At 48.3% G+C, this 56,789-nt stretch overlaps 1 protein-coding gene across 4 annotated transcripts; it reads right to left on the bottom strand.

Moving 5' to 3' along the window:
• Window positions 1–836: 836 nt before the first annotated feature.
• On the bottom strand, window positions 837–55,484 carry ZNF512B (zinc finger protein 512B). 4 transcript variants are annotated; one of them, XM_060277356.1, is made up of 17 exons: window positions 55,385–55,484; window positions 43,059–43,184; window positions 41,145–41,224; window positions 40,748–40,891; window positions 37,380–37,552; window positions 36,999–37,237; window positions 34,621–34,698; window positions 33,200–33,355; window positions 30,809–30,933; window positions 29,173–29,265; window positions 27,966–28,067; window positions 26,226–26,396; window positions 24,727–24,918; window positions 23,575–23,676; window positions 22,819–22,881; window positions 18,852–18,950; window positions 837–17,114 (listed from the first exon to the last, which is right to left on the bottom strand). In XM_060277356.1, the coding sequence occupies exons 2-17, from the start codon at window positions 43,180–43,182 to the stop codon at window positions 16,827–16,829; spliced, it is 2,229 nt and encodes a 742-aa protein (XP_060133339.1). In that variant the 5' UTR covers window positions 43,183–43,184; window positions 55,385–55,484; the 3' UTR covers window positions 837–16,826. The 4 variants fall into 4 exon arrangements, with proteins under 4 accessions (XP_060133339.1, XP_060133338.1, XP_060133336.1 ...); XM_060277355.1 differs by lacking the exon at window positions 55,385–55,484 and adding an exon at window positions 55,150–55,314; XM_060277353.1 differs by lacking the exon at window positions 55,385–55,484 and adding an exon at window positions 54,204–54,468.
• Window positions 55,485–56,789: the final 1,305 nt, after the last annotated feature.

Here is a 56,789-nt window from a genome sequence, read left to right as displayed (position 1 = left end):
TATTATCCTATGACTCATCAGGCAGCCTTGACATAAACTGCTATTTTAATATAGGTAATGGTAATTTTTTAATTATAATAAAAAATCTATTCATACCACCTAGTAACAGCAAACGGATAAGCAGATGATGTCATGTTATTGTGGGGATCACTGATAAAGGTTGTCAAAATTAGCACACAAATGGCAAGCAAGCCAAATAAATATAACTCTCTTTATTTAAACCAGTATTACAAGGTAAGTTTCAATCTATCCATGGAAAACACTGCAAAGTAAAAAATGAGGACTTGCTGCCCATCAGTGTACCTGTGGTTCGTTTTTACTTTCCTTTTGGTATGCCAAGTCTTCTATATTCTTTCATGCAGAAGGTCATAGAACTGAAGAGGTGGAAGCGACACTGGCGATCATCTAGTCCAGGCACCCCCAACCTACGGCCCTCCAGATGTTTTGGCCTACAACTCCCATGATCCCTAGCTAGCAGGACCAGTGGTCAGGAATGATGGGAATTGTAGTCCAAAACATCTGGAGGGCTGAAGGTTGGGGATGCCTGATCTAGTCCATGGGTAGGCAAACTAAGGCCCAGGGGATGGATCCGGCCCAATCGCCTTCTAAATCCCGCCCACGGATTGTCCGGGAATCAGTGTGTTTTCACATCTCTGGTTTACTTGTGGGGCCTGCCTGGTGTTTTAACATGAGTAGAATGTGTGCCTTTATTTAAAATGCATCTCTGGGTTATTTGTGGGGCATAGGAATTCGTTCACCACCAACCCCAATATACCGGTAGTCCGACCCCCCACAAGGTCTGAGGGACAGTGGACCGGCCCCCTGCTGAAAAAGTTTGCTGACCCCTGATTCGAGTCCAACCCCCTGCCATTCAGGAATATGCCCCATACGGGGATCAAACCTGCGACCTTGGTATTGCCAGCATCACACTCCAACCAACTGAGCTATGCGAGAAGCCTGGTGTGAATGGAAAGGCCTTGTGTAAAAGCTGACAGCGGTAATAGAATAGATTCCAATTTTCTTTTCAGGGCTCTCTGTAAAAATTCCTGTCCCCTCCCCTGAAAACCCCACGGTGGTATATTTAATTTTTGCAGTGCCATGTTCAGCATTTTATTTACCTACAACGGAAAGAATCGTTAGCCTTTGCCAGATTGGCAAGCTTCCCAGCGGCAGAGCAAACAAACAAGTGCTTGGCGTTAGGCAGAAACATTTCTGTGCCCTCCCATCCCGCCCCCTTGTTGCGAACGACAGGAACAACATCTCCCGAGAGACCCCTCTCGTGTTCTCAGATCATCCCCAGGAGAGCTGCGAGCTCCAGTCAGCTTCCACCTGATGCTGCCGTCTCATCGCCAACACGTCAGGCGCCGCTGTGTGGCTCCAGCGACCCATCCCCTGATGCGCCATGTTTATTCCACGAAAACAGCTTTGGTTTTTACAACTACAAGCTTTTCAGGACAGCTGTCAGGCTTCAGCTGCAGGAAGCAGATGGAAAAGCCGTGCCAATTTTGTCTCTCGAGTGCTTCTCGTTCTTCAACCAACGGCGTAAACACAGAGGGGTCATTAAAAAAATGTAGAAAAAAGAAAAGACTTACACATGGAATTTGCCGCTAGAAAACCGTACCAGCAGCTTTGCCTGCAATTTGCACCATTTTTTAAAAAAAATTCTTTGGGTGGAAATAGGCGTGGTTTGCAGAAATCGGTAAACCATGGCTTATTAAACAATAGTTAATTGAACTCTGTCTTAACATTATGTGTGAACCCTGCCCAGTTTGTTTGTTTACTGCCAACAAGCCACCGTCTGAAACCATGGTTGGTTGTTGGCTTACAAGCCTTTAACTATGGTTTGGTGAACCTAGCACTCTCCATTCATTGACTATGACTTGTTTGATCACCCCACCCTGGATGCTCACCAAACTACATTAAGTGTAAGGCAGGAGCAGGTGGAAAAGAAAGCAAACTTTTTGTCTGTTTGTGGTTAATTTGTGATTTATTAAACATGCCATGCCTTAGCATTACAGTCATCTCGGTTTAAGTATGCTTCGGTTTGAGTACTACTCCGCGGACCTGTCTGGAACAGATTAATCCACTTTCCATTACTTTCAATGGGAAAGTTCGCTTCAGGTTAAGTACGCTTCAGTTTAAGTACTCCGCAGACCCGTCTGGAACAGATTAATCCACTTTCCATTACTTTCAATGGGAAAGTTCGCTTCAGGTTAAGTACGCTTCAGTTTAAGTACTCCGCAGACCCGTCTGGAACAGATTAATCCACTTTCCATTACTTTCAATGGGGAAGTTCGCTTCAGGTTAAGTACAGACTTCCGGAACCAATTGTGTACTTAAGCTGAGGTACCACTGTATTTGTGACCCAGGCTATAATGTTGAAAGGATCTGTGGGATTTCAGCTCTCTCTAGCAGCAAGAACCCTGTTCACTTCACCAGCTCAACTCAAGATACAAAATGCACCTAATTTAAATGGCAAGATGCATGTAACTTTGAATGGCACGTGGTTAAACACTTGGATTTGCAGAGAGAAACAGCAAGCCAGAGATCCATTCCTTTCTTATGTGTGGCAATTTCGTCCCTCCTTCTTTTAAGGCAAACCATGGTTTGCAATTTCATCTTAATCAGCTAGAAAAACCAGGCTCGTTCTTGGAAACAAGCAGTACCCCAGCAGTTCAGAAAATGCAGCAAACTATGGTTGGCTTCAGTCCATGAATGACAGGTGTCCATCAAGTGGGGAACAGAAAGAACATGGATGTGATGACCTTTGAAGGCTCCTCCGTTGTTTAGTGCAGGCTTGCCCAACCTAGGTCCCTCCAGAGATTTTGGACTACAACTCCCATCATCCGTGACCAGTGGCCATGATTGGTGGGATTTGTAGTCCTACACATCATAAGGGCACCAGGTTGGAGAAGGATTGCTTAGTATTACCTGAGAATCAGCCCTATAACTTGTAGTTGAATGTGGGGTGAATGTGTTAGCAGGTGCCACCTTAAAATACTTCCTGTAAGTTGTGATTCAGAGCACAATACACAAGGCTCTTTGGCTCAAGCTCTGCCCTGCTTTCTTTTCACCAACAAGGAAACTCACGCCAAGTATGAAAAAAGGCAATAAACATTTATTTCATACAGCTGTGGGTTTTGTTTTAAATACATACAGTACATAGATTTCTCCCTTCAAGGGTTTTCAGTGGCGCCGATATTAATATTTATTTTATTACAGTACTCAAGCTGAGGAATTATTTTGTCAATGATTACCAAAAGGACAGGTCGTCACAAATCAGAAGTCTATAAGAGAGTTTACAGTTAAAACATTTTTTTTAGTTTTTTGCGTTGGATTTTTTTTCTCCTTCCTTCCTTTTTTTTTTTGCAAATAAACACTTTTTAATATATATTTATATATATTTATATTTATATATGGTTACAAGTGATAGACTGAAAATCTTTTTTTTTTCATTTTAACTTTTCAAAATACACTTATGCATTAATGCTTGGCATCAGAAGAAAGAAAAAGACGACGACAAAAAAAAGAGAGAAACAATTCAAAACAACATTTGGAGATGCCCGGGAATGGGTACCACGAAGAAAGGGAAGCAGTTGGGGTGGGGTGGGGGAGATGGTTTCAGATATATGGGTGAGAATGTATCGCGGGGGGCAGGCCTCCTTGGACACATGGAAACATATGAGAGTCACACCAAAGCACAGGTTCCAACGGACCATTGCCTCTCCTCCCTCCATCTCTCTCACAGAACTGCCCCCTGGTGTGCCCAGCTCCCACCTTGATGGGCACCATGTTCAGGGTGATTGTCTTTCATTCCGAATGCATCGTTCTAAGAAGTGACGTTTGGTTCTCCATACAGCTGGAGAACTACAGTAGCGAGATGATAAATTCCTCCACCCCACCCCCCCCCGGCTCTGCTGAATTATACCGGTATGCTAGCTTTGTTATGTGGCAGTCTTGTCCTCAACTTAAAACGCTCCTAGGAAGGAGGAAAGGCCCCATGGTCTTTCCTGGGCTGGTCTCTCGAAGAGCGCATGGCAAGAAACAGGGCCCAAGCACATTCTGATGGATGCATAGGACTGCTTCTCTAGCTGTAGCCCTTTTCGTGGCATCAAGCACAAAAGCACATTGTGCCGTCCGATTTTAATGCGGCTAACAGTCCAGTCTAAGGCAGAATTAGAAGCTTCAGCGCTCCTTGATTTCACTGGGCTTAGGCCCAGTCTAACTCTGCGTAAGGCCAGGGTGGGAGTTGAACAATTAAGCACGTTGAATTTCAGTGGCATGCAAAGATCCTTTGGGCACATTTGCCACTTACCCTATTAACGTGGAGGACCTGATTGTCAAGATAGCTGAAAAGCTTCAGTGTGGATTCAAATAGCTGTTTTCTCACCTGCAAGATGTTTCTTCAGCAGAAGTGGACATTCAAGTGCCATAGGGAGAAATTCAGTGCAACCACTTCATTTTACAAAAGCATTTTTTTAAAAAAGATTACTTTATGTGGCAGAGCTAAATGCAACTTCAGCTAAATTCCAACTCAATCGATCCCTCCTCCCTGACCCCTTGCTTTTCGGATGGCGTTTTGAGAGCTCTGTACGAAACGGGGTCATTTGAAAAGTTCGGTAGAAATCCAACATCTCACTTTTTGAAGACTTCACCTTGGCCAGATGACCAGTGATGCAAACCGCCATCCCAAAGTGACTGAGAAACTTGACCACTTGGTGAGAAAGCAACGGTGTGAATGGTCTCACATTAGCAAGCCATCAAGGGTTTGCATCAATTAGGGTTTACAGCTCCTCTTTCGAGGGAGTGAATTTCCACACCAATTCCTGCAATAAACAACTCCGTACTTTTGAGGATTCGGGTTTTTCTGTTTGGTTCAAGCAACAGGTGTAGTTCTTGCTTTGCCTCCATGTTAATAAATTTTGCAGCTAACTAACCCATATTTCTGTGCAGTGAGTGAAGGATCATGGGGGAATGGTGAATTTTCTAGTGGACACTGTACGAAACGTTTTATGCCCAGGAAGACAGATGGATGGTCCAGCGCAGAATGGACTGTGCTGTCTTTTACAAGCCGCCCCCCCCGGCACTAGTAAACTATCGCTGAAGTCATTTATTGCAGTAGTGGCAGCTAACCACTACTAATTTAACACAAACCACTGCTGGCCCAGTAAGAATCTTTTGGTGATTAAGATTATCTCCAGCTGTGCCACCATGAAACAGCGTCAACCTAGGAAAACTCTCTTATGCAGGGCTGATAATTAACCTTCATTACTATATCCAACCTGTCCTTTGGGGAGCTTAAAAGTTTTTCCCTCTCCAGTACATCCTCACAACAAGCCTGTGAGGTAGGTTAGGTTGAGCGTGACAATCCCGGGTCTAAGAAGGTCGTGACTGCGTGGAATTGCGAACCCACAGCATCCAGTCCGAAACCCTTCCAGCCTCTCCCTGGCTTGCCTCCATGCAAATATTTCATGCTGAGAAAATGTCGTCTCATATAAAGTTAATATAGTTGCTGGAGTTGCTGGGAGAACTGGGAGTCGAGGCCACCCTACGGAACTTGTAAAGGATTTCAATTGCCCGCCCAAGTCTTACTAACTTAGGATGTTGTACTTGCAAGCTCACTCCCAAAAACTTTCACATGGTCCAGGGGTGTTGTTCAGGAGTGACAGCGCTGTAGATTGCCTTCCCCTGTCCTCCCTGATTTTATTTTTTAATGACTGAGCACACAGGATACTGCAATGCTGTGATTCTATGAATCAATTAGTCCATGTATCTCAGTTCTGTCTACAATGACTGGCAGCAGCTCTCCAAGGTTTTAGGCAGAAGCCTCTCCCGATCCCGGCTTTTACCCTGGGACCTTCTGCATGCAAAGGAGATGCGACCAACATTCCCCAAGGGCACGGGGCAGGTGAGAGGTCCCAGCCAAGTGAGACTCATCTGCCATGGTCCCCTTGCATGCAGGTTTCTCCAGAAATGCTACCTTCAGCTCCTGGTGGCAACAAACTGAGCTTTCAGACGTTCAAAGCCAACCCCACTTCACAATGGGTACTGTACCCCCCTCGACAGCATCCAGCACATAACCAGTGCTCAAACGTGCTCAAGGACAGCCACAGCTAACACACAAAAATACATCTTATGACATCCAAGGCCTGAGCGTCCAGAAAAATGAGCAGCGGTATGAAGTGGGAGAGTCCTGACATGAGGGAGGTGACTATACCACTTCAGGCTGCAGGTGAACGAATTGACTTTTGAACGCTCCCCTGTGCTTTCAAAATGACGAAGCCACGCCCTAGAAAAGGAGCAGTGTGTGTGTGTGGGGGGGAAGCTAAGCTAGAACTCCAAGCTCCATGTGTTTTTATATGAATTTGTATGCTGCAAGCCCACTCTAGCTGCATGTATTTATTTTGTAAGGAAAAGCGTAATAATCTTTCTAAATAAATAACAAATAAATGAACTGTGAAGTGCTGCTTCTTTGCCTGCAAGGAGGTTTTGATTTCTTTGTTTTTTTACAGAGGATTCAGAATTGGCCTCTCCACTGGCAGTCTGGAGGCAGAAATCTGCCGGAGGTCATCCTTGCTCCAGGTCTGCCTACTTTTGACTGCCAGGCTCTGCGGGTGAAGGATCCCCGTGACTTGCTACCAATGGCCTAATAACTTGAGATGCCAGAGGCAGAACCTGGGAGGACCTTCTGGAAGGGAGCAGCCCATTTGTTCTCTTCCTCCTCTAGCTGCGTATGCAAATTGGGCCTTAATCGGTAGGGAGTATTTCAACAGGATGCCCTTCAGGGGAGGAGGAAGGCCAAAAGCTGGCGAATTCCACGTGATGCCCTCAATAATCCTAAGAATGCAGGTGTGGGCATGCACAATGAATGACCTTCTCCACTTCTCAAAAAAGAAGTTGGAAACATTTATGCTAAGATCAGCTGGTGCTGCAAAGAGCACCGCTGGGTGCACACTGGGTGCACATGTATGTTCGAGCTCCTCCACGCCCCCCTCTCAGCAGCAACATCTGAATCTGCCCAAGTCTTGGGGAGCAGTGGAAAGGGGTGGGTGTTGCTCCCCAAGGGCAGAGGGCTTAAAATATATATAGGATGCTTACTGCCTGGCCCTATATTCCCTGAAACCGAAATTTAACGCCTCACTTGCTAGCTGGTCTAGAAATTATATATGGCGGTGGCTGCAACGCAATTTGCGGAGAAATGACGGCGACCCAGTATGAATGGCCCGTTCGGATGGAACAACCCGCCACTTATACAATTCAGTTGTGTCGTGAGTGCAGCAGTCGCAGGGAGAAAAGCCCCGGCAGAACTTTTCTGAGGTCAAACGTGAGAACAGGATCAAATAGGACGAGAGGCTGCTGCTCACCGTGAACCCTGAGCAAGGTCAGTTTTCATTGTGTAAAAAATAAGCTCCTGGCCCTCATCGAGGCAGGAAAAGGAAACAAAACCCTGAAGTCATCTAGAGGCTTATGAGCCAGAGGAAGTTTGGGTTGCACTGGCTGGAAAATGAGGTAGGAGATCTTCTTCCAGTTCCCTCCCCTGCCCCAAAACAACCCGTCATATTTTGCACCCACCCACCCACATTAGCCCCCTTCCCAGGGATCCATTGTTCCCAACCCTTCTTAAATCTAGTTTTAACTTTAAAAAAAAAATCCACAAATGTTCAGACTGGGGCAAAATAATCCGTGCACAGGAAAGCATGCGTAAATGTGTAAAGTCTCCACACTTTATTATTTCAGTTATTGAATATATATTTTCTCTTCCTGTTATTTGGGGTTTTTCGTGTGCTTTTTTCTAAGTGCAAGCTTCTATGTCCTTCGCTTAGAAGGGGGTTAACAGCACAAGAACCACACAGTTCAGGAACAAAATGTCTTGTGAACCGGCCCCTGTAACCCCAAGACGCACATCACTCAAACTTCAGATCTGTCACTTAGCTGTATCTGTTTCAGGCAGCCTCCCCCATTCTGGTGCCCTCCATATGTTTGACTCCAAATCCCATCGGCTCCAGCCAGCTGGGGGAAGGCTGCAATACATCTAGATTCTTCAGGACAAGAGTCCAAAGAAGCCGATGGCTTTCCCCAGGAGGACGACGCTCTATGGCTTTAGATTCCCCCCCCCCAGAAAGTTATTGCACAGTCTAGGACAGCCTGAGGGCCATATCCCCTTCTGGGCATTTCTTCTGGGGGCCACATCCCAGTGGCAGGTGGGGCCAGAAGCAAAAGTAGGCTAGTTCCTATACAACCCCCCTTTGTCCTCCACCCAAGATGCAAACACGTTTGAGGCAGGCACAGGGCTGGGCCCAAGAAGTGTGGCCTGTTGAGAGTTCCCAAGCACCAGAGGGAGAGGCTTGGACACTGGGCCCCTGGGCCTGAGCCTCCCCACCCTTGGCCTAGTGGGAGACCCCCAAGAAAGAAAAGTTTTGGAAGATTGAAGCATCATGTCAGGGAGTGGTTGGGCAAAGAGGAGTGGCAGGAGGAACCAGCTGGGGAACCCCCAAGGAAAGAAGGGTCACAGCCCACGGAGCAGTGGTGGGACGACAGTGAATGGTCAAGATCGAGGAGACTGGGAAGAGGAGCTTTCAGAAGCCGAAGAATTAGAATTCATGATCCAGGCTCACCTCCTCAACTGGGTGCTCTTCAGAGATGGCTGGACTCCGGCTCCCATCATCCGCCGACAACATGGTCCGGGATGATGGGAGTTGCAGTCCAACAACATCTGGAAGGCACCAGGTTTGGGGAGCACGGCCCAGATCATTCCTTTGGCTCACGCGTGAGCTAGTTTCGAGGGTCCTTCTCGGCTTATCTCAAGCTCACTTGGCATCCCTCAATCAAACATGCAACTCGGATAAATAAACCAGAATGAAATGTTGGACTGGGTGATTCATGGGGATCCTGAACTGGTTCATTCTTCGTACACCACTCAAAATCAATGACAGGTTGAGGTGAATAGCTTTTCATTAAGAAAACTGAGGTAGCAGGATTGGCTTGGAGGTGGTTCTTGGGAGCGGAAATTGGGGGGGGGGACACTCCCAGGGGTGTAGCAGGGCAGGCATGAAGCGCCACCCCGCATTTCACAGCAGAGGTGATGCCATCGTCCCCCGTTTTCTTGCCATTCCTTGGCATGCCAAATAAAAGAGGGAAAAAACAACCCACCAAATAAGCCAGGGACAGGGAGCATTTGCATTCCAGCTCCCATCAACGCCAGCCGGCATGGCCAAAGGTCAAGGGTGATGAGCATTGCAATGCAACAGCCCCTGGAGGGTCTCAGGCTTCCTACACCTGAAATAAGCTAAGCAGAAGAAGAGGTATGTTGCAGTAGCGTGAATGGCTAAAGGACCGAACTGCTAACTTTTATTCTGAAAAACCGCAAAGTTCCTTTTATTATCTGATCTATCAAAAGGTCACATGACAGGAAGCTTTTGAGTTTAACAGCCTGCATGTTAAGCAAGGCGGGAGTTGGGGGTAAGAAACAAACTGGCTTGGTACTGAAGCCCTAACGTCTGCAGTAGCCAAAAATTCATTACTGCGGTATGTTCTTAGGAGGGGCAGGGCTGTGGGGGTTGTCACAAAGAGCTGCCACATTTCAGAATTTGCTGCTTGCAACCCTGGGCGCTCCCCTCCAGGTTACAACCCCATTCATCTGAAGTACTCCTGAAATCGAAACTCTGCTTATGGTTGCAGTTCACTCTCACTTCCTTTTCACCTTGAGACATTTTGGCTGTTCTCATTAGCAATCTATTTGCACCAGTCTATAAGCAGAAATGCACAAGAGCAAAGGCCCGACTTTGCCTAGGTGATTTTGCATTATTTTTTCCTGAATCCCCAGGCAAGGATCTGTAACGCGAATGCCTATTGCACACAGCCAGCGAGAAAACGTGCAGTCAGTCCGACCCAACCAGCAAAGTCTATTTTGCAGCCAGCCTCTGGAGGACACTAGAAATATGTCACTTGTGCCTCTGGAGACGAGCTGTTGCCATGATATCTCCATGCATCAGTAGACGAGAGGTACTCTAGGGAGACTACATTTCAGTCCCAAAGCCGTAAATGGAAAGGATCTTGCATTAAGCAAATAAGCTACGAGCCCCCTGCTCAAATCTCAGCACAGCTATGAACTCACTGGGTTGGCTTATTAGACTAGCTTCTTAGTCTTAACTTCCCTCTGCAATAAGGAGATAATAACATTGGCGACTTGTTATTTGGATTACTTGAGATAATGCAAGTGCTTGAGAGAAAGTGCCATGGTTGAAAGCAAAGCATTGCACAGCCCTGGAGTTTGTCTAGCAGAAAGTGTAACCTTTGCAAACACGTCATTGGAAGCACACAAAACCATTTCCATTCGCTGCCTTGCCCAGACCTGACTTTATCATCAGCAGGACACAATGTGAATGAACCAGCTCTCTCCCATTGTACGGAAGGATCCTTGCCTAGCCGCCTGCAGCCTGATTGTTGCTCGCCATAGGTGAATAGGGTAATCATGGACGCTAGAACTAGGGATGGACAGAGCAGGGAGTTACATTCAGGACTGGGAATCACCTGATATCAGGGTGCTGCGCCCACACGCACGTCAGCTTGTTCTCGGCTTGTCCTTCCAATTATTCCGGAACTACACGGCAAAGGGGAGGAAGGGGACTTTTTAAAGTCAGGAAAAGCGAAAGAGGAAACGGAAGGAAGGGAGGAAGGGAGGAAGGAAGGGAGGAAGGAAGGAAGGAAGGGACTCTGGTGGGATGGAAGAGTGAGGCAGCCTGAGCGGACCATGGACAAAGAGGGATGAAGCAGAGCGAACTTGGGACTTTCTGAACGCACAGATGCTACACCACCGAACTATTGATTCAGACAGTCCGCACTAGGGCTGAGGAATGGTTCTCCTGGAGTGGCACACCCACAGCAACAGCCTCCTGGCACAGGAATTGCGGCCGTTCACCAGGAGGGGCGAGGCAGCTGGGTTGCCCAAGCACCGGAAGAGGCAATCTGGGGCTCTCATTGGGGCAACTGCACAGCATAAACCTCACCACCACTGCCAACCTCCCAGTAAGCAACCGTGGCGCTGCTGCCAGGAGACTATTGTTGTGGACCATTGCTGCCCTGCCAGGTGAGCCAGTCCTATTAGGCCTGGCGCCATGGTCAGGTAGGATGGCTTACCCAGCTGCCAGGTTTCCAGGGTTCAAAGGCAAGAAATTATCAGCTGCTATTTATCTCTGGCTGCCTTCTGCCTACCTACTTAAGGTGCTCAACAAACGAGAACAACCTTTCCCGCCTCCTGCTTTGTTCTTTACCAACGGTCTGCTAAAACCACAGGTAGCAAATCTATAAAGTGAGGCTGTGGAGCACAGAGGATGGCTTTGAGAGCTAATTATAGAAGCTGCAGCATTTGCACCTGAGCACTTCCTTTGTAATTCTGGGCCTTCCCCTTTCCCCACCGCTGCTAAACCTGTTTCCACGTGGTAAATAATGGAGGGGGGGGGGTGCCTTTCATCAATCTGGGGAGGGGAGGCAAAGGGTGCTTATGTGCTTTAAGGAGGGATCGCTGATCCACCTTCAGTGGTTTCTCCAGTGGTGGCAAAACCAAGACATTTTGCCGCCTGAGGCAGAGGACAAGGTGGCGGCCTCTTCCCAATTCCATGCACGGAAGGCGACTGGACTGGCTGAATACCAACACTGGTGATGGGGCGGTATCCTTTTCTATAACTGAGGGCAGCAGGTTAGCTTAAGAGAGCTCAGGCACTCACAAAACACTGCTTTCCACACCTGCCTAATGGTAGGGCCGGTCCTGACCAACCTCATCAGATATTTTGAAACAGCCTCCGCTGCCTCTTCTCTTCCCTTTCCTTTTTGTGTGCAAAACAAATATACCCATTTATTTATTTGTTTGCAAGCAGCAGCAACCTACCCACAAGATCCTACCCCCCCTCATATGGATGGGATAGCAATTAATCACCCCTTTCCCCACCCTACATTGCTCCTACCGTGAGCTTGAGAGCCCTCCCCTCGTCCCCACTGCATTTCCCTGGGGGGGGGACTGCTCAAAATATGGTGCCACATCTCTATAGACTACCCTGCAGGATTGTCATACACTTCACTCACCCCCCACCCCCCATATGGGCATAACTGCAGTGTGCTATTTTGCAGGGCTGCCATGACCTGTACGCTCTCATCCCCAATGTCTCACTCCCTATGGTCCCCAAATGGGTATATGAATACAGACATAGAAAAAACAGCAACCCTTGTTCCCACAGAAGGAAATGTAGTACAGTGGTTTGTGGGGCTGGGGATTAAAAAGTTGAAGCCATGTACCGTAGTTGTTTGAGGGCCATTTTGAACCGTACAATTTTTAAAAGTGCGCACCTTAAGAGGATTTAAGCATACTCGTGAAAACGTAGTGTTTGAATGTGGCCAAACACCTGCTTGGTGCAGATGCAGCTGCCTGCAACCCTGGGCTGGCAAAACTGTGCCAATCCTGACCGCTTGGCAAGAACACAGGGTTGCGGCTGCATCTGGTGTGGAGCAGTCCTCGGGAGGAGCATAATAAGCAAGGTAGATGATCCTCGCTTAATTGCAGATGCCAGGGATTGAAGTGGGTGGCCCTGTTATGTAGACCTGGTGTTCTACTGCTGAACTCTGCTCCCTTCCTCCTCCTTCCTGCTTTTCAAAGACTGTGAGACTTTTGCAAAAAAAACAGGCAGCTATCTTGTTAAAGGTGACGCAGTTGGTAGATCTTGCACCTGTGGCTTCCCTGCAATGAACCGGCCAAGGAAAAGCTTCTGTGTGCACAAAAAAGTAACCAGCATCTTGGTTCCAACAGACCCAAGACTTTTGAGGGGCTTGATTAAATAAGTGCAAGTCCTTCTGACTTTTGCCTGCCAACTCCTTGATACTGCGAGAAATGCAGATGTTTTAATTCAGCCGCCAAGACAGGCCACGCAGCCTTAGATTTCCCCAGAGAGCCAACCTGACAAAGAGTTAAGTTGACACTTCTAGGCATTCCGTTAATGATTTCCCCGCCCCTCTGAAATTACTGAATGAGGTCTTTCCAGCGTGAAGAAAGGACTATGAACTGGTGGAGAGAGAGAGAGAGAGAGAAATAATGGCAGGAGCTTAATTAACAAAAAGGTTTACCTTCTGAAATTCAGTGGGAGAGGGGATGGGACAGATCATTCGGCCTTGTTATTCATTAGAGGGTAGTTTCCATCCCAAGTTTTTCCTGTGCTAAAACCATTAAATTAGATATTACTTTGACGATAGCGTCAAAGGCCAGAGACAAGAAATCATTAAAAGAGCAGAACGCATGGAAGGTGTTCTGGAGATACTGCGGCCTCCTCTTACCCTGGTGCAGGAAAAGCATTTCTGTCATGCTGCTATTGGCCTTGTCTGCACATCACTCTAAAGCCAGCTTCACCAACCTGGCGCCCTGCAGATTCCCATCAGCCCCGGCCAGCTTGAAGGGACCACTACAGAGAAGCAGTTTGCAGCAGTGCAAACTTCAAAAAGCAAACAAAGCTAAACAAACAAGCAAACTGATGCCCAGTTCTCCTCCGTAAGCACTTCTGCCTTGTTGGGTTGTTGTAGCTAAAGAGGTCAAGTGGGTTGAAATTTAATTCAGAAGAATGGCACCTTGGCTGGTTAAGGGAAAGAAACTAGTAGCTCAAGATGAGGGACAGCTGAAGGAGCTGGGCATGTTTAGCCTGGAACAGAGGAGACTGAGAGGAGATAGGATGGCCGTTTTCAAATATCTACTGTATAGGGTTGTCACATGGAAGATGGAGCAAGCTTGCTTTCTCTTGCTCCCGAGGGCAGGACACGAACCAATGGCTTCAAGTGACAAGAAAGGAGATTCCGACTGAACGCCAGGAAGAACTTTCTGATGGTAAGAGCTGTTTGACAGTGGAACAGTCTCCCTCGGGAGCTGGTGGGCTCTCCTTCCTTGGAGGTTTTTGAGCAGATGTTGGATGGCTGTCTGTCATGGATGCTTTAGTTGAGATTCCTGCATTGCAGGGGGTTGGACTAGATGATCCGCAGGCCCCTTCCGACTCTATGATTCTATGAATGTGTATGTGAATGCCGAAAGCTCTCAATGCGAACACTGCCATCCTATATTATGGCTCTTCATTTGATCATTCCATTCCTTCTCCTAGGAACCCTGAAGCTAAAATCGTCAAGTCAAACCCCAAGACTTGCCAACCGCAAGCCCAAAGTGTCTTCTAAGCTTCAAAGACTTCCAGTTGGCTTCTTATGCCTCAAATACAACTCCCATCAGCCGTAACAGCTGTACTCCAAAACATCTGGAGGGCATGAGGTTGAGGAAGGCTGTTAGAGCTACACCTTCACTGAAGTGAAATGGGACTGACATCTCGGGAGTCTGAACTTCTCCCCATCAATGTACTACAACTCCCAGCATGCCTGACCGTTCTCAATGCTGGCTTTGGCTGGTAAGAGTTTTAGTTCAACAAAGCACCATTGTTGACTACCCCTGCCTTAAAAATATCCCTCTCCATACATAAACAGTAGCCAGCCTTGATCCCAGAAGCGTGTTATGAAGAAAAAGCAAAGCTTAGGCCAGAAGGTGTCTATCCTTCGAAAATTCAGAGATGGCGGAAAGAGGGTTTAATCACCTTACTTAGAACTAGGGGCAAATTTTCATATGGCCTAAATCTGGCGCTTTAGGATACAGCCAAAAAGCACTTCTGGGAATTCCTGATATTGGGCAGCACATACTGGTTCCATTCACCATGTGATGGCAGAGAGACTGGTTTCAACTCAAGGCCCCACAAGCTGAGGTAAATGCTGAGGTGTTTGTTATGCTGAATTAACATAATATAACACGCCAGGACATACCCAATCCTATTCAAGTACACTTCCCACCATCTATAGCAGGAGTCACCAACCAAGGCGGCCTCCACACCTCCAACGGCGCCTGCAAAAAAAGTCTCAGCAAAATTCCCCTCAGAAATCCACAATACACGAGAGAGCCTGTTCAATCTTTCTGCTCAGATCCTGTTGGCTCCCCCTTCCCCAGCAGCTGTTTTTGCATCATGCCGCACTCTTGCAGCAGCCATCTTGGATGGCGCCTCATCCCCACGGCGGCCATTTTGTGACCGGCGTCCACGGCACTTTCTCAAAATCCCAAATGGGCCCGCTGGCCCAATATGGTTGGCATCCCCTCTGCGTTGCAGAAGTCAACCAATGATTTAATTATAGTTGGTGAGACCTTCCTGGTATTTTTGTTTTAATGAGCCAAGTTCAGGCATTCTGCATGAGCAGGAAATATCAAACCCCATCTCCGTCCCCAACTTTCCCCTAGAGAACAGGGGTGGACTGAAGGACGACTTCTACCCGTGTTTTCCTGAATGTGAGGTTAAGCCACCTCGCGATTGGGAACTCTGCTTTTGTCTTTATTTACTTGCTTATTATTACATTCAGATCCCACCTTCCCTCTAAAGAGTTCAGGGCAGCGTGTTCTCTCACTCTCCCCCCCCCATTTTATTCTCACAACAACCCTGTGAGGTAGGTTAGGCTGAGGGGCTGTGACCGGGCCAAGTCACCCGGCAAGCTTCACAGGCAAGCGAAGGGATCTGAACCCGGGTGTCTCGGGTCCTAATCCAATGCTCTAAGCGCTACACCAGAGGAGCCTTTCCGACTGCATGGAAGATTCCAGCAAACGCGACTCAACATCCTGCTTCAGACCTTCTGTGCTCAACAAGGAAACAGCAGAAAGGATGGAGCTGAGGCCCAGAAGTTATTCGCGGCTCTGTGGCTCCTTTATGGTTTGATACTTCCTCCAGGCAGAATAAACGTTCATGAAGTTTATTTTGCACCGCAATAAGCGGTTTCCGTTCAAAGCTTCCCCCTCAAAGAAATATGCCTTTTTAAAAAAATGTTTGTGATTTCCCCCTGCAGGGGCTCCCAGGCAATAATTTACGCAGCGAGAGAACGGCCATTTTCAAAACTCCCAACAGGCCTGCTTCCAAAAACGTCTCATTGCCAAAACCCTCCCCCTTCCCCGCCCTAATCCCCAAACCTTGACAACTGAAGGACATAGCTCCCCAAACTGAAAACGGGGAACCGGGTCCCAAATCAGAGTAACGTTTAAAACGTGAACAGAACCTAACGAAACGACAATCCCGAAACGTCGGTCGTCAAACGACCTCGTCGGGTTTTTGTTTTTTCCTTTTTTCCTTCGTAAAAAAAGCATCTCCTATGAAAATTATAAAAGAAAGCTGGTTCGCAACCACAATCACAACAATAATTTCATCTGTAAAATTCCCACCAGCTCTATTTCCTAACACATGACTGCTACCTGAAAAGGAATCCACAAATAATAATAGCTTTTTTAAAAAAAGAATTTTTACCAGCTTACGCCTGGGTTCCTATTGCACTTTCCTCTCCCTTTGCTTGAGCAAACCCCCGTTTGCTCTCTCTTTCCTTCTCCCTCTCTTTCCTTGAGTGGCATTGGGTTCGAATTCAGAGGCAGGAAGAAAGGAAGGAGGCTGCCGACAAACCACCTTACTATTCCACCTGCCCCTGGACGAGGGGCGCCTGACCCACATGTGCCCACCACCGCAGCGGGAGGGGGTTATGTACAATCCGCAGAGGTTTCCGACGGAAAAATAACAGCGGCCGTTCCTCGTTTCGTTCTCTTCTTCCAGTGGTGAAAACAAAATGTCCCGTGATTTTAAAGTGGTTTTTCGTTTTTAAAAAAGGGATGAGCAGAAGTTGGAGGGGCCCAGCGTATACTGGGGGTAGCTCTCCCCTCCCTCCGCCACATTACCCTGGGCTGTAAACTAATCATTAGAGAGTTTTGTTTCGTTTCGTTTTCTCCCCCCCAAAACGACGGCTTATTTCTCTGGCATTTTACTGGACCCCCCTTTCTTGCTGTGGGGGGGCTTGTTACCTCGCTCTCTCTCATCGGGGCTGAAGTCCGCGGCCTCCCAGGGCCCCGCCGGTTTCTTATGGTTCGTCTTGCCTATCTCTTTGCTTTTGGCGGAAGATTCTGGAGGCCTTTCCTTCGGCTTCCGCCCCCTCTTCTTCCCATCCGTGCTTTTCTTCTCCTCCTCGTGGCTGGGAGAGGTCGGCTCGCTGATCTTTTTCTTCCGGATGGCCTCCGTGGAAGTCCGGAACCAGTTCTGCGTTCAAGGAAGGAAAGGAGCACAGAGTTGGGTTCTCAATTAGGACACGGCGCGGAATAGCAGCAGCCGCAGCTCTGCCGCAACGGCTGCTGCTGCGGCACTGCCACAACTACCAGCAAATGTGGCAGTTTTCAGAACTTAAAAAACCAACAACAACTAAATGAAGCGTCTCACCCCCACTTGAACCATTCTGAGCTGCAATCCCCTGCTTCAGTTTGGGGGTTTGCCCCAAAATCCTTCCCCCAAATTGGGTGAACCAAGGAAACGAAAGTAGACTAGGAAGGGAGGGAAGCCAACAGGCAGCTCACTTGGCTAACTGCCCAGAGAATCCAGACAAGCAGAGAGAGAGCTGCTTTTAAGGATGCTTATTGGAATCAGAAATACACGGAGATCAGGAAATGGGACTCCTCTCAAGCTGGATACTGACAAGCTGGAACGTGTCCAGAAGAGGGCAACCAAAATGGTCAAAGGCCTGGAAACAATGCCTTATGAGGAACGGCTTAGGGAGCTGGGTATGTTTAGCCTGGAGAAGAGAAGGTTAAGGGGTGATATGATAGCCATATTCAAATATATGAAAGGATGTCATATAGAGGAGGGAGAAAGGTTGTTTTCTGCTGCTCCAGAGAAGCGGACACAGAGCAATGGATTCAAGCTACAAGAAAGAAGATTCCACCTAAACATTAGGAAGAACAGTAAGAGCTGTTCGACAGTGGAATTTGCTGCCAAAGAGTGTGGTGGCGTCTCCCTCTTTGGAGGTCTTTAAGCAGAGGCCTGACAGCCATATGTCAGGAATGCTTTGATGGTGTTTCCTGCTTGGCATGGGGTTGGACTGGATGGCCCTTGTGGTCTCTTCCAACTCCATGATTCTATGATTCTATAGAGCTGTTGCCCAGGGTGCCCGCTCTTCCCTCTGACTTCCTCTACATCTCAGACCCCTCCTGCTGCCTACGGTGGCCGACAAGAGAATATTTCCGTTTCTGTTTGGCTTTCTGCTCAAAGACACAAAGGGCACACCTGGTTCTCTTTCAAGGGACATGGTGTCAAGCAGCTGCTGTACTGTTTCTACTACATATGACTCCTGTCCCTGTTCAGGACTAGGGCATCTGCTAGCTGGCTCCTGTTCCTCACCCTCCATGATTCCCCAGCTCTTTTCTACCTCTTCTGGGAAGTGTCCCGTTTCAAACCACCACGATCCTGGGTCCATACCCTCTCCTCTCCCTCCTGCCTGGAAGGCTCTTGGGGCGGCCGTCTCCACCACTCCTCCTCATCTGCCCAGTCCCTGACAGGGAGTATCCTAGACCAGTGTTTCCCAACCTTGTGCCTCCAGCTGTTTTCGGACTACAATTCCCATCATTCCTGACCACTGGTCTTGCTAGCTAGGGATGATGGGAGTTGTAGTCCAAAAAACAGCTGGAGGCACAAGGTTGGGAAACACTGTCCTAGACTGCCTTTGGTGCAGGGTATGATGTCCCCTCCCCTTCATGAAACCCTCCCTAGAACCCGCCCCCCCCAAAAAAAAAATTAGCTACTGGAAAATAAGGCAGCAAATCTGGGCGACTAATTTCAGTCAGCTGGAAGTAGGAAGTTTGAAATTTGCTCCTATATTATTAGAAAAGAATAATGATTTACTCCAGCTCACTGGGACCACTCTCCTGTAGGCCTCACAAGGGTTTCGGCTTTTGGAGTGGGGGAACTGCCCCCCAAAGTCCTTCGCCGACAAGGCCCAGTACTTACCTCCGAGTGAGTCTTAATGATGTGGTACTTGACGCCGCTTTCTGAGCTAAACTCCTTCTGACACAGAAGACAACGATACTTCCCCACAGAGTGGTCTCCCTGCAAGACAAAGGTCCGGCCGCGTGAGCTCGGCCCCGGAGGGTATCTTGGAGATGTGTTGATCGTCTACATAGGATAGATTTGTCCTTGGGACTGTGCCATTCAGGCGCCAGGGGATCTTCAGGCTCCTTCAAATATGGAGGATTCAGGTGGGGGGTCAGAACCTCCCCTGGGGATCCAGGGAAGGGTTAACTCTCTCACTGGGACCTCTCAGAACCTGTCCTGTGCTCATGCATTTGAAAACTTAGCTCGCTCAGGGTGAGATGGAGGGCAAAAGATGAGGGATTTCTGGCAGAGGAGCTTACACACACCCCCTGCGCGCCCCTAGATGGACCTTATCTAAGGTCCGTTCTGAGGTTGCTGTTAGTATTTGTACTGTATTTGCATTGTAAATGTATTTCACAAAGAATAAATGGTGGCAGTTGGGTTGTCTCAGGGTTGTTGCGACTACTCTAGAGTAACGACTTCCCACATGCTTGTCTTTTAACAGTCTTTATTGGTGTACTCTATTTACAGTGTAACGAGCTGTTGGATGCATGTCTGCTCATTCCGATCCAGAATCCGGCACTGCCCCTTTTCGCGATTTCGACCAACATAACAGCCTCGGGACAGTGAATCTCCTCCCCTTTCTCCTCCTCCGTAATTCCGGTGCTGGGGGAAAGGGTCTACGCTCCGTCTTTTCCCTTTCCCCCCTTTCCGCCTCTCTCTCTTCCCGCCTGTGGAGCAGGGGCACTCCCATGCTGCCAGAGACCTGGCACTCTCTCTCCTCTTCCTGACTAGCCCCTTCAGACCCCGCACTTTCATGGCTGCTTGGGGAGGAACTGCTCCTGATGAGAGGGGGGGGTTCTCTGTAATCTCTCCCCCTTACAGGTTGCTTATTTTGATACTGTTGTTTCTTTGAGAACATGGGAGTGTGGTGAATTCAGATGCTGTCTGGAGGAGTATGTGAGGACAGGCAAGCTATGGATTAATAACTTATGCACTCCTATGAAGCAGGTTTGATAGCAAAAGGACTAAGCCCTCTCTTGGGCTCAAGGGAGAGAAACACATTGCTTTCATTAATATATAAATTTAATATAATAATAATAAGTGAATAATACCTGTTCAACTGTTGCCAACCTGACAAGTAAAGATTTATATTCAAGCGTTGTGCAAGGCATCTGTTTTAGCACAGAAAAGCTAACAGCTGTCAGTTGCTGAAGCAACATCTTCCACTTGCCCCAGCTTGAACCCCCCGTGGAGCTGGCCATCCCTGATGTTGCGCCAGCCTACCCAAGCTGGCACATGGAGCAGAACAGCAGCTTCATTCTACACTGCAGCCCGCTACGAGGAGCAGAGGCTTCCTCTAATTTATGGCCGAACCTGATCAATAAAGCTTTTGAAATTTCTCTTCTGGGTTGCCGAGCAGCTAATTAAAACCCTGGATTTCTGCTATCGCTGACCTTGCGGAAAATGAATGAGCTCCCTACTCTGCCTCCATCTGCCACTAGAGAATGCGTAATATATTCCTTATTGACAATGAGGTGATGTACGAGCTCCCAGTGGGAGAGGGGGTGTAGCGGGAGTTGCGGGAGGATGTTTGCAGCTGGATCTGTGGCCTTCATGTGAAGCAGGCAAGCGTCTGACAGAGGAGAGGGGCATCTTCACACAACTGGAAGCATCTGAATGAACAAGCCAGCCGTTTTCTAACGAGGGGCGTGAATTTGGCAGAGGGCACTGAAAGCTGAGGGCGGGGAGTGAACGTTTGGGAAAGGATTTCTGCCTATGCACTCAGGGAAGGGTTCTCAACATTGCCGTTATATGACCTCTTCGCGGGTTTTGGATACCACTGGCTATGGCATCCTCCAGAGCTGGCTCTGTGACACGGGCATTGGGGCCCTGCTTTGCAGTCACCCCTGTCCTATCTCTGAGGTCGGTTGCAGGTAATAACATAGCATCACTCCCTCTCAGCACCTTGGCATCTGTGCTGTGGGATGCCGCAGGGTACCACCTAATAATAATAATAATAATAATTTATTACTTATACCCTGCCCAGTATGAGTACCCATAACTGCTTTTATATACACAATTATTTTACAGATGTTTTCATTGTACAGTGGTACCTCGGGTTACGAACGCAATCCGTTCCGGGTCGCAGTTCGTAACCCGAAAAGTTCGTAACCCGAAACCGCCATTTTGCGCATGAGCTTCTGCGCACGCGCCGAAAATACTTCCGGGTTTGTGCAGTTCGTAACCCGAGTTGTTCGTAATCAGAGGTGTTCGCAACCCGAGGTACGACTGTACAGTATTTTGGTATCACTTCTAGATGCTTTGCAGGACGTGATTGATAAATCTGTACAACCGTTAGAAGACATCTGAAGGCAGCCCTGTACAATGGTACCTCTACTTACGAGCACCTCGGGATACACACGCGGCAAACCCGGAAGTATTTTTTCGGGTTTTGCCCCGCGCGCATACACAGAAGTGCTCTACCACGCCATGCGCATGCGCAGAACAGGCAACTCCGGTTGAGAAAACCTTGGGATCTGACCAGAACTCTGGAACGGATGGCATCCGCAGCCAGAGGTACCACTGCATAGAGAAGTTTTTAATGCTTAATTTTTTTATTGTGTTCTTATATATATGCTAGAAGATGCCCAGAGTGGCTGGGGCAACCTAGTCAGATGGGCAAGGTACAAATAATAAAATTATTATAAATTAAATGAATAATCATACTGCTTAAGCCGAGTTGGCGCAGAGAGTCCATGCCAAAAGGATCTGGTCCTCCTATCTTTGGCATGGACTTCTGGTGTAGGATGAGGGAGTCTTGATGGTTTGTGCTAGGACGGATGATCAACACGTGGAAACTCATGTTAATCTGCTTCTCCTTGACATCTGCAAGTGAGGCAGTAAATGTGCTGGTGGACCGTTGTCTTGCTTCAGTAATGAACTGGATGAGAGCCAACAAACTGAAGCTCAGTTCATATAAGACTAGGCACTGTTAGTGGGTGGTTCCCTAGACCGGATGGGTGGGAGCTTGTTTGCTGTTGACGGGGTAACACTCCATCTGATGGAGTGGGTACATTGCTTGGGGATTGCTCCTAGATCTTTTGCTGTTGCTTGAGGCTCAGGTGGCCTTGGTGGCATGGAGTGCTTTCCATCAGCTCGGCTGGTGGCCCAGCTGTGCCCCTATCTGGACAGGGATAGTCTAACTTCTGTCGTCTATACACTGGTGACCTCTAGGTTAGATTACTGCCATGCATTATACGTAGGGCTGCCTCTGAAGAAGGTTCGGAAACTTCAGCTGTTGCAGAAATCAGCGGCCAGGTTGCTCAATGGAGCAAGACAGTTTGAGCATATTATACTGATCCTGGCCCAACTGCACTGGCTGCCAATTAGTTTCTAGGCCCAATTCAAAGTGCTGAATTTGACCTATAAAGCCTTAAACATCTCAGGACCTCAATAGCTCAAGGACAGCCTCTACTCATATGAACTGACCCAGACACCGAGATCACCCACCACCTGAGGCCCTTCGTCATGTGCCTCCTCCATGAGAAATCCGGAGGGTGGCAACACGAGAATGGGCCTTTTCTGCAGTGGAATGCCCTCCCCAAGGAGGCTCGCCTAGCGCCTTCACTGTACATCTTTAGGTGCCAGGCAAAAATGTTCCTCTTCAATCAGGTTTTTGCCTGATTAGCACTATGTGTCCTTTTTATATGTGTTTGTGGGTGGTTATTGTTATTGTTTTGTTTTGGCTTTCATTGTGTATTTTGTGTTTTTATTTTGTGTTTTTATGCTGTGAACTGCCTGAGATCTTCCTGATTAAGGGCGGTATACAAATGTAATAATAATAATGAAGTTGGGCTATAAGCCTCTTAAAACGCCTTACCTTGTTGCAGTTTGCAAGGTGGGCTTTCAAACCGGACACACTGGAATAGATGGCACCGCAGCACTGGAAGCGAAAACAGCGCAGCACATGTTAAGTAGGGTTTTGTAATCTCCCCCCCCTCTCCTTTCCCCCTTTCATGGGGTTGCAGCGACCCACCCTACCCCACCCCCCAAATTCCCACAAGGCTCTCCTTCTTTGCAAGCTCCCTCTTGTCGTCACAAGGTTAATTTTACAGGCGATCTGCCTGTTGGGATCTTGCCACATGCTTCTAATTACTGCTAATGGGAGTCATGTGGCTCCGTCTCTAGCAGGCAAAACACGTCCCTAAATGGACCTTTGAAAATTCAAGGCGCTTTCAAGCAGTTACGGGAGGCCTGCTGGGCAACAGGAGATCTTACGGAACCGCCGGTTGCGAGTCTGATGTGGAAAGGGAAATTGGGCTAATCGCCTGGGCAAAGATGCTATCCGTTTCAGAGTGGCCGTGCTAACCGGCTAATGCCTCTCACCTGCTCTGGGAACAATGTCCCTCCCACCTCCCCACAGCCCTGTTAACAAGCCTTTCCTGGAGATCAGGGAGAGGCAACTTTTTCGACTCAAGGGCTGGGCACCCTGGCCATGAAACCTTAAGAATGTGAGAACTCAGGAAGAGATCTGTTCCAATCTGCAGCATGTCCATTATTACACAGCATGAAACAGAACAGGGGGGAAACATCCCTTTCATTTTCCAATCAGCCCTGCAGAAAACAAGGCACTCACGTTATTAGGGCAGTTGATGTGTCCTTTTTCCTTCACTTCGTTTTTCCAGGTTTCCAGAAGCCTCGGGTTGAGCTTCGGAAGCCCAGGACGGGTGTAATTTAGCTGGCGGATGAGAAGCAGTGGTTAATAAACTTCGGAATCTAGAACACAGCTCTACAAAAAAACTGCATTATTATTCATTTAATCTGCTTATTATTTCAACAAGTTTTTCCCCAAAAACGATTCTGTTATTTTCATTTCCCCAAGTTTAAAAAGACTGGCTGGAGTGCGTGTATCTGTGTTTCACCAAAATGAACAGATCTTTAACTGGATGAAATCAACAAGGCAGTGTGACAAAGGAAAGCTCGACCAGTGGCAGAGAAAGAAAACACTGAGGACCTTGCACATATGCACATCTAGTAGGCTAATAATAACAATAATTTTATTATTTATACCCAGCTCTGGGCAGCTTCCAAACAAATATTAAAAACACAATACAGCATCAAACATTAAAAACTGCCCTAAACAGGGCAGCCTTCAGATGTCTTTTAAAGGTAAGATAGTTGCTTATTGCCTTGACATCTGCTGGGAGGGTGTTCCACAGGGCAGGCGCCACTACCGAGAAGGCCCTCTGCCTGGTTCCCTGTAACCTCACTTCTCGCAGGGAGGGAACTGCCAGAAGGCCCTTGGCGCTGGACCTCAGTGTCCGGGCTGGACAATGGGGGTGGAGACGCTCCTTCAGGTATACTGGGCCGAGGCCGTTTAGGGCTTTAAAGGTCAGCACCAACACTTTGAATTGTGCTCCCGGAAACCTACTGGGAGCCAATGCAGATGTCTCAGGACCAGTGTTATATGGTCCCAGATGATTAGAGCATGCTAACTCAGTACAACATGATCACTGCAAGCAACAACAGAGTGGTACTGAAGCTGTGAGCCCTGCTGTCGGAAGAGCTACACCTGGTCCTGCAAAAACGATTCCCTAAGCTTGCCTTCTCTGGTCAGGCGCAGAGAGAGAGAGAGAGAGCCTGTCTGATTTCCAATTTGTTTCCAAACCAGCCAGCTGAAAAACCCCCAAGCCACATACCCCAACAAGTACCCCAGAACAAGACCCACAGACCCTGTTTTCCCTGCACCCCGCCTTCAGCAAAAGTCAGGTAAGTGGCAGGCTCTCACTCGCTTTGTCTCGGGCACCAAGTCGTCCTTCATCCTCCGTTTGGTCCAGTCCTTGGCTAGCTCGTCCTCGGCGATTTCCTGCAAGTGGAAGACGGCGACCTGGGCTGACGTGCGCCGGATCCTGCCGCTCGGAGTCCTCTCGAAATCTTCGGCGAGGCTGACTTCAGGCTTTATCTCGGGCTGTTCAGGAGGCTGAGAAGTCAGGGGGGAAAGGGGGTGAAGGTGGAAAGGGGTACCCAAAGAACGACAAGCAGTGTTGACTGGGGAAGTTCAGCCCCATCTTCTGCATCAGCATGAAAAAGCCTGGATACTATATGTCAAGGGCTGCCACCAGGATCCACAAGCCAGAGAATGAGCTTTTAAACTCCTCGCCAGGTTTGGGTTTAACTTGCATACTTTTAACCAGCCTGCCTTCAGCCGCGTACACTCAAAATCGTGCATGTTAAATGTGCGCAAGATGTTGCTGCACTGTATTTAAAATAATTATAACGCTGCCTTCTATTAAAAGGGGGGAAATCAAGGTGGTTCAGAGCCACCCAAAACAATGAATTCATTAAAATAAGGAGTATTAAAATCATCAGCACTCAAAGAACCAAATTTTGCAAGCTGAGACAAACACCAACAGCAGATCACTGTGGCCTTGCCGCCGGTGCCTTGCCAAACTAGCAAAAATGTTGATAAAAGAAAAAGATAAATGTTGGAAATGCAATGAAGTAGAAGGAACCTTTCTCCACATGTGGTGGTACTGTAAAGTAATCAGGGAATTCTGGAAAGGAATTTACAATGATTTTTAAAAGTTATTCATTAAAACCTTCCCCCAGAAGCCCGAGACATTCCTTTTGGGAATGGTGTGTGTGTGTGTGTGTGTGTGTGTGTGTGTGTGTGTGTGTGTGTGTGTATATATATATATATATATATATGCCACCAACGCAGCCAGAATTTTACTGGCACAAAGGTGGAGAATGAGTATGGTACCCACCAAAGAAGAGTGGCAGTTTAAAATGCTTGAATATGCTGAACTGGCAGGCATAACGAATAGGGCAAGAGAAAGGTATGATAAAGGATATAAGGAGGATTGGAAAATGTTTATTGAATATTTGAAAGAACCAGTATAAACAAGTAAATAATCTAGCTGGTCTTGAGTAACTCCCGCAGAATAGGCACTAACAGAAATTAGCAGAGGAAGATATTTGAAGATTAAAAATTTGGAATACGCAATTTAGCAGAAAAGTACAGAAACCAGGAAAAGGATGGAAGGGGAGTCAGTAGGTATTTAGTTGTGCATCGAGATTGGTATGAAAGTTGTACAACTGGGGGTTGGAGGGAAGGGTGTGTGGGTTTTTTTTGCTTGTTTTTGTATTAAAAATGCAAATAAAAACTATTTTTCTAAAAAAATAAAAGGTGAGGAAGCACTTTGCAAAATGCAATGTCTTGCAACATAATGATACTCAGCAGCATGAAACTGTTGGGCTGGAGGGAAGAGGCTCGGGGGGCCTTACCGTGGACGGATGCTCCGACCGCACGTGGTAGTCGTGTCCAGCTTTCGACTTGTACGTCTTCCCGCAGTGCAGGCAGGTGAAGACGGGCTTCTCCACCTCGGACAGCTGCTTCCCGCACCGCTTCTGGTGGTACTGGTACCCCATAAGGCTGGAGAAAGTAGCCACACACCCCTGCAGGAAGCAAGACAGGAGAGACGTGACGTGGTGGGAATGCCAGCAACTTGCATGGGTTCAAAAGCAGGTGAGACCAGCTCATAAAGCTATCAATAGGGACTTGGGTGGCGCTTGTGGTCTAAACCACTGAGCCTCTTGGGCTTGCCAATCGGAAGGTCGGCGGTTCGAATTCCCGTGACGGAATGAGCTCCCGTTGCTCTGTCCTAGCTCCTGCCAACCTAGCGGTTCAAAAGCACACCAGTGCAAGCAGATAAATAGGCACATCTGCGGTGGGAAGGTAAATGGCATTTCTGTACACTCTGGCTTCCATCACGGTGTTCCATTGTGAGAAGCGGTTTAGTCATGCTGGCCGCATGACCCGGAAAGCTGTCTACAGACAAACGCCGGCTCCCTCGGCCTGAAAGCAAGATGAGCGCCGCAACCCCATAGTCGCCTCTGACTGGACTTAACCGTCCAGGGGTCCTTTACCTTTACCTTTCTACCTAAAGCTATCAATGACTACTAACCACATTGGTTGTTTTACCTCCACTGTGGGGAGGCAGGGTGTCTCTGAAAACCAGTTGTTCAGAGCAGGGAGAATGCCAACGGGCTCAATACCTGCTTGCCAGCTTCCCACCAGGCCGCCTGGCTGGCTACTATGAGAACGGGATACTGGATCAGATGGGGGACATTGGCCTGATTCAGCAGCCATGCTCTCCTTAAAGTTCTGGTGGCTGCTGCCACTTCTCCTCTGCAATATACCTTTCTTCCCCTCATCTGGCCAGGAGGGCAGCATGGTAGAGATTTGCCAACAGCTGTAGGCTCTCTGTCCAGCAGTTGTGTCAAATCAGGGAGCTAGAAAAGAGGGTGTCTGCCAGAGCTGCTTTCTGATCATGAGTCCTGCTCTTGCGAGGAAGCCAGAAAGGAGTTCTGTAATCTCCCAGCCACTCATGGCTAGGGGGAAACCGCCATCGAACTTTAAAGCATTATCATACTACTTTAAACAGGCACCATTTCCCCCAAAGTATCCTGGGAACCGAGAGGGGTTTTTTTGGGGGGGGGGGAAACCCTATTTCCCTGCCCCCAAGAACTACAATATCCAGGGTATTTTAACAATCAATCCGTCTTCCCAGAGAACTTTCATGACCCTTAACAAACTACAGTTCCCAGAATTCGTTGCGGGGAAGCCATGACTTCTTAAAGGGGCGTGATATTGCTTTAAACGTAAAGTGCAGTTGCGGGCCATAGATTTACAGTATCTGTGTTAAGACAGCACATCCATGCTCTGCCTTGCGCCCCAACAGCTCTCTGCCTTGCTTACTGGACTCTGGAATGCACTCGTGAGATCCCAAGATCTTAAAAGCTCTTTCTGCGCCGGGAAAACCCTGAACAAAGAGAGCTTTTGAGCTCTCTGCCTTCTGGGCGTTAAATTTGTGTGATTTCAACCAGCTGGCCTTCAACCACCTAACGTCAAACGCGCCTGACAAATATGCGTAAAATGTGATCGTACTGCATTCACTGAAAAATTCACTGGCTTCCCCAACTCTTTCTCTGCTGGAAATATTAGCCAAGAGCGAAAAGAAGTACCTCGACAGGGCATTTTAGTTTCCCCATCTGCTTCAGTACTTTCCTCAACCTCTCCCGCTCTTCGTGCTCGCTGAGAGGGGCGGCGGCTTCCACAGGAACTGGCTGCAGGGAAGGAATCGAGAAAACCTGCAATGCTATCGAGGCCTTTCGTACATGCCGTGGGCCCTTGTCTGCCTCACACCTCAGAAAGAGGAATTTGATAAAAAGGCAGGAAGAACGCCAGTGGAAAGCACCCTGGCACCATTACCCAATACTATGCAACTATTGCAGAGCAATGGCAGTGCAGAAAAGTGAGAATCTCTGCTTTCCTTCCCCCCCCCCCCCGCCCTCGTGGTTGCAAAGGGATGTTCCAAAGTGTGTGGGCAACACATGGTGAGACTTCAGGTGCCAGAGGGGTTGTGGAACAAGATTAATAGTCATGGGGTGTGGAGGCACCAGTGCCCAGCACAGCTTCTTGGCCCTTTTCCCCGGCCCCTCCCCTTGACAATTAGAAGAAGAGTTTGGATTTGATATCCCGCTTTATCACTACCCTAAGGCAGGGGTGGCCAACTCCCAAGATCTACTCACAGATCTCTCTGCGATCTACTCACAGAGTTAAAAACTGGCAGTGATCTACCCCATTTCTGGGGGTTCAGGTCAAAGTTGTTGAGCTTTGTTTAGGAAGGAGGAAGGCCCATTTTGGGGGGGGTTCGGGTCAAAGTTGTTGAGTTTTGTCAGGGGGAAGGTAAAATGTTTGAGCTTTTTTTAGGGGAGCTGCAGTTGTTCAGCTTCTTTGGGGGAGCCAAAGTGATCTAGTGATCTATCGCAGACATCCAGTGATCTACCAGTAGATCATGATCTACCTGTTGGACATGCTTGCCCTAAGGAGTCTCAAAGTGGCTAACATTCTCCTTTCCCTTCCTCCCCCGCAACAAACACTCTGTGAGGTGAGTGGGGCTGAGAGGCTTCAAAGAAGTGTGACTAGCCCAATGTGGAGGAGCGGAGACGTGAACCCAGTTCACCAGATTACGAGTCTACTGCTCTTAACCACTACACCACACTGGCAATAAATAGCACAAATTCCGAAAACACGCGTCGGAAGACAAGGGAAATGATGCAAACTTGCGAAAAGCACACAAGTTGCGGAATCCGGCTTGTTCCAGGGCAGTATGTCGCCACGGTGCAGAACATTCATTTACTTGTTTTACATGCAAGCAGAGTTTCCTACCTTGTTGACGTGTTCGGCCATGGTGTGATAATTCAAACCGGCTTTGGACTTGAATTGCTTCTTACAGTGCTGGCATTTCAAGGCATCCTGCAGCTGAAGCAAGCGGAACGAAAAGTCAACACACCCAAAACTGGTTTTCAGAAGCATTGCTGCCTCTGGCCCAGTGGAGGCAGAGTATAGCCATCATAGCCAAAAGGCTTACCCTCCATAATAATAATAATAATAATAATAATAATAAAGTAGCAGGGCTTTTCCCACCAAGCCCTTACTGGCAATAAAACAATAAAATAAACACGCAACTCTCCATTTACATGTGTTCAATATGTGTGCAACTGCATCACTGCGAATCTGGTAGCGACTAGGAAAAGGGCAAAAACGGCCCTAAAAGAGTGCAGAAAGGGCAAAACCAGCATGAAAACAGCACCTAGCAATCCCACAAGCCTTTGCAAGTGCAATCCCAGGAGTCCTTGCACCGACTTTCCGAGGCCTGTGGAGAGTTGGGAGTTTGAGCAAGGAGGTTTGGATGGAGCGATTGGGGAATTTGCAGGCTTTTGTCAATGGTGTTCCCAATATATGTGATTTCACTTATGTGCGCAGTGCCTCAGACCGTAACCCCTGCGTAAATGGGGAATTTCCTGTACAGTAGCACCTCGGCTTACGTTACCCTCGGGTTGCAAAAGCGGCAAACCCAGAAGTCTTTCGCCACGTGCGCCTGCGCAGAAGCGGACCCTCCAGTTGTGGAAACCTTGGGATGTGACCGGAGCTCTGGAACGGATCCTGGCCGCAACTGGAGGTACCACTGTATCTATATCCATATAGATACAGCAGGCAGGTGTGGAGGACTCCCTGGTCCTGAACGGGGTAACTGTGCCCCTGAAAGACCAGGTGCGCAGCCTGGGAGTCATTTTGGACTCACAGCTGTCCACGGAGGCACAGGTCAGTTCTGTGTCCAGGGCAGATGTGTACCAGCTCCATCTGGTACGCAGGCTGAGACTCTACCTGCCCGCAGACTGTCTTGACAGAGTGGTGCATGCTCTGGTTATCTCCCGCTTGGACTACTGCAATGCGCTCCACGTGGGGCTACCTTTGAAGGTGACCCACAAACTGCAATTAGTCCAGAATGCGGCAGCCAGACTGGTGACTGGGAGTGGCCGCCGAGACCACATAACACCGGTCCTGAAAGACCTACATTGGGTCCCAGTATGTTTCTGAACACAATTCAAAGTGTTGGGGCTGAGCTTTAAAGCCCTAAATAGTCTCGGTCCAGTATACCTGAAGGAGCGTCTCCAACCCCATCGTTTAGCCCAGACACTGAGGTCCAGCTCCAGGGGCCTTCTGGCGGTTCCCTCACTGCGAGAAGTGAGGTTACAGGGAATCAGGCAGAGGGCCTTCTCGGTGGTGGCGCCCGCCCTGTGGAACGCCCTCCCAACTGATGTCAAGGCAATAAGCAACTATCTGACTTTTAGAAGACATCTGAAGGCAGCCCTGTTTAGGGAAGTTTTTTATTGTTTAATTTTTCATAATGTTTTTAATATTGTTTTGGGAGCCTCCCAGAGTGGCTGGGGAAACCCAGCCAGATGGGCAAGGTGTGTATATATGTATGTATAAATAAAATAATAATCATTTGGTTTCCTACTTTTTGGCAGACTTCCATGTGCTTCTTGAGGCCAAGGATCGTCTTCCGGGTAATCATGCTGCAGGTCGGACAAGCCACCTCCCCTCTCTCATTGATCGCCCGCTGCCACTGCTCTTCTGGGCTCACTGGAGAAAGAGGAAAGACAGCCCATGACTTCAGGCAAAGAAAGAGGGGAAGTTTGTGTGGGGCTAAATCCTGGGTGTCCTATAGACCTATGCTGTTTTGTGGGCCGCTGTTTGATTGCATGCACTGGAAACTCAATTTGCTCCGGTCCAACAAATTCACCTTTTTCCTTTTTTGTGCCAATTAATTTTTATCCGTTTTCCAAATTTATAACACATCAACGCCAAGTTAAAACTAATTTAACACAATTTCCCCCCCAAAAAACTGGCTTCCCACTCTCTTTCTCAGATATTTCCATTTCTTCCCCATGACATGCTGCTTATATTACAAACTTGTCTCTAATTAGCATCCATCTTTTTAAACAAATATCCTTATCCCTCAGCGGTCCCTTTATCAACTCCTGCATATAGATAAAGGAAAAATATATATGTAACAATAACAGACCAAGTAACAACAAGTGAGCTTTTGCGAAGATAAGTCTTTCGCTCCTCTTTTCAACATGCCTCTTTTTCTTTTTAAGGGCTGCTTGCGGTTCGAGGGTTCATGAAGAATTGCACTGAAAAGCGTGGGATCGTGACTGGCTGGCGAGAAGATGTGCCGCCTCCCCGCAAAACTCATCTACAACAATACTCCCTGAGCTCCGCCGACACCGTCATTGCACAGGAAAGGAAGCTGGAGCGTGGCTTCGGCGACGGCTCCATTCTGAAGCAAAGCGACATCTGAGGAAACATAGGGTCTGCCTACGAGCTCCGGGACTCCTTGCGGTGTTTATCTAAATGCCCGCCCCCATGAGGGACCACAGCCAGAAAGAGGCCGAGCCGAGACACCGTCTCAAGCAGCCATGGGCTTGGCTTTGCTCCCACTGCCGAGCAACAGGCTAGGCCTGCTGCTGAGTTGTTTACTCGGCGGTCAGAGACTCGAAAGCTGGGAACGTGGATCAGCTGGAAGAGGTTGCAGCTGTGCTTTGCTTGGAACATCCTGCCTTCCTCGAGCCAGGAAGAGATTCCCCAGGGAAGCACGTTTCCCCCCCCCTGGCTCCAGATACCTACTTGCCCAGGTCCTAAAAGCCAAAAGGAGTGGCTTGAGGGACACTTAAGAAAAGCCCAAATTAACCCACAAAGTGCACTTTGAAAAGGTAACACTGGAAAGTACAGTAACAGCAACAGCAGCAACAACAACAACAACAGATGCATACTCTGCCCACCTGGCTGGGTTGCACCATAATGATAATATGGGTTGCACCATAATAATAATAATAATAATAATATTATTATTAATAATCATCATTTATGATTTATATCCTGCTCATCTGGCTGGGTTTCCCCAACCACTCTGGGCGGCTTCCAACACATACAAAAACGTAATAGAACGCCAAATATTAATAGTAAGAATCTAATACAAAAAGTCACAATAACTTTAAAATAAGCAACTTATATAAAACAGAGCAACATTCAGAAATCCATCAGAATTCAATAGTAAACAGTAACATTAAACATTGGCAAATAAAAATTGAACACTTATCAGCCACGACAATGAATTATCAATCTGTCATCAATAAAAGTAACAGCAAATTGCAATGCATAAAATACCACAAAACATACAAAGCCATGTAAAAGGATCAAATTGAGAAACAAAGAACACACAACTTAAATAACTATTTTATATATATAAAAAATCCCTCAAGTTTTGATAGCAAAAATGCACGCCTCTCGTACAGCGAACAGACCACGTTTGCTCAAACGACCAGGTTTCCCCGCAATGGCTTGAAAGATAGGAACAAAATAAACTGCCTTCAGCCAAATGAAACTATTGGTCAATCTAGATTAGTATTGTATGCACTGGCGGGCAGCAGCTCCCCCAGCGCCAGCCAGTGACTGAACAGTGGGCCTCCTGCATGCAAACAGGTGCTCCTCCCCAAGTCACGTTGGAGCAAGTTCCACAAGCCACACAGCCTTCCCTGGCCACACAACTCACCAATCCTGCCACGTGCCCTCCTCTGGCATTCCTGCCTGTCTCAACTGTGTCCTTGAACCCTGGCCGTGACTCTGGCTTGCCTGGACGGGGGACGGCGAGGGATGTGCGAGTGTGTGTTGAGACACTAGCCTACTGTCCAAAGCGAACGTTTGCAATTGCAGCTCTGCCAACTTTGCCTCTGGCCCCACCCATGCGCCCCCCCCCCGAAGGGAATGTGGCCCTCGGAATGGGTCCTTTTCTGTGAAAGAAAATCCTGAGGGTGCACCAGGAAGGATCTTGGGTCAAACCGCCCACCTGTTGCAGAAGGAGCTGCTGCTGTCGGGGCCGCATCCTTTCTTATACTGGGCCCCGGCGTTTTCTTCTTCAGATCTTCATTGCTGGCGCTGCTCAGAGATGCCTCCAGTTTCTTTGCCCTGTGTGCTTTCGCCTTGTCCTCTGCTTTCGCCAGCCCTGGAGAAAAGGAAGGATTTTGCTTTTGTAAGAGGTGAGAACAGGCTGGGTGGTTCGTACATAAAGAAGGGTCTCAGATGATGATTGCAGAGTTTGAGCAGGTTCATATGAGGAGAGCCGGTCCTTGAGGTCCTGAGCCATTTAAAGGCTTTATAAGTCAAATCCAGCACTTTGAACTGGGCCTAGAAACTATTTGGCAGCCAGTGCAGTTGGGCCAGGATCTGCGTAATATGCTCAAACTGTCTTGCCCCAGTAAGCAGCCTTGCCAGTGAATTCTGGACTTTCCAAACAGCCTTCAGAGGCATCCCCATGTATAACCAATTGCAGTAATCTAGACTTTTCCCTGAGTGTTACGTTCTACATTTTGTTTGAGCTTTCACATGGGGTAAAAGCCCCTTCTGGAACATTAATGGAATGTAGGTGCAAGCTTAGTGCTCATTTCCATGTTATTTGCTTTGGGGTGGGGTGGGAATCCATTTGCAAATAATGTGGAAAGGAGTGCCAAACTTGCACCGTATTACACTACAGAAGTGCCTTTTACGTCCAAATATAATGTGAAAATCAACAATTAGGAAAACGGAGTGGAAATGGAATAAACTGCCGTGTGAAGGTAACCAGAGTCACGAGGGCTAGTGGCCATGGATAGTTCTTAACCCCCTCCATGACGCTGTTTAATCCCCTAGTGAAGCCATTGTCACATTTTGTGTTGGTTGATTCCATAGTTTAATTATGTGCTGCATGAGCCTGAGGTCTCCCTATGACAACTGTAGCAATGGTGGACAAACTTCTCACAAATATATTTTGCCTGCCACGGCTGAGGTTCTCCTGAAATGCGTATTTCAGGATGTGCTCTTACTTCATGCCAGGTAACAGCGAGGCCCAGCAGCTTGAGGTGGTGGTGTGTGCCTTGCTTAAACCAAAGGCACTGCCTAGAATATTTCCCAGAATCCTCTGCAACACACGAAGGGCTCTCCATGAAACTGAGGCGGAAGATGCTGCTCGGCAACAGAAAGTTCAAAATACAGTCATACCTCGGTTTGCGACCGCAATTTGTTCCGGTGAGCCAGTCGCTCCCTGAGTTCATCGTAAACCGAGGGGCTCTTCTGGGCGTGCGCAAAGCACTGATAGAGCGCTTTGTAAACACTTCTGGGTCCGCGGGGGTCGCAAACCAATTGATTGCAAATGGAGGCGGTCGCAAACCGAGGTATAACTGTACTCTACAAAATACTTCCCCAAAACAGGAATGCATCTGAATCATCATTTACCTTTCAGTCCAAATGTTCCGGAGATGGACGGCTGCTCTCCAGTAAATTTCTTAGGAGTTTTCTGTTTCCTTCCTAACTCAAAAAGGAGAAAACAGAAATAAAAACTTGGTCAAACACCTGCACGGTAAGCTCAAGAGTGCAACACCCCTGTCTAAATAGAACAACTCAGCATTTCAGTGAAGCCCCTTTTTTTGCCTAATTTATTCTGCTGCTTCACTCCCCAGGGAATAAGCACAGGGCTGAAATCTTATTCCAGGCCACAGAAAAGAAAGCCCTGTCTGGCTTTTTTTCCTGGCTTCTCACTGCCCATGGGCTTTCAAGCTTATCTCCCACAGTCATAAGGACTAGAAACACACTTTTTCAAGCAACAGCAGGGACAGCCATGGAAAACAAGTCCTATGAGAAAAGAATGAAGGCATTGGGCATGTTTAACCTGGAGAACAGAAGACTGTGATGAAGATTCGATAGCACTCTTCAAGTGTATTGAGGCTGTGTGTGTGTGTTATCTGTTTTTGCAGAGGGCAGAACTTCATCTACCCGACACGTTACAGGTGGAGAGATTTTGGCTGAACATTAGAAGAAAATTGGGGGGTCCCTCTGGTTTTTCTCCACTGAACTTAAACTAAGAGGCCTACACGGCTCCAAATTTATGACTCTATAGACAAAATAGATGCTGCTATATTATTAAGGCAAGGGATTCCCAAATGGGAGCAACACAAGCGTGATTTTACAAGGATGCAAAGATAAGGTGGACATTGGCTCAACTACTATGGCTCAAACTAGTTTCGGGGAGAAAACAAAACAGCAGGAGCATCAATAGAAACCTGAACATAAGCAAACTAGGATTCCTCAGCTCTGAGTCAACCTATTCTGCCTTCTCCTTCTTGGGATGTCTTTCTTGCAGAAAGAGGGTAGCCACAAGCCACCAGTTCAGAATCTGTATGCTTGCTGTTGAGGGGTCTATCTGCTTCACTGGACCTCTCCTCCTTACAAAGGGCCTCTTGTCCAGGGAAGGTCATTTTGCCACATCTTTGCTGTAATCGTTCGATAGCAAATGTGGGTAGGGATGCAGCAAAGCGACCAGTTCCAAAGGAGGCTGCCCGTTGCATTTCTGCATGAGTCCCTGTTATAGGCTTGCTTCTCTCCAATCAGGACGCAGCCAGGTTAAGGAGACTCATACGGAAATACAGGGGGGGGGTGTCTCCTCAGGTGATGGAAGATCTTTCCAGGCACAAGAATAACGTGCTTCAACCACTGGAGTCACATCTGCAGTATATATTTCCCCTAATTTTCTGTTCTGATGATGTGGGGTGTTGGTCTTCATTATTCAAGTTACTGGTTGTTGTTTTTAAATAGCATGTAATTACTGCAAAACCCCGTTTAAAGAACATAATAATAGTCTGCTGGATCAGGATAATGGCCCATCAACCAGTCCAGCATCCCGTTCTCACAGTGGCCGACCAGATTCGAACACAAGAGCCCTCTGTCCTCCATGAATTTCTCTGATCCTCTTTTAAAGCCATCCAAGTTGGGGGCCATAGGAGCCAACTCTTGGGGCCGAGGTCCCTTCAGCCCCCCCCTAAAATATTTGAGGGGTCCCCCCCTCCAATTGGGCATTGCCGTTCAAATGGTGCATGTGTGCCGTGTCTTGTGATCAATTTTGTGGCAGCCCTGTTGGTCGCCATCCATGCCTCCTGCGGCCGTCAGTTCCACAGTTTAGCTATGCGCTGCGGGAAGAAGTCCTTCCTTTCATCTGTCCTGAATCCTCCAACATTAAGGAGGCCCACAATTTCTAGTGTTATGAGAGACGGAGAAGAGCTTTTCTGTAGCCTCTTTCTCCACGCCATGGCAAAGAGGGCAACCAAGGTGGCCAAGGGTCTGGAAACTAAGCCTTATGAGGAGTGGTTGAAGGAGCTGGGCATGTTTAGCCTGGAAAAGAGGAAAATGAGAGGATATAGGAGAGACATCTTCAGATATCTAAAGAGTTCCCCATGGAAAATGGAGCAAGCTTGTTTTCTCCTGCTCTGGTGGGGGAGGACTCGAACCTGTGGCTTCAAGTTACAAGTAAGGAGATTCCGACTAAACATCAGGAAGAACATTCTGACAGTAAGAGCTGTCCAGCCGTGGAACAGACTCCCTCTTCCTTGGAGAATTTTAAGCAGAGGTTGGATTGAAGCAGAGGCCACCTGCCATGGATGCTTTAGCTGAGATTCCTGCATTGCAGGGGGTTGGACTAGATGACCCTCGCATCCCTTTCCAGCTCTAAGATTCTACGTGATTTTACCAACTTCTACCAGGAATACCATGCTTCAAATCTTAAAACTGGGCGGGGGAAACCCAGGACTTGGGGTGGATGGGAGTCGCTGTTCTAGTCTTACTGTGCTTCATCCTCTCGGGGTCTTCCTCCTGCTCAGAGGCCTGCCTGCTCGACTGATGCTTGGAGCCCTTGCCGCCCGACAGCTGAGTGCCAGGCATGGCGGCCGCCCTGGTCTGGAAGTCTTTGCTGCCCGGGCTCACGGCCGCACATTCTCCGTTCTCGGGGCGATGCAGGGCGGCGGCCTTCTCCACCTTTGCCTGTTTGGGATGGATGGTGAGGGAAGCTGAACCCTCGGCAGCTCTAGGGCAAAGCATAGAGGGCTGGTTTAAAGTGGGGTTTAAGACATTGGGGCCTCTCACGCCTGACCCCCTCCTTCCATCCCAAAATCCACGGGGTTGGGGAGCTTTCCCTCTTCTCTGCCTCAAAGGCCGCAGGCCAGTACCTTTTCTTGCCCTTGCCGGAGACTTTCGACGACCTGTTTTCCACCGGGGCAGGGGCGGCCGGCAGCGGCCGGTCAAGATGGTTCCAGAGACGGTGCTTTTCCAGCTGGGTTTTGGACGTGAAGGTGGCTTCGCAGAACGGGCACGGGAAAGTCCGCTTCTCCACGACGGTACCCTGGAAGAAGCAGGGAGAGAGAACAGAAAGTAGGACCAGAGTGGAGATGGAAGAAGGTGACCCTTGCGTAGGGCTGAGCTTAAAAGTGAAGGCAACCCAGGAGTCAACCTTTGGGTCACTTCCAACTCTACAGCTCCATGATTCTAACTAAACAGATGACTTTTAAGACGTTGCATCTACACACATTTGCATTGGAACAAAATATGTCATAGCACTCTCTCTCTGTTTTACCCAGAAACTACAATTAATCCAGAATGCGGCAGCGGGAGTGGCTGCCGAGACCACATAACACCGGTCCCGAACGACCTACATTGGCTCCCAGCACGTTTCCGAGCACAATTCAAAGTCCTGGTGTTGACCTTTAAAGCCCTAAACAGGCACGGCCCAGTATACCTGAAGGAGCGTCTCCACCCCCATCATTCTGACCGGACACTGAGGTCCAGCTCTGAGGGCCTTCTGGCGGTTCCCTCACTGTGAGAAGTGAGGTTACAGGGAACCAGGCAGAGGGCCTTCTCTGTAATGGTGCCCGCCCTGTGGAACGCCCTCCTATCAGATGTCAAGGAAATAAACAACTATCTGACTTTTAGAAGACATCTGAAGGCAGCCCTGTTTAGGGACGTTTTAAATGTTTGATATTTTATCGTGTTTTTAATATTCTGTTGGGAGCCGCCCAGAGTAGCTAGGGAAACCCAGCCAGATGGGTGGGGCATTATTATTATTATTATTATTATTATTATTATTATTATTATTATTAGCATTATTATCATTATCATCATTATTATTTCAGGTGTGGGGCACTTAAAAGACGGGGCTCTGCAGGAACCACTAATAATCTGTCTTGGATGCTTCTGTAGAGATTCCTGCATTGCAGGGGGTTGAACTAGAGAGCCCTCGGGGACCCCTTCCAACTCTGCGATTCTATGACTGCCTGGGCTTGCAAAGCGCTGGACCTTTGTCAGGTGATTGGCAGGTGGGCCTGAACCCGTGTACAAAATACTAAGATAAATGGACCAATGATCTGACCTGGGAGAACCTGACCTGGGATAAAGCAGCTTCTTATGTTCCTGTGAAAGAGGGGGGGAAAGGGAGATTGCCTCCTCTGAGTTTGCAAGGACATTAAAAATAAATAGCAATTCAAAAGTGCACACACACACACACTGCTGCCTTGCTAATCAGGAGCAGCTTTCTAAATCAATTTTTTAAAATGTCAGGAGGCCTGCAACATATATCTAATGAATGATCAGTTTGCTGGCTGCACGTTGCGTCCCTACAAACCTCTCCCTACCCACCCCTGCACCATGGTAACCCGAATTCTCTGCCAAAACATCTGAACTTCACGATCTGCCTGGAGCTATGCAAATGAAACACATTTGGTATGTATCCACATGGACTGTGTAGGTAGTTAACAAATTAAAAAGCAAATAAATATGCTGTGCTTATTTTCAGCAGACCCACAAGCTGGATTCTCTTTGCCCCCAAACTTTAAGGCATGGACATGTAAGCTTAAGGGCTTGCATGTTTTTCTGTTTTTCCGTAACATGAAAGCTGACATTTCCTAGGATACAAACCAATTTCTTCAATTGTACTGAATGATCACAGAACCCACAGTATAAATATCACTCTGCCCAACACCCTGCAGGCCAGAGGTATGAATGCAAACTCCTGCTACTTAACTGTAATCCTAAAAAAAATTCCCCGCTTAGGCAAGTTTGGGCATTTCCTTCCTGCTCCTCCGGCTACGATTTTCCCTTCCAAGCTCAAAGCAACTCGGAGAGTCTCAATAAGCATTTGTCAAAATAACACAAGTGCAAAGTAAATGGAGCAGTGCAGATGAGTGCAGACAACGGTGTCCCAGGAGAAGTTAATTCGCACTTCAAACAACTGCCCAAACTTGTCTAAGCAGGGGAGCTCTGCTCTTGGAGGGCGGGATAAAGTGAGATGCATCAGGTCTCCTTTGGAAGAGAGGTTTGCAGCTACGGTGATGTTGCACCTGACCAGGTCCTTGGGATCTGAGAAAGTTATGTTGCAGGGCAGGATGCCACTGAATAATGCAGGAATCGCAAGTGGGGAGAGAGGCAAATTAGAGGACAGGGGTAGCCCAGTGGCAGAGCACCTCTTTTGCAAGCAGAACACTCCCAACTTAGTCTTCAAGGCATATCCAGGGAGGGCTGTCCCCTGCCTGAAACCCTGGCAAGCTGCTGCCAGTCAGGGTAGACAATACTGAACTAGATGGGACTGGTTTTCTAGCACAGTGTAAGGCAGCAGAATCTAAATACCTCTGTGGCTTCAAATGGTACTAGAAGCTGAACAGCAAATGACTGGCTGGCTGGTTCAGAACCCGCCTTGCGGCAACAACATCAAAAGCCACGGCGGGCAAGACTTGTAATTTGGTCTTGTAACGGCAGTGCTAGCACAACCAAGGCTTGTGGGTTGGTGTGCAGGGATGGGAAAATCTTTCAGTTTCGGTTTCTCTTGAGTTTCTCATTTTCCTAATCTTAAATTCAGTCCTCCACATTGCCAAATTAGTTTGTGATTTATTCTTTTTAAGTCTTCATTACTTCCTCAGCATTTTAGTGCAAATTTCTCCTTTTTGCAAAGTGATCTTCCCTGACATTGCACTTTTTTGGGGGGGGGGAACTAAAATGCCTTCCTGCGACTGGGGCTGGAGAACTGCATTGCAAAATTTGGAGAAGTGCAGATTTCAAATGTTGGCTGTGTTTTGGTTTGTGCATTGTTTCGGAACGTGCAAATTTGGTATGTTTGCCTTTTAAATGCTAATCGAATCGAATTCTCCCACTTCCCTAAGTGCGTGTATGCATATAAATCAGGGGTCAGCAAACTTTTTCAGCAGGGGGCCGGTCCAATGTCCCTCAGACCTTGCGGGGGGGGGGGGCTGGACTATATTTTGAAAGAAAAAAAACCAATGAATGAATTCCTATGCCTCACAAATAACCCAGAAATGCATTTTAGATAAAAGCACACATTCTACTCATGTAAAAACACGCTGATTCCCGGGCCGTCCGCAGGCTGGATTTAGCAGGCGATTGGGCCGGATCTGGGCCTTAGTTTGCCTATCCATGATATAAATTAAGACAGCCAAGCTCTGGCAGGGTCAAAGCAGTGTTTAGAGGGGCCACATTTGGTACGGACAATAACACAATCTGTAAATATGGGTTACCAAAACAGAACACACACCTCCATCCTCCTTGCCCCTTGACAGCGCTGGTAGTGGTACTTCAGGCCATAGATGCTGGGGAATTCGAGCCAACAGCCCGAGTTGGGGCATTTCACCCTGGAGTGGACCTTGAACTCTTCTTTCCACTGGTTCATCAGAGGCAGCTGTGATATAGGAAACATCCGTGGAGCAGAGGGGAGGGGGGAAGACCCACTTAATGCAAGAGGAATGAAAGCAAAACTTCTGAATGCGCTATCCCCAGTATCTCACATCAAATCAAAGGCTTCCCAGAGAAAAGACCTGGAACCACGATCAGGCCCCCTCCTGCGCTCAAATGCACCAAGCTTGCCCTGTCCTGTCTCTACTTCCTTTCCCCCAGTTCCCAAGAAAAGAAACGAAATACAATTAAAATCTTACCGGAATATCCTTCAGGGCCTGGCTGTCTGCCTTTGGCCTCCCTTTCCTTTTGCCTTCCGTTTTATCGTTAGTTGCATTTCCTGAAAACAGAATGGGGAAGAATGACAAGGTGGATTGAATTAATACATCTGTCCATCTGACATTTTGTTGATTTAAATCGCTTTCTGCCGCATGACCAAGAAGATTCGGCGCTGAGCACTTCTTCTTGGGCGATCCCTCTAGCTGAGTAAGATTGCCTTCCATGAACACAGTCGTAACAATGAGTCCGTAAGTGACGGTGGAGGCCGATTCTGGATCCACACGTCCTTCCACATTGGGGACATAGGTTTCCATGCAGGAGTTAATCACAGTGAGGGTTTGCCAAGCATGCTTCCTTCTTAGCACGTTTCTCCCTTTCTTCCTGAGTTCGAGTGTCTTCAAAGTCCATGACATCTTTGGTAAAGGCTGTTCTCCAATTAGAGCGCTCGCAGGCCAGTGTTTCCCAGTTGTCAGTGTTTATACTGCATTTTTTTTTAGATTTGTCTTGAGAGAGTCTTTAAACCTCTTTTGTTGACCACCAGCATTACGCTTTCCATTTTTAAGTTCAGAATAGAGTAGTTGCTTTGGAAGATGATCATCAGGCATCCGCACAACATGACCAGTCTAATGAAGTTGATGTTGAAGAATCATATTTCAACACTGGTGATCTTTGCTTCTTCCAGGACACTGGTATTAGTTCGCCTGTCTTCCCAAGTGATGTGTAAAAGTTTTCGGAGACCCCCGTTGATGGAATCTTTCGAGGAGTTGGAGATGGCGTTTATAAGTGGTCCATGTTTCACAAGCATATACTGTTCTAAGGTTGGTAGTACAATAGCTTTGTAAACAAGCATTTTGGTTTCCCTGCAAATGTCCGGTCCTCAGACACTCTGCACACTATATGCAGTGTGTTCTAGCTAACTAGCACTGGCTACTCCATCTGCACTGCATTCTTGCTCACTTGCGTTGTCTTGTGCCCTTTCCGCAGCGCATTCTTGTAAACTTGAAAACGAAAAAGACCTACCAGACCTACAACGTTGGTTGGATGTGCTTTCACACAAGTGGCAAGCATCTCTTTCAACCCCGCCTAGGCTGTTTGTTCCCACGTACAATGTTGCCAATGCTAAACAGAAAGGTTGGGTGGCTAAGATCCCTGCATGGCTGGGGTTGAACTAGATGACCCTTGGGTGCCCCTTCCAACTCTGCGATTCTATGAGTACGTTTTGAATGGAAGGCAACATCCTAACCAATTTAGACTGTGGAAGCTCAGACGGTTTGTTGAGTAAGGGCAACGGCAACTTGTGCAGGAACTGCCCCCAACATCAGAAGCCAACTGTGTTCTCAACTCGTCAAAGCTCAAAAAACTTGAGGACGGCCGTTTGCAATCTGAGTTACTGTTCCAAAGTACAGTGGTACCTCGCAAGACGAATTTAATTCGTTCCGCGAGTCAATTCGTTTTGCGAAAAATTCGTCTTGCGAATCGCGGTTTCCCATGGGAATGCATGGAAATTTCTTTTTTTGCCCATAGGCAAAATACGCATTAATTAAATTTCAATGCATTCCTATGGGAAACCACGATTCGCAAGACGAATTTTTCGCAAAGCGAATTCGTCTTGCGAGTCACCATCAGATCGCAAGACGCATTCGTCTTGCAGGGCATTTGTCTTGCGAGGTACCACTGTACTGGGTTTCGTTTCGGTGGGGGGACAACATTTGCTAGCAGGCAATGGAATGACTTTTATTTAACCAAAGTGTTAACTTATCAAGTACCCTGACCTGTATGTGCTTCCTAGCTATTCATTTCTGTGCACTGCCGTGAGACGGGTAGCCAACGGCGCGTCTCTTAATTCAAACGAAGCCCTTCCTATTGCAGCTGGAAAAGGCGGTACGCTTACTCACCAAGCCTTGACTGCTCATACGCCGGGTTTATCTTCATCTCTGCCTTGCTGCTGTCTTTGTCTGCGCTGGTCTTGCTAGTTCCAGCCACTTTCTTCCCACCTCTGTAGGAATATGAATCTGCCATGGCTAAAAGCAAAGGAGAAAGGACACGATCAAACAGGCCGATTGCTCGACATGAGAACGGAGCTTAATAGAAGGAAGAAATGGGTTGCACCTGCCACCTGCTATATAAGAAAGCAGCCGGATCCTGCCTCTTTTTAAGAACAGGAGGCCGATTCCCCAAATATACACGATTAGCACAGGCTTGGAGAATCTGCAGGCCTCCAGAAGCCACTGGACTCCAATTCCCATCCTGCATGGCCAGCAGTCGGGGATGCTGTGAGTTGTAGTCCAGCAAAGGTCTGGAAGGCAGCAGATTCCCCAGCCCAGGATTAGCAGCAATTCAACAGCCGCTGAGGTTGAAGCTCCCCCATTAAAGAATTCAGGGAGACGCGCTCAGCCCAAGTGCAAATACAGAAAAAGTGAATAATCATGATTTCTCTGTTGGGCCTTGTAGACCCTCCATGCAGAGGGTTCTTCTCTTTTGTTTCTTTTCTCATTTTCATGACGAGACATCAGGAGGGGAGAGGGAGCGGGTTTTAATGAGGAGATCTGAGCGATAAATTTCCAATTTTCCCTATTAATGGGGAAACTGTTCTAAACAGGGAAACGTGAGCCTTATCTAAATTCTCGGTATGAATCATTTAAGCGGTCTTTCCTATATAACGATGAGCGTTAAGCCAGGTTACTATTGGAAGCCATCTCTCTCTCTCCCCCCCCCATTCAAGACACAAGAGCAACTTTAACTGCAGGGTGTTAACTGCAGGGTTAGACCCACATGCGCACCATAAATTTAAAGCACTAGAGTACCACTTTGGACAGTCGTGGCTTCACCCAAAGAATTCTGGGAGCTGTAGCTTTGGTTAAAGGTGCCGAGAGTTGCTAGCCTACTCAGAGCTAAAATTCCCAGAGTTCCCCATGAAGACGGACTGGTTGTTAAACCACTCTGAGAATTGTAGCTCTGTGAACGGGGGGGGGGGGGGCGTGTTCCCTAGTAATTCTTGGGGCGCTTAAACTACAGCTCCCAGAATTCTTTGGGGGAAGCCATGATTTGTCTAAACTGGCATCGCAACGCTTTAAAAGAATGCTGTTAATGTGGTCGGTGGCGGATGCCTGGAATTAAGCACTCCTGCATCACCTCCGGTCCTGGGTGGTAATGACTACGGTAGATTTTCTGCAAAACGCCAATTGCTCCCAGGCCCACGGAAGGCCTTCGGTGTAGTTTCTGCCATGTCTGAGAATGTCATTTTGCAGAATGACACCCCCCCCAAAGCACTGCTGGAAGCTGACGCAGATAATTCTTTGCTTTCTCTTGAGCGAGCGTTTTGTAGAACAACCTGATTATCAGGCAAATCAGGCTAGAAAGCAACGCTTTAGCTTGATCACTCCTTCAGGACAGAAGTCTTTGTTATATTTCGGCTTTGACCGACCCAACTCTTCCCTTCCCCCCTTAAAAAAAAAAAGTTAATCCGCAATGTGGCCATTTGTAGCAACTTAGCCATTAATTAATAATGCCAAAGGCTCTGCCTGGCTCTTTGCCTGGGACCACATTAGGCTTAATACCTGGGAAACCGACCTGAAGCAAAAAACAACAACAACAACAACATGGAGGATAGAAGGAATTCTGAAAGGCCTCTTGACTCTGCAGGTTTTTTTGACGTCTATTTCTCTGGGACGATTAAAGCTCATGGGTTAGTAAAAAAGGTAAAGGTAAAGGACCCCTGGACGGTCAAGTCCATATGTGACTATGGGGTTGTGGCACTCATCTCGCTTTCAGGCCGAGGGAGCCGGCGTTTGTTCAGATGGCTTTCTGGGTCATGTGGCCAGCATGACTGAACCGCTTCTGGTGCAACGGAACACCGTGACAGAAGCCAGAGTGCACGGAAACTCTGTTTACCTTCCTGCCGCAGCGGTACCTATCTATCTACTTGCACTGGAGTGCTTTCGAACTGCCAGGTTGGCAGGAGCTGGGACAGAGCAACGGGAGCTCACTCCGTTGTGGGGATTTGAACTGCTGACCTTCTGACCGGCAAGCCCAAGAGGGATTGGCATTTAACACTGGGGTGGAAGCCAGGGGAGAAGCTGGATGTATTGCATTTGCGGAACTGAGAATCATCATCTTCTTATGTGCCAGAACAGAAGAGATGTGGACAGGATCCGTGCACAATGCAGAGGTTATCTCTCTCCTGGAGAGCAGCTGGTCCAGAATCTGAGATCCAGCCTCTTTTGGATGGGGTGACGTTCTCCTTGAAGAGTCAAGTAAAGGATATAGACCAGGGTTTCCCCAAACATGGGTCTCCATCTGGTTTTTTTTAGACGACAATTCCCATAATCCCTGAAGTATACCTGAAGGAGTATATCCCCAGTATACCTGAAGGAGCGTCTCCACCTCCATCATTCTGCCCGGACACTGAGGTCCAGCACCGAGGGCCTTCTGGCGGTTCCCTCGTTGCGAGAAGCCAACTAGGCAGAGGGCCTTCTCGGTGGTGGCGCCTACCCTGTGGAACGCCCTCCCAACAGATGTCAAAAAGGAAAACAACTACCAGACTTTTAGGAGACATCTGAAGGCAGCCCTGTTCAGGGAGGCTTTTAATGTTTAGTAGATTATTGTGTTTTATTCTTCTGTTGGAAGCCGCCCAGAGTGGCTGGGGAGACCCGGCCAGATGGGCAGGGTAATTAATTAATTAATGTTATTATTACTGACCACTGGTCTTGCCAACTAGGGATGACTGGAGTTGTAGTCCAGAAACATCTGGGGACCCGAGTTTGGAAAACACCGATATAGACAAGACAAAACTTTCTCTCCCTCTTACAACGCCAGAACGCATGGACAACGAACGAAGGTGAATGCTGGAGGAGTCAGAGTACAAAAAACAAAGGACTTCTTCATGCAGCTCACAGGAGGCAGTGATGGCGACCAAACCGGAAGGCTATCGCCTTGCCGTTTTACCGTTGATTCGGAGCAATCTGTCAATCTGTGGGGAACCCAACTGCCGTTCGCTCCAATTCAGCGGTAAAAAGCGGGTTTTCCTGGGGAAAGTGTCAGGACAAAACACACACACAACTGCTTGGACCTGTGCCTAGAAACTCATCACAAAAAACCGTTTGGGTGAGCCCTTCGTTAGGCTTATTGATTTCAATGGGTTTACTACTCTGAGTATTACTTTGATTGATTGATCAAATTTATATACTGCCCTATACCTGGGGGTCTCATGGTGGTTCACAGAATAAAATCAAGATATAAAACCACAAAATAACTAATAAAAATAAAAACAACCCAATAGCACCCCCCCCCCCAAAAAAATTTTTTTAAAGAGCATAGGACGTAAATCAGATCACCCAAAGGTCTGGTTAAAAAGGAATGTTTTTGCCTGGTGCCTAAAGGTGTATAATGAAGGCGCCAGGCGAACTTCCCAGGGGAGTAAAATAAAAAAATTCCTTCAGTAGCACCTTAAAGACCAACTAAGTTTTTATTTTGGTATGAGCTTTCGTGTGCATGCACACTTCTTCAGATATCTGAAGAAGTGTGCATGCACACGAAAGCTCATACCAAAATAAAAACTTAGTTGGTCTTTAAGGTGCTACTGAAGGAATTTTTTTATTTTACTTCGATCCAGACCAACACGGCTACCTACCTGTTCCCAGGGGAGGGCATTCCACAGTTGGGTAGCCACCGCAGAGAGTAAAAATCAGATGATTACCACACATTGCAAATAAAGAAGCAATGGCCTGGTTCTACCTGAAATGGCAGTTTCTTTCTGGGTTGAACCGTTCAGAGACCCGTAAGCTGGATTTAAAACATCAAAACTCTTATCATATAAACTTATGTTGGGGAGGAAAGAACTATCTCCCTGACATGCTAGTCAGCTATAAAGAGAGATTAAAAAATTTGAGAGCACCCACCTTCCATCTAGTAAGGTCCATCCCAGACACAAGTTTGGGAACTGAGGGCTCATCCACACTCCAATTTTCCTCTCTCCTTGGAAAACCAGCACCGGAACACTGAATAAGACCAAATGCCAACTGGGGTTTTCCGCGGACGGGTTTTCCCAGGGAAAGCGGCGGGGGGCAAATGGAAAACCGTCTGGACCTGTGCTTTTAGGCATGGGGAAAGAAGCGGAAGTGTGGACAGTCCCGACGTACGTGCCAGGTGGCCAAAAAATACTGAGGGACCCCAGCACCCTCCTTGAAAATGGGGGGGGGTCTCATCCCACATTAGGCACCCCTGAATCCCTAAACCTATCCGATTAGGTTGTCTGTTTCCTCATTTCTTAAATGCAGAAAGTGTTTGGCGGCTCTGGGTTTGGGTCTGGATGTTGTTTTTATTTTTTAATCACATTATTGTTGCTGTTGCTCCACCCCTAGTTACCAACCTGTCTTGCTGCGGCGTAGTAAAGATACCGATTCGGTCTACTTCGCCATACACCTGCTTAGTGTTCTGGTGCCATTTTCTCAGTCTTTAGTAACAGAAATAAATGGTTCGCTCCAGTGTTGAGCAGCAACATCTATCGTAAATTGCATTGTCTGAAAAGTAACTCATGCACTCTTACTTGGAAGTACAGTCATACCTCGGTTTGCGACCGCCTCCGTTTGCGACCGATCGGTTTGCAACCGCCGTGGACCCGGAAGTGTTTACATCCGGGTTCCGCGGCGTGCGGATGCGCAGAAGTGATCTGCGCAGTGCACGCATGCACAGAAGTGCTCTATTGGCGCTTCGTGCATGCGCAGAAGAGCCCCTCGGTTTACGACGAACTCAGGGAGCGACTGGCTCCCCGGAACGAATTGCAGTCGCAAACCGAGGTATGACTGTAATCTCCCTTTAGTTTAGCGGCACTTGCTTCCGAGTAAACATGCAAAGCAATACCTGGCCTGTATTTCTATGACTGTCTTGAGGAGTTTGCTATTCCTAATTCAGTTCATTAATATGTTCGGCTAATTTTGTGTAATTTGGAACAATAAACATTTTGTGGGCTGTTTTTAATAAATATTTTATTTTTAAGCTTCGATTGTTGCGGGTGTTTCCCCCCCCTCTCTCTCACACACAAAAACATTTATTTCAAATGTTTCTAGTAAAATATTGTGCAATTTTTCCAGTATGTCTGTGTTTTTAAAGTCAAGTACGTCAATAAACACCAGTGCTTTGCACCAAAGCACAGGCCAGCTCCATTTTAAAATTTGTTATCAGAAGTGCACATACTGAAAAGAGAGAATAAAACCTGTAGTTTTGTCCCCCCTTTCTTTTTCTTCACTTTCTTTGAACTGAAATTCTCTTTAAAAAATATTAACAATCATTTCAAAAAGTTCTTTCTTTCTTTCTTTCTTTCTTTGGCGATCACTCGTAGCCGAGTAAGATTGTCTTCCATAAACACGGTTTTGCACATATGTTCACTAATGTTAATTTTTAAAAAGAGGATATTTGAAACTTCACAGAGGCCTTGCACTCAGGTGACATCCCACACTGACAGCCTGCACTTTTCATTAAGTGTCCTAAAAGACCTTCACTGGCTCCCAGTATACTTCCGAGAACAATTCAAAGTGACCTTTAAAGCTCTAAATGGCCTCGGCCCAGTATACCTGAAGGAGCGTCTCCACCTCCATTGTTCAGCCCAGACATTGAGGTCCAGCTCTGAGGGAACACCCTCCTGCCAGATGTCAAACAGATAAATAACTATACAACTTTTAGAAGACATCTGAAGGCAGCCCTGTACAGTCATAACTTCAGGTTGGATGTTTTCGGGTTGTGGACCACGCCGAACCCAGAAGTCCCGGAACAGGCTACTTCCGGGTTTCGGCGCTTGAGCAGGCGCAGAAGCGCCGAATTGTGACCCGCGCGTGCGCAGATGCGGCACTGTGGGTTGCGAACATGCCTCCCGCAGGGATCACATTCGCGACCCGAGCATCCACTGTATAGGGAAGTTTTTAATGTTTGATGTTACAGTGGTACCTTGGTTCTCAAACGCCTTGGTACTCAAACAACTTGGAACCCAAACACTGCAAACCCGGGAGTGTGTGTTCCGGTTTGTGAACTTTTTTTGGAAGCCGAACGTGCTCCATTTTGAGTGTTAGGCTTCCGATTTGAGTGCCACACTTCCGTTTTGAGTGTTACGCTGAGGTCTGTCTGTTTTTGCTATTTATTTTGCATTTTTTTGGTTTTGCGGCTCTTTTTGTTTTGTTTTTGTGACTGTGTGGAACCCAGTTCAGCTGCTGATTGATTGATTGATTGTGTGACTGCAGTACATTGTTTATTGCTTTCATTTTATGGATCAATGGTCTCGTTAGATACAGTCATACCTCGGTTTAAGTTTGCTGCGGTTTGAGTACTTTCGGTTTGAGTACTCCGCGGCCCCGGAAGTGTTTACTTCCAGGTTCCGCGGCACGCGCAGAAGCACTGTATTGCGCTTTGCACATGCGCACTATCGCTGCTCCGTTTAAGTACTTTTCGGGGAGCAAACAGCTCCCCGGAACCAATTGTGTACTTAAACCGGGGTACCACTGTAGTAAAATTCATGTTAAATTGCTGTTTTAGGGGTTGTTTTTAAAAGTCTGGAATGGATTAATCCATTTTGCGTTACTTTCTATGGGAAAGCGCGCCTTGGTTTTGGAACGCTTTGGTTTTGGAACAGACTTCCGGAACGGATTAAGTTTGAGAACCAAGGTACCACTGTATATTGTTTTTATGTGTTGGACCTGCCCAGAGGGGCTGGGGCAACCCAGCCACATGGGCAGGGTATTACTATTATTCAGCTTGGGAGAAGCTCCAGGTCTGGGGAGGTCTGAAGCAGGATAGTAACAGCATCTCAACGAGGATGCAGGTCTCTCTATCATTAAGGTGGCAACACCAGCAAGCTCTACAGTTGCCCCATCCTAGGCAGGGAACTAGCCCGCCTGGCAGCAGTGGCGTCCAGGGCACCAAACTTGCTGACACACAAGATATCAACTCCCGACAGCTCCACTCCTAAAGCAGAATGTCCCAAACCCATGTTTGCAATACAAGACATAAGACCACAGAAAGCTGCCTTGATCCACCTGGCTCAGTAATACTGGCACGGACTGGCAGCACACCTCCGGGATATTTTACACAGGAGTTGGCCAGCCTCACCTGGAAATGCTGGGAATCGAAGTCGAGACCTTCTGCACACGCAGATGCCCCAGGAGAATCCCTGGGCAAGTGAGCGGGGCGGGGCGGGGCAGGGCTATAAACCTTCCCCTTGACCAGGGGTCCCCAAACTTACCCAGCTTTGGGCCGGATGCCCACCGCGCCGATTGTGTGGTGGGCCGGAGGGTGAGGGAGCGCGCACGGGAGCGCGCCCATGCGCATGCACAAACGCTATTTTTGGCACACTTCCGACCTGGAAAGCGCCGGAAATAGCTTGTGTGCATGTGCAGAAGCCTCCTCCAACCCAGAAGTACACCGGAAATGACGCTTGTGCATGCGCACAAGCTATTTCCGTCACTTTTCCGGGTCGGAAGTCGGCAGCTGTGCCACACCGCGCCAGTAAGAGTGGATAGCAGCAGCAGGCGATGGGGGTCCCCGGGGGCCACATAAAAGAGCCTCGGGGGTCGTATGTGGCCCCCAGGTCGTAGCCTGGAGACCCCTGCCCTTGACTATTGCATTCCTCCAACCATCTCTCCATCTGAGTTGCTCCACATACCCCACTGGGTTCATCTGCAGACTTGGATGCTGTTTGGGGAGAGATGGCTTGGAAGGAACGGGTTGCAGGGGAGAAATTGACAGCGAGGGTCACTAGGCAAAGCACAGTTTAGGGAGTTGTTTGCTGCAGTAAACATAGGTCTTGCAAAAGGAAAATGATTTCCAAGCCTCCTACTGATTTCTACAATTCCCTTCCCTTTCATTTTATGCAAGATGTGTAGTTTTTGCTGGTGTGGTTTGTGTGTGTGTGTGTGTGTGTGAGTTTCTTACAACAAAAGTTCTTGGACATGGAGAGCTCTTCTCCTCCGCCCACCCGCCAAAACCTGGATTAAATTAAGAACGGACTCTTTTCCTTTTCCTTGCTTCCGCAGCCATTGCATTTAAGGGGGGGGGGGAGAGACAAAAAGAAAAGAACCTGTTTTGAATGGAACAGATTCCGTGCACAGCACTTTTAAACGGATAAGCTTTAAAACGGGTATAATTCCCCTCCATCAGTTGAACGGGAAATCTGTGTGCGCATCCCATGATTTCAAGGTTCCTTTCTCAGAGGATTAACGATCACCTCCCACAACCGCACTGCCAGCAGGCGTAAAAAGGCAAATGTGAAAACACCGTAATGATAATTTTAAAGGACGTTAAATGCCGTCAATCAATCATTTCTGAAAGGAACTAAAGGAGGAACAAATGCACAGAAATTCCAAGACTATCTGACTTATCCTTTTCTTAAAAAAAAGACTTTCTGAGCAAATAAATCAGTAGAACCCAGCAAATAATTTGCCCGGGGATTGGAGCTCACTCTGTAGTCTTAGGTACATCTGCAAATTTGTCAGCCTCAGTTTTTCTCCCTGTGAAATAATAGTGACCTACCCTCCGAGACTCTTTGGGTGGTACACTCGTACCTTGGGAGTCGAACGGAATCCGTTCGGGAATTCCCTTCGACTCCCAAAACGTTTGAAAACCAAAGCGCGGCTTCTGATTGACTGCAGGCCACGCTGGACGTTCAGCTTCCAAAAATCGTTCGAAAACCGGAACACTCACCTCCAGGTTTCGATCGTTCAGGAGCCGATTTGTTCGGGAGCCAAGGCGTTCGTGATCCAAGGCACAACTGTATTCATAGAATCATAGAATAGAATCATAGAATCATAGAGTTGGAAGAGACCACAAGGGCCATCCAGTCCAACCCCCTGCCAAGCAGGAAACACCATCAAAGCATTCCTGACAGATGGCTGTCAAGCCTCTGCTTAAAGACCTCCAAAGAAGGAGACTCCACCACACTCCTTGGCAGCAAATTCCACTGCCGAACAGCTCTTACTGTCAGGAAGTTCTTCCTAATGTTTAGGTGGAATTTTCTTTCTTGTAGTTTGAATCCGTTGCTCCGTGTCCGCTTCTCTGGAGCAGCAGAAAACAACATTTCTCCCTCCTTTATATGACATCCTTTTATATATTTGAACATGGTTATCATATCACCCCTTAACCTTCTCTTCTCTCAACTACGTTTTACTTAGTGCATGATCCTCTGAAAGGAATGAACATGTCTGAATTTGGTCCATTAATTTCAATGGGTCTACTCGGAGTAAAACTTCGTTGACTACCACCCTGAGAAGGGCAAAGGCAGCTGTGCACTTAACAAACTAAACCATCATCAAACTACAGCATCCTCATATGACTCCAGGCCCTGCCTTTGCAAGACATGCAAAATATTCCACCGCAGACATCAAGTTTAGACGGCATGCTTTGTTCCAGATGGATATACTCCTGAAAACTTGCCTTCTCCTATAATGCAGCCCGATTACATAGATCACATTCTGCCATTAATCCATGTGGCATGTTATAGTTAATATGAGCAGAAGGGAAGAGGGAGTCCCTGCCCCAAGGAGCTTACAAAGAGATAGAAGGATACCAAAAGGATGGAGAAAGAAAATGCAATTCACACATTAAGACAAGCCCAACGAGATCAAACAAAAAAGTCTACCTAATTGAGCATCCAGTTTCCTACACAGGCCAATCAGGTGCCCCCAGGGAAACCATAAGAATACAAAAGCAAAAGGCTCCCTCCCCCCCCCTCGGGCAACTAATATTGAGAGATAGACTACCTCTGAATGTGGAGGTTCGAATTAGCTATTGTGACCCATGGCTGCTGATGGTCCCATCTGGTATAGAAAATTTCCAGGATGCTTAGGTTTGGATAGGAAAGGTTGGTTTTGAGGAAGAAGTAGCAGGAGGTGTGTACTGTAGGGATCGAAACTGAAAGCAGAAATGTTTTGTTAGCGCCCATACCCTGCCAAATAAATGGGGTAAGTGGGTGCAGGCGGGGTTTATAATACCGCAGCCTCTTCCAAGATCTCTATTTCCTTTTTCAGCGCCTCCAGCCCCATCAATCCTTAGGTAGGTGGGGGACACAGGAACATCAGAATCTGCCTTGCAGCGAACTGGCTCATATAGCCCAGCACTGACTGGCAGCAACCCTCAAGGGGTTCAGACAGGAGGCATTCCCACGCCTACCTGGAGTTGACCAGGTTCAACGCACACAGCTTCAGCTCTGTCCCTAAAACTGCCCCAGTTCTCATGTTTCCGAATTAAGCAACTTCCCTTGCACCGAGCCGCACCATTGGTCCACCCGGCTCAATACTGTCTACACTGACTGGCAGCGTCTCCCCAGGGCGTTTCAGGCAGGGAGCCTTTCCCGGGCCTATGCCAGGGGTTGGACTGGGGTGCTCTTCCCCGAGCTGCACCCCTTCCCTGCGTGAGCCTGCGCTGGCCTTCCTACCAGCCCGCCAAGAAGACGGCGATGTTCGCTGCGCTCTCTCTCTCTCTCTCTCTCTCTCTCCAGTTGCCTCGCTGCTGCACGGCGCACAAATGTACCTCACGGCAAAGGCATGACCCAGGGGCAAGGCATCCGAGACTCGCCAGGCGCCCCAAAGGACGAGGTCCACCTGTGGGCAGCAGGAGGGTTGCAGCCATTTGACCCAGCCCCTAAAGCAGGTGTGCTTTCTTCCCCCCAAAAAAGCCAGTTTCTCAATCTAGGTGCTTGTGCATCCGTAGACTCAAGCCAGGATCACATGGATTAAGGAGGGAAGTCGTTCAGGCTCAACCCTCATCTCCGTCTCGGACACCCCTGACCTTGACCTCTGGGCAGGGCAAAGCAGGGCAGGGCAGCCCCCAAGAGCTGGTTGCCCTTGCGACCTCCAAGTGACCTGAGCAGGTAGGTCAAGCATCGTCACCTGGGCCCCACCCACCTCTCTGCTCTGCACCACTTTCGGCAAGTGCGCCTAACACCAAGTGCATGACATGTGTGTTGGAGAAGGGGAAGGGGTCGCACCACCTGTCGCTGCCCAGGGGCGAGGCCGCTTAGTTTGCAATGGGGGGGGGGAGGGAGAGAGAGAAGACAGGCTCACCCAACTCTAATCCACTTCCAGGGGGAGCTTCCCAAAGCAGCAAAGCTCTCGGAAGCTCCGAACCTCCTCTGCTTTTCCACATTTCCAGAGCTCGGTTGCTTCCCCCCCCCCAACCACCTTCTTTCCCTTCCCCAATTCCCAGAAAATAAGCTCGGATAATCAAACAAACACGGGGGGGGTGTCTTTCGCTTGCTTCTTTTTAAAAAATAAAAATCTTGCAGGGGGCGAGAAGAAGCAGGAGGGTTTGGGAAGGGAGAGGGTTGCAAAGGGGGGGGTCGAGATTTTTTTTTTTAAAAAAAACCCACATATACACTACACACAAACAAATCCCCTACCAACAGCCGCCCTCCACCCGCGATCGTTTGATCTCCGTGCATGCAAAATAAGGTGCGGAGTGGGGGGTGGGGGTGGAGAAGAAGAAAAGGACATATAAATAGACCGAAAGGAAGAAAAGGAAATCTGCGCCCCTCCCCCCCCCACTTTGGGGCGAGCGCGCGGGGCGGTGTTGAGGGTGGGGGGGCGGAAGGCATACAAAATAATTAATTAAAAAGCCCAGGAAAAGCAATGAAGCAAAATGGCGACTTTTTATGTAGAAGGAGGAGAAAGAGAGAGGGGAAGGAACGAAGGAAAGGTAGAGAGAGAGAGAGAGAGAAAGAGAGAGAGAGAGGGATGGGAGGAAAAGAAAAGAGGGGTGGGGGAAGGAGAGAGGGGTTTTGGGGAAGGCGCTGCCTGCTGGCCCCCTCGCCCTCCTCCCTCTTCCTCTTCCTCCTCCTCGCCCGGGGTCTCTCCAGCTCCGCGGGGCGAAAGGAAGCGGGCGAGCCCTGGGGAGGCGGCCGGCGAGGCCGGGCCGGGGCCACCGGGCGGAGTAAAAGCCCCTCTGCGGGTGGGGAAGGGCCGGAGGGAGGCGAGGCGAGGGCCGGGCACCGGCGGGGGGCTCTTGGCTTACCTCGGCGCGGGCGGGCAGCGCGCTCCTCTCGCTCGCTCGGCCAGCGGGGCCCGGGCGCGCACAGCCACCCCAGCGATGCGCACGGCCAAAGCGCCGCCGCCGCCGCCGCTGGCTCATGCGCGGAGACCCCCCCTCGCCGCCGCCACCACGTCGCTCGCACACACACAACCACACACACACAACCACAACCAAGCCCCCACCCCCCGCGCGCGCTTCCCCCCCCCGCTCTCCCTACCTTCGCAGCCGGGCCGAGGGAAGCCGCTTGCAACTCTCGCGGTATTCCTCCCCCGGCTGCAGCCAGGGATCGGCGCCCGACGGGAGGAGGACAGAGCTGGCTTGGGTGGTGTTGTGTTTTTTTTGGGGGGGGGAGCGCACTGGGAGGTGGGTCGGGGGGATGTCCCCCAGCAGGTGCGCCGTGATCCAAGGGGGCCGGCGCAAACAGGGCGCTGCAGATCTGGCCAGGCGCACAACTGGAGTTGGGGTGTCTGGGCAAAGGAGTTCAAGCTGTCCCTCTTAGGGTTGGTATCTAATTTTCATTTTTAAAAATAATAATAATAATAATTCTTGTTTTCTGCATCTCTGCTGCGGTTGCCACCCACCGACTTTGCTCTTTGTTTCGCCACAGCCCAGATCATCGCCTCCTCATCGCGCAGGGAACTCTCTCTTAAAATATAATGGGGATGGGAGCGTGCTTCAGGGGTGCGGGGGTGGGGGAATAAAACGCCCTCCCATTTAAAAAAAAAGTAAGGAGAAACCACAGAGGAACCTGCCTTTAGTTACCTTGGTTTTTGCCCATGGAGTACAGGATCGTCTACTCTGACTGGCATCAGTTCTCCAGCATGCGGGTCCCGCTGCATGCAGGATTCAATCCAGAAGGTTTGATCCTGGCCTAAGAAAAGCCAGTGGCCCATCTAGCCCAGCAAACTATTCTCACAGTGGCCGACCATCCAGCAGAACCCAAACACAAGACCGCCCCCCCCTCTCCTGTGGTTTACAGCAACTGGAGTTCAGGAGCATTTTTGTCTGCAACTGCCCAGGCAGAGCATAGCCATTGTGGCCGCTAGCCACTGACAGCCCCTTCCTCCCATGAATTTGTCTAACCCTCTTTTAAACTATAAAACCATCCAGGTTGGTGGCTACCATTGCCTCCTGCAGGAAGGAGTTTCACAGTTTAACAATGCTCTTCGCCTTCGTCGAGAAGGGCTTTTTGTTACCTGTCCTCAATCTCCCAACATTTACTGGATGTCTACAAGTTTTAGTGTTTTGAGAGAGAGAGAAAATCTTTTCTCCATCCACTTGGAATTGTTGAGTTGGAAGGGACCAGGAGGGTCATCCAGTCCAACCCCCTGCAAGGCAGGAATCTTTCTCCCAATGCGGGACCCGAACCCTCAACCCTGAGATTAAGAGTCTCATGCTCTACTGACTGAGCTATCCGAAGCCATGCATAATTTCCGAAACTTCTAACATTACTCAGCTTAACTGGAAAGTCCCAAACACCACAGCCTTTCCTCGTAATTCATTCTGGCATCTCCAAGTAGTCTGAACCCTGGAGAGACTACACTGAGCTACATAGAATAATGGAGCCAGCTTCCTACATTCCTTCCTGATCCTCGGAGATGTCAAGGATGAAGCCAGAAGAT

Source organism: Zootoca vivipara, chromosome 7 (genome assembly GCF_963506605.1).
Source record: "Zootoca vivipara chromosome 7, rZooViv1.1, whole genome shotgun sequence".
Classification (NCBI taxonomy): Eukaryota; Metazoa; Chordata; class Lepidosauria; order Squamata; family Lacertidae; genus Zootoca; species Zootoca vivipara.
Note: the sequence above shows the minus strand (reverse complement) of the source record. Positions and strands in the feature narration are given on the sequence as shown.

Bases quoted from the DNA above. Each gene is read 5' to 3' on its own strand.
- ZNF512B (XM_060277353.1), bottom strand. From the start codon at position 54,285: ATGTGGAAAAGCAGAGGAGGTTCGGAGCTTCCGAGAGCTTTGCTGCTT. The intron at 33,356-34,620 runs GTAAATGATGAT...CCTTTTCTCCAG, and splicing joins CGGAACATTTGGACTGAAAG to GGCTGGCGAAAGCAGAGGAC. The intron at 22,882-23,574 runs GTGAGTGCCTTG...TTTCGCTTCCAG, and splicing joins ACATCAACTGCCCTAATAAC to TGCTGCGGTGCCATCTATTC.